Here is a 72,089-nt window from a genome sequence, read left to right as displayed (position 1 = left end):
GCGGAAGCGCAAGGTCCAAACCTCCGATGGGCGAAAAGTGAGATGACGACGCTTTTTCGTACAATCTTTAAAAGATGCAACATATTATGAAAGGTTGATAAGCGTCATCGGACAAAAGTTTTACGAAGTTATCGGGATGGGAGATTTTATAGAAGAAGGTATTAAGACGGGGAGAATCACAAATTTGGCAACTTTGCAAGCAACAAGCAAGGCAATTCAATCGGATGCAATTAAGAAAAGAAGGACGGAGTGTCGCGGTCATGACCATCCGGGAACGTAGACCAAACCAGATGTTAACCTATCAATACCCTTCATCCGGCCCGCGCATATTACGACCCAATACACCCAAACCCTGACCCTATTACCGGCCCTCCACCCGCTCCTTACCCGTTTACCACACACCACCAACATATTGTCCATCTCGAGCACCCGCCTATCAAAGCCCATCACGATACCAACCAACCTATTCACCTCAACCCCAATACCAACCACAAAACCGTCCACAAAATACACCCAAACCTCGCCCAAACTTTGAAAGAAAATCAACTAAAACTTATACACCATTAGCCGAACCTTTAGCCCAATTATATGAAAGATTGAGATTTGGGGGATACTCCAACCAATTCAAGGAGAGTTCCTAACCCCTTCCCGGATGGTATGATGGGACTAAGCATTGTGTGTATCACTCGGGGGTTGCTTTGGACACGATACGAGAATTGCCTTACTCTTAAAGATAAAGTTGAGGCATTGATCAAAGAAGGAGTCATCCCATTTCCAAAGGGGCTCCCCCAAATATAAATGACAATCCTCGCCCAATCATGGTGATGCAAATGTGAACATGATCGCCATTGATGAAGAATGTAACTTGGAAGGGACTATCGTGCCGAGTCCGAAAAGGAGGAAAAGGTGAAATCATCAGCCTTCATGTTGAAGAATGGTTTCCAACCTGGTCGAAGGCCTAGATTTGAACTTGGATGGCATCGTGGAGCCGAATCCGTTCAATTGCCCGGTCGAGAAGGATATATTTGGTCTTGGATACGATCCCACTACCGAGGACATGTGCACTTTTCATGGTTAGTCTCAAAGGAAGAAGTGACATTCCCTTGTCCAAGCTGTTCCCTTTTGAATATAATCATTTCTCGAAGCATCCGCCACCCGAGCATCGAAGAAGAACTGGCATTGAAGACGAGTAAACCTCGTGGAAAGTTTTAAGAATTTATTCATTACCGATGAGGAAGTTGAATGCAACGTGGTCTCGGATGAATGCTCTGAAACTCCAACTATCTGGGATGCTGAGCCTGGATCTGCTTTAAACAATTGGACTTGTACCCCGCCCCCGGCTCTCCGGGAGTTTTGGTAGAAAATTTATTTTGATGAAACAACGCGATTCAAATTTGAGGCCTGAATCGTTGTTTATGCTTTTGTTACTTTTGCCTCCAAAACTTTTGAAAGCTCAAATGCCAAAATCAAACTATGCTTTTTATCTATTATTCTATCTTTACCTAATTAATCTTTATCTTTCAGCAATCAAACTAGTAAATCTGCTAATACTGTGAATGTGACACGTAATGAAACAAGCGAGCCCTTAGCAAATGCCGAACGAGACTCCGAAGAATACGAAGAGGACATGCAGCCTGAAGAATTAACTAAAGAAGTTGAACATTCCGAGAGTGAGTCGAAACCAAATTTGGTTGAAACAGAAATTGTGAATTTGGGAGATTCGGAAATTGCGAGAGAAGCAAGGATTAGCATCCATTTGATTCTGTCACAAAGGGAGGAATTGATCAACCTTTTGAAACAATATATAGACGTGTTCGCATGGCATTACGATGATACGCGAGGTCTGAGCACAGAGCAGAATGGCTGGAGCTTTTAACAAGAAGAAACGGATGGCAAATTGTAGCTGAAAACTATCGATGCAGATGCCATCCAGAAATATCACATTTAGGAGCTATCTTTTGTTTTTATGTAATATTCTGCAATGTCTTTTTATGTAATGAATTACGTTCCCTCGGCGGGACACGTAAGAAACCTATATCAGGTTTGGTCTTTAAGATGAAATTGCTAAAACATTCCATTTTGCTTGTGTAATGGGTGAACTACGCACATTATTAGACGATTCCCACGGTGGGATACGTAGGCGGCCTACACGGGCCTCGGTCACATTATTAGAAAATTTTAATTTTATTTTCCTTGTATGTTATGAACTACGCCTGACCTGATTCCCGTGGTGGGATACGTAGGCGGCCTACATAGGCCTCGGTCACATTATTAGAAAATTTTAATTTTATTTTCTTTTTATGTCTTGAACTACGCTTGGCCTGATTCCCTTGGAGGGATACGTAGGCAGCCTATATAAGGCTCGGTCTCGTCATTTGTAAAAGCTCAACATTCCCCTCTGCCATAAACTGGGGCAAATTTTAAGGGCGTCATTGTAAGAGTTCAGCATCCTCCTATGCCAGAAACTGGGACAATTTTTAAGGGCGTCATCGCAAAACGACATCAAGAGACGTGGAAAGTATATGGTCAACAGAGCCATCAGACAAAGGAAAGACTTTGGAGAAAGGACGTTCGCTTTGTTTCACAACGTGTCACGGTTCAAAGTTCGGCAGAAATTATTTTTTCATTATATATATATTTACCATAAATTTGTACAAATTTCCTTTTTGCAATGGCATGATTTTCTTTATTAAATGGTTTTATTAATTGACCAAGACTTAGAAATAGGCGGGGGTTACAAGTCCATACAAAGTTGGAAGCACGAAGCATCAAGAGCTGGGTCTTCAAAGTCAACACGAGTCAACCTCCCCCCAAAACTTACAAATTTTCTTTGAGCGCAGGTTCTTAAAATTACGGAAGTGGGAAATCCACAATGCTTACAGCCTTGCAAGGGCTACACGTCGAACGGTTTGAGTTTTCTTATAATATTTAGAAGAGATTATGCCCTTCAACTGCTAATAATTATCAAAGTTTACGATAAATTAATGCTTAAGTTTTACAAATATTTTCAAATGAATCGATGCACGAATATTTTCTATTGCTTTCAAATGCTTCGCGAAAATGCTTTCAAACGCACAGCATATGCACCACTGCTTTCGAAGGCTCTGCAGAAATAATTTCAAACGCACTGCACATGAATCACACTACTATTTAAACGCATTATCGCTTTCAAATGCTCTACGCAAGTGCTTTCAAATACACTGCACATGCACCGCACCAATGCTTTTAATTTGCTCCGCACAAATGCTTTAAATACACTGCACACGCACTGCACAAATGCTTCCATTTGCTCCGCATAAACGCTTTTAAATGCACTGCACATGCACACGCACTGCACCAATGCTTTCATCTGCTCCGCATAAATGCTTTAAATGCACTGCACATGCACATTGCACCCGCACCGCACAAATGCTTTCATGCTTTTAAATGCCCTGCACATGCACATTGCACCCGCACTGCACAAATGCTTTCATCCGCTCCGCATAAACGCTTTCAAATGCACTGCACATGCACACTGCACATGCACAACATAAATGCTTTAAATCGCTTCGCGCAAATGTTTTCAAACGCGCACGCACCGCACAAATGCTTTAAAATTCGCTGCATAAACGCTTTGCACCATGAGTCATACTGGTTTAAAAACCTCATTTTCATCAGTCATTGGGTTTTAAAGGAAAACCTCATTATGCAGGCTTAGCAAGCCTCATTTTCATAAATCATTTGGCTTAAATAGCCTCATCTCCATATATGGTTTAGGGCCTCATTTCCATTAATCATCGCCAAAAGGCATCATTTTCATGAATCATCGGCCCATAACCTCATTTGCATCGACCTCGGCAAGGCTATCATTTTAATTTAACTCGTTTGCGGATTTATTTTACAACGCTTTATTTTCGATATTTATTTTACCGACTATTTTTATCTAGTTTAAAGTTTCGCAGAGCTTTAGCGCAACGTGGAACTATTTCTTTCGGCCGAAGCTGGGGCAATATGTTGGGAAGGAAATCGGACTTCCGACAAGGGTCGAAGATCTACCTCGAACACTCGTCTTCAACTATTCCGCTTGCTTTCCAAAGACATCCGATTTTCGAATTTTCAAGTCTCTACCATAATGCCCGGTGTCTCCATAATTCGACACCGGGACAATTTTGCAAAATTCGTGCCAATCGGGATTTGTTATTCATAGGTGTCGTAGTTATCCCGGAACTACACGCGGCCTGATTCTCGTGCAGCCCGAGATATGTAGGCAACTCGGAGACCGGAGTTCGGCCATAACCTTCGCAATCCTTTCACATCTCTTAGCCTTAGTCTCCCAAAATCCTCTAGCCGGGACAAAATAGGCTACTAAGTCAACGTCTTTGCCCGAAAATTCTTTCATCATCACCGGGCAAAGAGGGACAAGTTGTTGACACCCAATTTTGTCCCGTCTTCCCTAAATATTTATTTACATTTCTACTATTTTTGGTAATTTAAGCAACAATTATTTATATTTTTACTATAATTATTAGCTTTTATTAATCGGCGTTCATTATTTTGTTGCCGTCAGTCATTATTGTTATTTTATTACTGACACTAATATTACTATTATCGTTATTATTATTATTGCCATTTTTTACCAGTATTATTAGTATCATCATTATTATTATTATTGTTATTTTTATTACCGGTACTATTATAACCCGCATTATAATCATTTTAGCATTTTACCAGCTTATGCACGCACATCGCATTTATCTTCGCATATTTTAATAATAGTATTTACTTACTATTGAATTTTAAATATATATTATCGCGCGATCATTACGGCGTCATTCTATTTTCATCGGAGTACTAATAAATACATACTTTTTATATTAGTGGATATTTTAGCACACGTTAGCATATAATTAATTAAAATAGGTCTTGTATTTAAATTTAGCAGCCCAAATCATTTCTTTCATCTACCCAAATCAACTTGTGCTCTTTTGGGACAATTCATAAATCGACCCACTATTTTAATATAACGTTTAATTCATTTAGCCTAGCCCAAACAATAGCCGACCCGCCCCGGCCCAACTTGTTTAATGAAACAAGTAGGGTTTCCATTTCTTTTCCTCTTCATCCGCCTCCCTTCCCCTCTTCTCTCTCTCTCTCTCTGTCACCCCCCTCTCTCTCTCTCTCTCTTTCCTCGGCCGAAAATAGCAAACCACAGTCCCCTTTCGCTCCCACAGACTGTGCATGGTCGTTTTAAGGAAAGGATTTTAATGTTCGATCAGGGTCAATGTCGAAGACTTCGTCGCCTTTTATCTTTCTGTCTTTTTTGATCTGAAACGTCTTAATGGACTTCGTCCATTTGTGAATTCAAATCACGTTCTTTATCAGCTTTTCCATTTTTCAAGTACGAATTTTAATAGGTCTTGTCTTCTTCTTCTTTTGGGTTTTCTGATCATAGGCAGAACTCCAACGTTATTTTGAACGCGTTTGACCAAGAATCCCGCCCAGAATTTCAAATCACAAAAACCCTAGAAGTTTCCTATATATAATCCTTGTCTTGAGTCGTTGAAAGAGGGGAGGAGAGCGCGAAAAATTCACCAAAAAATTAGAAGTTCTTGAATCGCCAAAACCCCTCGAAAATAGAAGTTCTTGAGTTTAATTCCCTAAAATCGAAGTTTTTAGAAAGACATCCCTTTAAAAAATAAGCTTTTAGCCGCACAAAATTCCCTTAAAATATTAGCATCTTTTTTTAGTATTCAAAGCGTCGAATCATTTGTTTTTATTCTCATTTTTCGCTTGATTCTTGTTTCGCATCCGAGTCTACGCAAACTCGGAGATTTGAAGTGTTCGAGGTTATATCGGAGGCTCGAGCCTCACTTCGCCGCACCCGAAGAGGTAATTCTCCATCCTTTTTTTATTTCGGTTGCATTTCAACGTGGTTCTCGTGTCATTTTAGTTCATCGTTTTGTGTGATGCAAGTATGTTAATTTTTTTTAGTTAAGTTGTTTTAATTCGATGGATAAACTCTGTTCTATGTTGGTTCGTTTAAGTCGCGTTGGGATTCGCGCGTTCGGTTGAGTATTTGTATACGCGTTAGGACGGTCGAGTTAGTTAGTAATGAATCATATTCGTTCAATTTACGTAGTTAAAAGGAATGGAGTTATGTGAAATGATCTATGCTCGGTTATTAAACATGTTAATCAGCTCAACAATCTTCTTGTGTAGTATGATTAAGCTTGATTGATGTATTAAGTTGCTTATTTAAATCTTAAATAGGTTGATCTTATTTTGCTAACATGTTTGAATGTCTTGGTTCTTATTCATCGCATGTTATATGATTAACCGCGACTAGTGGCTATATCAGTGGAGGTGCCTTTGTTTCATTTGTTAAGAAACCATGGCATGTTTAGCTTGATTTGGTTTTAATAAAGATGATATACCTTATTTTGATTTGGTTGCTGAAACTGTAGTCGTAGTCGAAGGGGAAAACCCTGCTGTTTTGCCTAGTGTTCGAATTGCCTTCAGCATGATAAAATGGGATTTAAGTGATGTTAACCTTTTGTTAAATAAGATTAGCAAAGGGATGAACTCAACTTCAATCCTTGTAAACATGTTTTTTTAAGAACTTAAACGCCATTTTGTACTTAAAAAAAAATGACTTAAATGACTATCATGTTGTTTAAACTGGAATTGAGATTCATGCAATAAAATGAGAGGTGTCCATGTGAACTTGTGTCAAGAATCATTGTCGTTTGTCTTTGGATAAATGAAGAAGTGGCTTTAGCTTATTGTGTCCTTGTTTGCTTTCATCTCCTATCTAAATGTGCTTAAAATCTCTAATATCCTTAACATGCTAGAATTATGTAATGAACTTGTTAACTAAAGTGGGAGAAGAAAATCGACACCTAGTTCTTGGGAAAATGTGTCTAATTTGGTTGATCGTTTGTTTTGAAAGTCCTAAAATGGAATGAACTTCGTAAAAATAGGCATAGTACGTTTTAGCTGTCTTGTTTGTCCTACTTATGTATAAATCTGTCTCTATATGTTTTGCTTTACAAATGCTTTCCTTATGTTCTCTTGTTGGCCTAAAAGATTGAAATCTAATTATGCTTTGGCCTTAAGTTTGGAATAAAAGGTGGAATGTCTCTTTCTTTTTTCTTCGACATTTGTTGGAATTCCACTCTTCTTTAGCCTCGCTAAATAATCGTTAGCCTTGCATGACGAGACGTTAGTTTGTCCTTGTTTATGTAATAGTATGTATTGAAAATGTTTAGTTTTGGTCATGTTTCCATCTTGGTCCATTTAATTTTCCTTGCCCACATCGAGAGCCTAATACTCAAATTTAGTTTCTAGGACAATCTGTTGGCTTGAGTGTTAGGCGAAATCTAGTCTAATAAATAATTCAAAATGCTGGTGGGGCCTCGGACTAGGCCTTTAATTTGTTTGTCAACACGTCCGTTTCGTAAATCTATTGGCTTGGAATCTTTTTTTGTTTTAAATGTATCTTACGTGTGTCCAGCGGAATTTAGAAGATATGCTATGAGTCAAATGTTTATGGCTTGGTGCATAATTCCGTAAAATATTTAACTTAGGTTCATTTGATTTCATGTTTTAAAAGGTGTGCGTATGAATTATTTTGAGTGTTCGGTTAATCATATTGATATTAATAGATCCCTAATCCTTCTTTTTCTTTCTTTTTTGCATGATACCGCAGTTACGAGTCCCGAGGGACTCGTTTCCTCCCCGCATTCGATGTTGGGCTAAAAGCCCAACATAACATTCTCGGACCATTTCTTTATCAGACCAGTCCGCAGCAAAGAAAAAAAAATGGAAAACAATTCTGGGCAGGCCCATTAGACGAACAGCCTGCAGCAACATATAAAATTTCTTGACAAGCCCAATAAAATCCGCTTGAGCCCATTTAATTTTATGCCTCTATTTTATTTCTTATGTGGCTAACTTGCATTATTTGACTAACCCTTTTACTTTGTTTGTTTTTAGCTTAGTTGAATTATAGGAATTAGTATGACTGGTTTTAGATGGATGGGTAGTTAATCTAAGGAAACTAGTAATTAATTCCCAAGTCACATTTTCTTCTATTTATGTTAAATTATTCATAGCACCTATAATATTTTATTATTTACAATTGATTTTCAAAATAGCATGAATACATATTTGGAATTAAAGGAATTATATGCTATTCTTATTGCCTTAGAAAAATTAAAATGTCGCTAATACGTAAATATAAACTCAGGCATATTTTATAAATAACTCTTCAAGTTTTGAGTCAATTATGCTTATTTTAAAGTATAGCTAATAAAAGGAATAAACAAAACTCATTAGCTATTTTGGTATTTTGTTTATACTCCTAAACCGCAAAATCAATTAATATCTCCTCATTTGAGTCATTTCCATAATCTTTATTAAACATTGCACAAATTCGCATTTTTCTTAAAACTATATGTAAATTATTATATTTTGCAAATCTTGTTTTTTTAATAACATTATTACACTTCCATTTGAAGCATTAGCAATATTTACAAGCTTTATTTTTAATAGCATTAAAATCTCTTACGCAAGTTATTACATTTTTACAAGCATTATCTTAAATAGTATCGTTATTGCTTTCATTTAAAGTCTAAACAGCTTTTATAAGTCTTGTTCTAAGATAGCATCCAAATCTTTTTTTTATGCAAATTATCATATTACTTTCGTAAATCTCATTTTTTGAGACAATATTTTATTTTCCTTTAAAATCTTAGCAATATTTTCTAGCCGTTGTTTATAAAATTTAAACCACTATATTTGCATCTTTAACTTTAATTAATTAACCTAAGTTTGGCCGATAAACCGTAGTTAACGGATTCTAAAGGATGCCTAACCCCTTCCCTTTAGGATAATCTAGAACCCTTACCTAGAATCAAAATTTAAGCAGACTATTAACGGAGGTTTAGTTAGCTTTACCTTAGTTAATAATTAGGTGCCCTAATTCACCTTAAAATCAATTAGGTGGCGACTCCTTAAAAAAATAAGCAAAATAGGAATCACCAATACGTTGTACCTAATTTAACCCGTTTAAATGGGGTATAACAAGGACCTTTTGCCCGTTATCTCGGTCACCTTGTACGGACCTTCCCAGTTCGGACCAAGTTTTCCCTCATTGGGGTTTTTGGTGTTCAAGGTAACTTTTCGGAGCACCTGATTCCCATTAAAATGTACGGAAGTTAGCTCTCACGGTTGCTTAGTACCTTTCCGTCCCCTGATTTTACACCGGGAACAATCGTGGTGCGCGTTCTTGCGTAGCTCGTCCCGTGAGATCGAGTTTTACGGCCATGGCCTCCTCGTTTGATCCTCGGTGGTAATTGAGCCGGAGTAGGTTCTCGACCTCTACGGGAATGGGGGCTTCGGTCCGTAGACCCCGGCGAGAGGAGTGTTTCCCACAGTACTCGATTTTGATGTGGTTGTAAGCCCGCTAGCACCTCGGTAATATTTTCCTCCGGTGGTGCTTTGACGTTTCAAGTATTTTTCTCGGATTCTAGAATTATCGTTTTGTTCGTAGATTAAAACTTGTCCGTTCGCACACGGATGATACGGAGTTGACCTGATTTCTTGATCTTGATCCTTCGAGGAAATCATTAACTTTGCCACCCCGAACGGGCGGGGCGTTGTCCTTGATCTCGGCGGAATGCGAAACAGACAAATAATGTGGTCCCGAATGAAGTCAATAACTTCTTTCTCTCGTATTTTCTCGAAGGCACATTAGCTGACCCATTTTGAGAAATAGTCGGTCATAAACAAAATAAAGCGGTCTTACACCTGGTGCCCGTAGCAATGGACGCCGATGTCCGTTCCCGTTTGTGAAGACGGGGTGATCTGTGAGTCGCATGACTCCCGGTGATGAATCATTGGAGCATGTCTTTGACACCCGTCACTTCGGACAAAATTCTTCGCATCTTCTATCGGTTCCAATAATAGCAGAAGCTCTGACATGATTTCGGACTAAGGCTTCGCGCGGAGTGATTCCGCGTGTCCCACCGTATCTTCTCTCGTCGCGTGCTCGGTTTTTTCTAGGGACCTAAACATTTGGCCAAAGGGTGAAGAAAAGACCTTTGTATAGCTGGTCGCCCCACCGGGCCAAAACCTTGTTGCTTTCGTCCTTAGCGATCGTGATTCCTTGGTCATTGGGAAGCTTTCCGTCTTGCGAATAGTCGATGAATTTGTTGCACCAATCCCAGAGTTAAACCCATTGTGTTTATCTCGGCATGCCGTTATCGATTCGTCGAGTTCATCAAGTGCACCACGATCCCGGGTTAATTTCTTCCCCGCCGAAGATCTAACCCTGCCAACGCATCGGCCTCGCGATTCTGCTCCCTCGGTACATGCCGCGTGGTCCATTCTTTGAGCAGGTGAAGTATGACCTGACCCCTTTCGAGATATATTTGCATTCGTTCGTCCCGACTTCGAAGACGCCATTCACCTGGTTGACAACGAGGAAGATACCGCATTTTTTGCTTCGATTGCCATTCGGCCCAGAGCTAATTCCCGATCTGTGCAATCATAGCCTTATACTCGGCTTCATTGTTAGTTAATTTAACTTAATCCTAATAGATTATGGGATTGCATCTCGGCGGGGGTTTTAAGGACGATTCAAGCCCGGAACCTCTAAGTTCGAGGCGTCCGGGTATAACGACCAAATACCGTGGCTCCCGGTCGTGAATTCATTCTACCTCGGGGATCGTAGGCGGGGTGAAGCTACGCCACAAAGTCGGCTAAGATTGTGTGATTTGATGGCCGCAAGGCCCATATACAATATCGTACCCGCTTATCTCTACAGCCATTTAGTTAGCACTCGCCCGATAATTCCGATTTATGCAAGATGTTCTTTAAAGGATAAGTGGTCACTACGTATCGGGTGGCATTGAAAGTAAGGCTTCGGTTTTCTAGAAGCGGCTTCCACTTCGGTTTTTGGAGCCGCGCTTACCGGTGCTAATGCCGATTTTCAAGGTGGGGATAACGGGTCTCCGCATCCCCCGAGGTCCTACTCACATAATAAATGGAAAATTGTGTACACGATTCTTCTCGGACGAACTCCTTTACAGCTACCTCGGACACGGCAAGGTAGAGAAAAAAAGGCGCTGCGTCGCTTTCGGCGTATCGACAAGGAGAATTTGGATAGGTACTCTTTTTAGTTCTTGTAAGGCCTTCGCACTCGGTGTCCATGTGAAGTCGTTCTTCTTCCGAGTAAGGAAGAAACGGTGGCTCTTGTCCGAAGATCTTGATATAAACCGGCTCGCTATCCATCCTCTAGGTAAGCCTGTACTCCTTTGACGTTATTTACCGCCTCGATGTCCTCGATTACTTTGATCTTATCCGTTAATCTCGATCCCCCGATTTGACACCGTAACCGAGGAATTTACCCGTGGGACACGAAAGCACACTTCTCGGATTGAGCTTCATATTATATCTTGCGTCAAAGGTTTCTACCGCAATGTTTTAAATGGTCCTCTTTTCTGTGGACTTAACTACCATATCGTCAATATAAACTTCTATCGTTTTTCCTATCTGTATTTCGAACATTCGATTAACTAGGCGTTGATAAGTTGCTCCAGCATTTTTTATTCCAAATGGCATTACATTGAAGAATAAGTCCGTGTCGGGTAATGAAAGATGTTTTCTCTTGATCTTAAGTATCCGAATTTGGTTGTGCCGGAATAAGCGTCAGAAAATATCTCATGCCGCCGCCGTCGATCATTCTATCGATGTGGGGCAACGGAAACGATCCATCGGGCATGCTTTTTTAGATCCTTATAATCGAGCGATATTCTAAATTTATTACCTTTCTTGGCACCGCCAACACGTTGGCCCGGCAATCAAGAGTATTTTACTTCCCGAATGAAGCTATTTTTAAGCTTTGTTACCTCATCCTTCACGGCGCGTGCTGGCTTGCCATAGGCCCTCGTTTTGTCTTCACCAGGGGAAATCTCCATCGAGACTAGCTTATGAGTTGTCACTTCCGCGACACACCCGTCATATCTATATGCGACCGTACAAAACAAGATTAGTCTTGAAGAAATTTAATTAACTTGTTCCCCGAGCTCCGAAGGCTAACCGTGCCCGGTGTATACCTTCGTCCTGTGAGATATTCAAACAAGATGACTTGCTCAAATTCTCTATTGTAGATTTTGTCGCGTCCGACTCATCCCAAAGACGAATGATCTAGGTATGTTGAAGTCGTCTTCGGTGTCCCGATCAATCTTTTTGCTCATTCTTGGACAAGTTAACGGTAATTGCCATTTGGAATCCTTGTCCGGATGTCCTTCCTTTTTGATCCGGCTTTTTGAGCTTGAGGGGTAATGATTTTCATTGCGACATCTCTCTTCTTTGAGTTGTTCTCCTAGGATAGTTTTATCCCTCGAGATCGGGAACTTCGGTGATGTAAGGTAGGCAGCCGGCCTCTCGTACTATGTATCCACGGCTACCCGACGATATGCGTTGTATTTCGTATCCTCGATTACATAGAACACGGTCTGCTGGATGGTGCACCGTCGATGTTGAGCGCGGGGGGAGATCTGCCACCGTAGTTTCCTGGCCATATTGAATCCACTAAGCACCGGGCCAAGTACGATGCAGTCGAGTAGCCTTAGCTGATCAGCCACTCTGCTTTGGGATGATGTGCGAAATTTCACAGAGTGAGTCGATTAGAATACGTTTAATCTGAGATTTAAAAATAAGAATAGAAATTACCAGTGCATCATTGTGTGGTTGAATGATGCCTTCCGCATCTTCGTTCTTGAAAGTGATGGAGCCTTCGGATGCATGATCCCGGTTGTCTTTTCACGGACGATTGAAAAATGCTCGCTCTTCATTCCTCCTCATTACCTATCCTCTAGGGATATCTCAGCACTCTCGATTATCATGTTGATTATATCGTTTCTGTGCTCTCTTAGGTTCACTCCCGCTGTTCGACTCACTTTCGCATGTAGTGGGTTTTGGCCCGCTCACTCAAGAATTCACGAAGGTGCCGTTTTTCAAGAATCGCAGCCTCTTTCTCGTAATTGGCGACAGTCTTCGATTTGTGACCATGAGTACCATGATATTCACAAATCATGTTCGGGTCCGTTGGCCGGGGATCGGAGCCCCGATGGTCTCGGCCACCTTGCCTAACGCGAATGCCGACTGTGACGTCTGAGAGTCCGAGGCGTTGACACTAGAAGTTGTATTCGATATTCTCGGCGGATCCCCCGTTGGTTGCCGACCAAAACCTTGACTTCTAAACGCATAACCCCCGCTATTTGACGGACGTTCGGTTCTTACATATCCTCCCTTTTTGAGTGTTATTTGGACCGGACCTCGATTTTCCCGGTCTAAAGTTTATTTTCTCCGGCGGGGATACGGCGATATCTTCCCTTGATGGTCGCATCTCCGGTCAAAATTTCTTCTAAACCTCTCGAGTCCTTTACCTAGATTTACCGGACTCGGAGGAAGTTCGAGCCGATCATCCTCCACTCCGAATCTTGGACTCCGTACCGGTTGTGCACGTACGCCGGAGTCACGTTCCTCGTATTAAAGAATTTTTCTTGAGTTTGAACGAAGCCGTCGAACTTCGGGGATTAAGCTCTTTGGTGAACGCTTGTCTTGCCCATTCCTCCGGAACCGAGGGAGTTCCATCCGTTCCTTTGGAAACGATTGACGAACTCCCGCCGGAACTCATCGTCCTTTGGGCTATCAGGAAAATATCCGCCTTACAAGTGCCGGGGACCTTCCTCGGGGCTCCGGTGAGCCTTTATGAACGCATCCGCAAGCATTTCAAATAAAGTGATCGAATGCTCGGGCAGATGGTCATCGTAGCTAATGCCCCTTTGACAACGTTTCCCGAATTTTTTTCAGCGACAACGGACTCGATTTTTGTCTTTCGAGATCGTTACTCCTTTATAGCACAAGTGTATGAGGTTACGTGTTCGAGGATCCGTCGTGCCATAATATTTTTGGATATCCGCATCTTAAACCTCTTCGGGATCGGCTTAGGTGCCGCGCTCGGAGGAAAAGGCCTCTCAGATATATCTCTTGAATGTCAGGCCCCTTCGAATGGGAGGAGCCGGAATCCGGTCCACTCGAGAGTTGTAGGTCTCGACCCTTTTTCTCGGTTGAGTCTACCGTTTGCCGGCGTCTCCGGCATCCTCGGCTCACCTCGGTAGACGAACGCCTCGGGACCCATTGCGCCTTCAACCATTTGAGCTTCTTTCGAGTTCCGTAGCACTTTACCCTCTTCCTCGAGCCGAATCTTCCTTAGGCACAACGATCGGGCTATCGCAACCCTTGCTCGGCAATGGCATTGCTCTTTGTTCCCGCAACATTTCAAAATAGACGCAAATTAATATCATCCGGCATTCGGCGCTTTACGCCATGTGCCTTGATCAAAATAGCAATTAAAAGTATTTAAAGGATCGGTGGCATCAAGCGGCGTTCTCTCGGTTCACGGTATTTTGTCGGTTGAGGCCCTCCCCTCGAATCGACGAATTCGGAAGCGGATCGGGATTCGGCAACCCCCGCAACCCGACGTTATCATTTTCGGCCACTGATTTCGTTGTTGACGTGACCGACTCTCATTGTTAGCCATTTCGTCGTTTCGCGGTGACGAACGATAGAGAACCGAAATCGTGTAGAGAAGATCAAAGACCACGATAATCCTAGCCCCGCGGTGGGCGCAAAGCTGATTTTACCCCGAAATCGGATAATAAGTTGAATTTGTAAATGAGGTATAGGATATGTGGCTTTTTTTAATCTATTTTTTGGTAAACAAAGTTGTATATGTATATTTTGCTTATGAAATGGCCTAAATATGAGTTCGTGTGCTAAAAACTGGATAATGATATTGGGAATTGTGTGTTTTATGTTAGATCTTATGTATATTTCAAGCAATGTTTGAATGAAGTGGTTCAATGGATTATTAAGTCGTAAAATGGGACCAAAGTCTCGGGAAACCAAAAGGAGATTTTTATATATAAATATTCAAAGCACAAAGTTCTTGGATGCGAAAAGCCAACCCAGAAAATGAGAGAATGCCTCCTATGTTATAGTTTTTCTCTACGCCTCCTATACATCATGGGCCCTTTTAGGATAAAGAAAACCTAATATGGATAAGGTTAGGTCGTACGGTCGACACCGTACGGCGTCGTAAGAAAGGAGTGGCGGATTCTCACGCGCGTGGCGAGCGAATAACCGATTATCCTGGACCAACGGCACGATCGGAATGGTCACGAAGAAGCTAGGGCTAACGGCCCACCGCCGATTTCGCTACTATTCGAGCCGGGCGAACGACCACAATCGGACTCGGCCGTATAGGGATCGGACACCGACCAACCACGATAAGGAGTTATCTCCGGATACAACGAATTCAAGCAAAGCCGGATCGAGACACTACCGTTCGCTCTCTTCCTTTACTGATCCCGAGTTTCACCGGACAAACTTTACCCGGTTTTTACCGTATACAAGGCAAAGTTTGCCGCATAAAGCAGAGTTTTTGTAAAAGTATGGCCTTGCGATTATTTTTTTGACTGAGCGGGAATTCGAACCCGAAACCTCGAGATATTTTCGGCCACCTTTTTAAGCGAAGGATAAAAATTAAAGATCAGCAATTTGAGGGACAAAAAATTAAAGACCACCCCAAAAGAAGGCATCTGGATAACTTGACGTGGCACATGGACAGACACAGCCACACAGGTGGTTCATCTTTGAGCCCATGTCCACAATCAATCCTTGGGCTTTGGGCTTACTCACTAGAAGTGTCTACAGGTCGAAATGTCCAATTTCCATTAAAGAAAGAAATTGCACGGTTTGTCCTCCAAATTGGTTGGTTTCTAATTAAAAAATTTGCGCGGATTGTCGTTCATGTGGACTGGTGTTTAGTTTTTGTCTCTCAAATCGGTGGTATTTAATTTTTGCCTCTCAAATCGGTGATCTTTAATTTTTGCCTCTATCTCCCAATTAATGAAAATTTGTGACCCAAAGTATCCTTATTTGCGTATATACAAAATTAGAGATTCGTGTTTGAATCTCAACAAAGTAAAAAGATAATTTCGCAAGATAAAATTTTCATAGCAAACTATGCCTATTTTGTAGTATCCTATAGAACTATGCCGGACAAGGGAAAGGTATAACTTTTACGTAGAAACTATGCCTTAATACACAGTTTGTAGGATATCTTAACTTTTACAGAACTATGCCTTAAGGCATAACTTTATCCCGAATAGACATAGTTTGCTATGAAATCTTGCCTTGCGATTTTTTTTTTTACTTTGCTACAGAATGTCAAGGTATTTTTGGACACTTTTTTAACCCAGAGCAAAAATTAAAGACCACCTCGAAAAATAAGAGCATTCCTGCGAAATGTCCGTTTTGAATTGTTATCCTTTCGAATGGGCTGATTTTAATTTTTTTTTTCCTTCAAAATCAAATTTATATCTAGCATAATAAAATTTTGAGAGCGCGAAATATTATGGTGAACAAAAATATAAATTTATGCGCAGCAAAAAAAAAAGGTTATTTATTTATTTATTTATCTAGAGAGCAAAAATTAGAGAGCAGCACAAAATGGGATAAAAGTGCAAATTATTTTGGTTCAGACTTGACGGGAAGCCGGATAACTTTTTTTGACCAGCCCCCCTTTTTGTTTATCAAGTTCTCTCGGATGACTATGCTGGGAACATGCACCTTTGACATATGAAAAATCAAAGACCAACTGGAGAGCACGCTACAACGGCTTTTTGTTCCACACCAACGGTCTCCACAACTTCAATAGCGCAGTCATCAACCTTTGTTAACAATCCTTTACGAAATTAACGGGGACTCTATCTCTCCCATGGTATCTAGTGTAGGATTTCCTTGTACTACTATTACTACTGATGTATATGCCTTTGGGCATCAGCTCCCTGTGTACTCTTAATTATATTAATATAAAGTTGTCTTCAAAACCAAAAAAAAAAAAAAAAAACAAGGGATAAAAGTGCAAATGACCCACAAATCCTTCACCTCCTCACTATATATATTCCCGGGTCCCTCCACTCTCGTAAATACACACAACCTGTTTAGTTATCCATTCATTCAGTCTTACAGAGCTGCAACAAAGAACCATATGAATACTCTATCTAACACAGGCTTCTTTGCCGGAATATCTTCGATTCAATGGCCAATACGACGCCGTTCCTCTAATGGACGAACAGCTTTCACTCCTTCTACAAGAAGAATCATTTGCATGGCGGTCCGTACTATTTTATCTATCTCTTTTACCCCATAAAATTAATACATATAACCATAATTTTGAATAATTAGAATGAAGAGTGAACAAAAAATAAAAATATACTCCCTCTCTTTCAATTTACGTGGTACTTTTCGGATTTCGAGAGTAGTCAAATGAGTTTTACTGACAGCAATTTTTCATGGATTTTTTAATTATTGTGACTTATAGTACTTTTTACCTAATTTCCAAATATGGAAGTTATATTTTAAAAGGTAAAGTAAATCCGAACTGTGCCACATAAATTGGGAGAGAGGGAGTATTGCCTAAATTTTGATTAATCAGTAATGCGATGTGTGGTAATGGATGTGAATTTTAGGAATTTAGGTTTAGTGAGTAAAAGTAATTGGATATTGTTATGTTAAGCTTTTTCTGATGTAATCATTTTTAATACTTGTTGTTGTGGAATATTGCAGGAGCCTTATCTAATTACAAAACTTGAATCAGCTGAGAAAAGGTGGAAAGAATTGTCGGTATGCTTCTTTCTGAATCTGTTATGCTTTTTGAACTTCCAAGAATTTGTTGTCTTCATTTGAATTTCCTGTTTTGTTTGCACTCCTTTCTGGATTTGCAAATTACTCGTTTGGTCGTTGGTTCGAGTTATGTAGGTATTAATAATACAAGGATTAGTTATGAGGGAATCTATGTATTAGTTTATACAGGGATTGATTATGCAGGTTTTAGTTATTGCATTTTCTACCCTGCATAACTCACCTCCAAACCAGCTACCAAACAACCCCTTTAGTGAAAATAGTTCCTCTTAAAAGAAGAGGGGTGTGATAGGTCGATGGAATGAACCTAACACTTTGTTTAAAGGAGATAAACAAAAATCATATATGGACACGAAGATTAGTCTTTGAAATAAAATATTGGGTCTGAATTGAGTGGAAGGATATAGAGGATTCATATTAGTCTGGTATTGAGTTAAAATTTCTTGAAAAACTGGTTTAGACGAATTAATTCAATAAGCGTTGTAGTATGGTATTATTGATTTATTCATGTGAATGTCTTCTCAAATTTGTACGCTCTGGAAGACTTAGGCTCAGCCTGACCATAACATGGTTAGTTAAAGAGTTATGCTACATTCAGCAGATGAGTGATCTGGACCTTAAGTTTGCATTTAAGACTCTGTTAGCAGTGTTTTGGTATTATTTGAATATTTATGTTAATTTATTCAAGCAGTTATGACAGAAAGATATGGTGAATTAGGTTTTTGCAACATATTATTTGAGACAGGTCTCCTATTTGGCTGATTCAAAGTCTAAGCCTATATAAAATGTGGTCAAATTTCTCATATTTCCTTTATAATGTGGAAAGCCCAGGAATTACATTTAAAACTACTGAATAACTTTCAGGTTAAGCTTGCTGATCCAGATGTTGTCTCAAATCCAAGTGAATATCAGAAGCTGGCGCAGTCAATGGCAGAGCTAGATGAAGTACCTCACTTAACTGTCATTTTATCTCCTTCTTACCCTTGACAAGATACACTCTATTTTATTCACACTTTTGTTGCCTGTTTTTGAGCTAGGTCGTGTTAACATACAAGAAATTCAAGGAATGTGAGAAGCAACTGGAAGAAGCAAAAGGTTATCTTCCACTTTTGTGATACTCCTAACATTTTCCTGAAAAGAATTTTTATTGCCACTTGCTAGCTCTCCCTCCATGCTTTCATTAGACTGCTGCTGTTTGTAGCAGTTTATACTTTATACATATATGTGACAATCTCTTCTATTCCTGGCAGCTTTAGCTAAAGAAGCTGGCACTGACGAGGACATGGCTGAGATGGTAGCTTCTGAAATTCAATCCTTGACAGAACAAATCAAAGAGCTAGAGGAGAAGTTTAAGGTTGTTACAGTTCTTCTATTAAAATATTTTTATTTACCTTTCTTATTTCAGTTCCCAGATAGTTCTCATATTTACTTTTTTTACGGAATTTTTGTGGGATTATGACGATATTCCTCATGATTGCAGTTAATGCTCCTTCCAAGTGACCCTCTTGATGCTAGGAATATTATGCTTGAAGGTATATATTCTTTTACTTTGCCTTATTTTCTTTATTTGTTCGTAGAGTTTTCTGCTCTGCGTCTTAGTTTCAGATTCATGAACTTCAAACAACAATTAAGTGATCCAATTGATAATAAAGTAGAATATTTGTAGGAACTTAATGAGCAGATGTAAAAACCATGAGGCTTTTCTTGAGATATTTAGAAGTGGAGCAAAAGGTAAGGTTAGTGGCGAGTTAATTGAGACGTTAAACACAACATGTAGGGTATTTTAGAAAAATACGTTTTTTGATTGCACCAGACTATTAAATGTCTTTACAGACTCTTTTATTCCATCGAAATAAAATTAATATGCCTTGACTGGTTTTCACAGAGTTTAAGAGGAAAATGTTTCAAATGTGATTCAGTTTCAAAAAAAGAAAAAAAAAGTGTCGAATGTGAGAAACTGGAAAAGTTAATCAAAAGACTCACATCAAATTTGAGTTGATACAAATTAGTACTATTATCAAATTTGAGTTGATATAAATTAGTACTATCTTATATTTTCTTAAATTGTTGGAGGAAAAATCTTTTCCAATATAGGAGATAGCTCATATTTTATGGACGGGATAAAACAGAAGTAAGTTAATTGATGACTGGGAGAGTACATGCCATCATCGTGTGTCCCTTTAAATGGACACATTGAGTTTTACATTTATGTTATTGCAGATTTGATGAAATCGAGAACAACTCACGCTGATAGCATCTCGTTGTTTGCAAGTCCTCTAATAGTTGTCCAGCTTATAAATCCTTGGATGTGGCATGATTACCACTTTAGATTCTAGCACATCAGTAGCTACAAATATTGAAATTTAAGGGTTAATCGGCATGTGTGATGTGCGCCCCTGTATGCTGTTTAATTTTGAATACTCTCGCTCTTATATGTTTATTTAAGTTATTTTTTTCACAAAAAGCTTTAATTCTGGGTAAAGGTCTTTAACTCTTCTGTGTTGCAGTCAGGGCGGGTGCTGGCGGAGATGAGGCTGGAATTTGGGCTGGTGATCTTGTAGGTACATGTTCCCTTAGTCCTTCTGGATTCTCCTATATAGTTGTGATACTTTTTGAGATATTGCAAAAAAAGTAGTTTAATTTCTCTGTTCATTCAACTCTTGTAACAGTGACATGCGCTAGACAGTATATGTTGCCTTACAACATATTGGCTTTTACGGGTCCAAAGTGCAATAGCTTGCTGACAGCTAAGAAATAAATAAATGTGACTTTAAATATCTTGGTCACCGTTACATTACCAACCAATATAGTCTTTAAAGTGTTATTTCATCCACTGAGTTATGAAGGAAGTGGTTATTGCTTTTCCAAATACTGTGAAATGAAGAACTCAGATCTCATGGCGTGGCACACTTATTTCTTCTTCGCTTTGACATCATTTAGGTGCGTATGTATGAGAAATACAGCGAACGAAACTCTTGGAAGTTTGCTCCGATCTCTTGCTCCGAGGTAAATATGTACTAAATTCTAATTGACATATACATTTTCATTTTCTAGAAAGAAATAGTTTCTTCCTCTGATCTATTTAACATCATCTTTTGTCAAGGCTGAAAAAGGAGGATATAAAACATATGTGATGGAGATCAAAGGCAACCGAGTCTATAGTAAATTGAAATATGAATCTGGTGTTCATCGAGTTCAACGTGTACCGCTAACAGAAACTCAAGGCCGTGTTCACACTTCTACGGCAACAGTTGCTATCATGCCTGAGGTTAGCTACACGTGTTCACTCAAAATTCTCTGCTATTTAGTTCATCTCAATATGGCCATCTTTTTTATGTAATTGTACTATCTGCAAGTTCATCCCCAGATGTTGTAGCAATCACATAGCTTGCTGCATCATTTAAATCACCATGCATGCCCAAGTTTCCGTCAGTCACCAGACTTCCAATTTTTCCTAATGTTTTTATGATGTTCTTTTTTGTTGCTTTTCCCTAGGTATCCGTAGGTCTTTTGAGTTCCCTGTTGTTCTGCACTTATTATTTCTTTTGGTTTCATCCTTGATATATTATCTGGTTTCAGGCCGATGAAGTTGATGTGGAAATCGACCCGAAGGATATAGAACTAACAACAGCACGTTCTGGTGGTGCTGGAGGTAGATGATGATTCAACTTCATGTTCTACTACATTTCCCTAAACATGAACTTTTCGACATGCACATATTAATGCATGATTATGCTATGCAGGGCAAAATGTTAACAAGGTGGAGACTGCAGTAGATCTTTACCATAAACCAACCGGAATTAGAATATTTTGTACTGAAGAAAGGAGTCAGCTTAAAAACAAGAATCGTGCTTTCCAACTATTGAGAGCAAAATTGTAAGTGACATTGATTCACATATCAGAATTTCCCGTAATGGAGTTAATGAACTTTATTATATAAAAATAAAAGATAAAAAACAGAATTGCTCAACTCAGATCTGAATGAGATTACTCCTATGGATTAGGTGAGAAGCCCTTGCTTATATAGTTGACCTTTTCTGAAAGCAACGAGATATGTTTGCTTAAGAAACTTACTGATATGAACCTGAAGTACTGCTTTATAGATCCTATAAAGAAAGTTTCTGGTGTTTGCGCTTACCACTACGTCTGATGGATCTTTACTTCAATTCTGCGGAATTGTTTTGTTTGCATGTCAAAGAAATTCACTGCTTAGAACACCTTCATTGCTACTCTTGCTAGTTTAAGAGTGAAATCATAACTTTAAATGATTGCCTGTGTCAGAATTCAGTGGCGGATTCAGGATTTTCACTCAGGGGGTTCGAAAAAAATAACAAAAGCTAAACATAAAAAATAATGTTGTCTCTGTAATCGAACCTTGGATGCTAGGGTGAATTTTGAACACCCTAGACCACTTGAGCTAACCTTTTGCATTTGTTTAGGGTATTCAAAACTTATATATGTACATAAATACAAAAAATCTACCCTATATATACAGTATAATTTTTGCCGAGTGTGTTCGGGTGAACACCCTCAACCCCACCTAAATCCACCCCCGTGTCAGATATGCTTTTCATTAAGCATGTGATATATGTTCTTCATATCTAGATAACCTTGCCATGTACAACAGCATGAACTAGAGAAACCTGCACGATTAAGGAAGAATCTGTTAGTATTGGCTATGTTCTATGACAATGATATGCACATGGCTGCTCCAGGTTCAAATGTTTCATACTCTGACATAGACTAACTTTTAAGTCTCCCATGCATCAAACAAACACATATTTATTAATGATGTGGATCAACAAAGTTTCAGATGACCATAAAGGTCTATTATAGTTTGCCTTTTATCTTTTAGGTGTGTTTTATACTTAAATTCATTTTGTGACTACTTTTTTTACACATCATGTGGTTTGACACTTCAATCGCTTTTCTGGAAGTCCACAAGGCTATGTGATTTGGGGTTGTCAAAATTTTGGTCACCGGCGTATAGGGCCGGTGATCGATAAATCAAGACAATCACTGGAAGGAAAATTGTCCAAGAGCTACACCTCTGTGTCATCCCTTTCCTAGTCGATCTTCACCATTTTACAAGTTCTATGATGGTCATATGTATAGATGAATCTCTACGTAATCTTACTTGCAAGGAAATATGTCATTAGTTTCAGACATGCATTATCTGCTAGTGAACTAGAACCAAAATCTTGTTGGTCCTCGGAATAACTGTCTAGGCTGAAGAGCCATGGACATTCTATGTCCTATATATGCATCCTCTTTATAATTGGCCCATTCTTGTTATTTCACTCCTGCACATGCTTTTTCTTTATACTAACATGAGGTGATGTTTATGTAAATATTTACTATGTTCATAATTTCTGGAATTACTATTATATGTGCATGAAGTATGACTTGTGACGTTCTTCCAGGTATGAGATTAAGTTAAGGGAGCAGCAGGAGTCGATAAGAAACCAGAGAAAATTGCAGGTAAGATGACTAAGCCTTCACATCGTTGAACTAGCATAGGAAGGGGCAAACTCAAATCAACATGCTTGACAACATATTTTCTTTAAAATGGTCTAATCTGAAATGATATCCATACAGACCATACCTATATGTTCCGAAGTTCAAGTAGCATACATATGTCTACCTGCTGATCATCTAATATATAAACCTTCACTACTACAAACCTTTCATATTGATATGGTGTTTGTGACAGATAAATGTCGAGGAAATGGTGTTGCACAACTCTTTACAATTTGAATGGAAGAAAATGATCCTGCAAGATCTGTTGGGTGTAAAAATAAATATATCTTGGGAGATTTGACATAAAACTATATAAAAAAAAAATTGTAATGAGCCGCAAAACCAATTGACCCCTAAATGTTGTAGTTGTTTCCTGGGTTAATATAGCATGAACAAGTTGTCAAGTTGATACAATATTTATGATACGGTCAATTTTAAGCCTTATGATCTCTTAAATTATCGTATTAGATTAAAGAGCACGAGCACAAGATATCTTGCCAATTTTCCTGATTAGACTATTTATATTTACAATGACAGGTAGGTACTGGTGCTCGGTCAGAAAAAATTCGGACATACAACTACAAGGTAATTAGCCTTGAACTGGAAAATATGTTTTTCCCCAAAAGAAACTTTTGGCATCCGATTTTGTAATGGTATAATATCCTACCACTCTCTTGAACTGCAATTTTGGTTCATAGAATCAAGTAGTTTTACCGAATATGGAAACTCAGAATGTTTGTTGTGTTTTTCCTGATTATGTTTAAGAAGTGATAGTACAAATGAAGCATACTCCTGTTTCTGCATTCTGGAAATATTCTGACTGGTTCCTAAGGTTTTCTTTTGGATTACCCGCCCCTGCACGCCATCTTTCCATCATTCTGATATCTTTTCTCTGATATTCACAGGACAATAGAGTGACTGATCATCGGCTAAAAATGAACTTTTCTCTTATGTCGTTTCTTGAGGGTGACATTGAGACGGCTGTGCAGGTATGTTACTTTTGCAGAGTAGCTATTCGAAATCCCTCAGGGGAGGGGATGGTAAGAATTTCCATTAAGACTGTCATGCCAATTTTGTCTTTGTGCAGTCTTGCTCTACTTTGGAGCAACAAGAGTTACTGCAAGAACTTGCTGAATCTGCCAGTGCACCTGCTTAACAATTTGAGACCTTCCTTCGTGGAACACTTGTCGCACAAATCCCTGATTGGTCCCCGGATCAGCAGTGTTTAAATGTACCATAAGGATATCATTCTTGTTACAATTGTTGTCAATCTAGGATTAGTACAAACGAATGAGGAAATCTAGTGCTAACCGGGAGCTCTGTCAGATCGCCATTTAGGAACTTAGCTTCTAAATGTTACAGAACACTTCGACAAGGAGTTCATTATTGAACATTAATGTATTGCTTGTGCATATGCCCCTCATCAATTTGAAAATCAATATATTTGCTTGTGCATATTGCCCTCATCGAGTTCATTATTTGAAAACCAATGTATCGCTTGTGCATAACGCTGATATTTTACGGATCTGTTTCCTGATTTCTTTTTTTTTTTTTTACCCCTTTTTTTCCTTCTGATTTATGATACAAAATTTGATTAGGTACAAAGCAAATGACATTAAATTGATTGATGTATTATATATGGGTCGGAGTAAAAGATCAACCTAAGAGAACTGCAAAGTTTAAAAGAGATTATCACATTTAATTGATTTGATGTTTAGAAACTTATGGAAGTCGCATGAACTTTCTCCATCTTTTGCTACTGATTTGACTACAATTTTGTAAAGGGTTTCTTAATTATTTCTACCTGTAACATTTTAATGATTAATTATTTTTCCCGTCTTTGAAAAATGACATTATTATTATTTGGTGAATTAACCAGTTTAGTAAAAGTTTTTCTTATTGAAAATGTAACTTATTTCATTTTGTTTAGTTTCTAAGTATATGGAGTAATCTTTTATACCAATATAGTTAAAAACCAGTTTCTGAAAACAAAAAATAAGATGTATTGACCGTTACATTATGAATCTTAAGAAATTATTATTAGATGTATTGATTCTTGTACTTTAATCTTAACCTTTATTTTAAATGGAACATATTTTTATCATTGGAAATCGTATCTAACATCATACAAATTTTCGTAATCGAAGAGTGCTATATTCACCATGAAACCTTACAATTTAGTAACATATTCAGACGAAATGATTATTTAATTTTAAAAAGAAAAACAGGATGGAGTCGCACAGCTACTCAAGAACGAGATGCACTTCTGAATCATCAAGATTGTGATAGAAAGCCTTTGATCGGAAGCGTAATGCTTTTGATGTATTTTACACCGCATAAATCCAAATTAAATGTGGCGCCTTATTTTTTCAGTTTATTCTAAAAATAATGTCTATTTTTATAATTAGAATAATATAACTTTAAATCTTTTTATTTTTAACTTTTATGAAATAATTTATAATCACATAAATTTTAATTTTTTTCTTTTTAAATCTTGTGTCAAATCAAATGATAACATGTAAATTTGATACGAAGACAAAAGAGAAAAGCATTTTGGAAACTAGCGTTTAGCCGCAGCCGCATGTTTCTTCACAAGCCGCCACGTGTGTAACCCTCTTGTCAATCATCACACAGCAGTGTAACCCAAACACTTCTCAATCTTCCAAATGGCATGGCGATTCACACTACCTCTTCAACTCCCTATACTAATAAACCCCCAATTATTCACCCCAAATTTATTTGTTTCTCCAAATTCTTCTATGCTTAAGAGACTCCTAATTTCTTCCTCATCTCGCTACCACAACTTCCCCAAAAAACCAAATAAATTACACTTGTGTAACACGTCTACTCCCTTAGCCAAATCTAGTGGGCCTTTTTCCATTTTTTTTCGTCAGCCCATATACTCTTTGAGTGTTATTGCTATGGCTGAAAAGTCATCATACAGTAGTAGTTCTTCGGAGACACATAAATATACTAATCGTCTTGCTGCTGAACATAGTCCTTACCTTCTTCAGCACGCTCATAATCCGGTATTAAATATTACTACTTATTGGATGTTGCATCCGGTACTGCTATAGTTTTTCTAGAATAATTAGTTCTTTAGTTTTTAAGAGGAGTTTAATATGTGATTTGATAGAATATTCAGTTTCTTATATAGTTGTAGTAAGAGCCTAAGGGGTCGTTTGATAGCTGATTTTGGAGCTAACTTATTCATGTATTAAATCATGCCTTAGTAATACCATGTTTTGTTAGCATTCTTGTATAAAATTCAACACACTGTTTGGTTTGCAATTTAGAAACTCGCATAACTAATACATGGAGTATAAGTTATCATGAAATTTTTGTATTATTTTATGCAGGGTAGATGATGGAATAACTAATACATGTATAACTAAACTCTGCATAGATAATGCATAGATTCCCTCATAACTTATTCACGTATCACTAATACCTGCATAACTCTAATCATCTACCAAACGACCCCCCAACAGTTTAGTTGGAGGAGTAGTCTACTATTTTCATATTTTTCATCCGTATAGTTTTTAACCTTGATGCTTGCATCTCTCCAAAAAATCATAATACTACTTTATAGAAATACTGGAATGCCCCAGTTAATTTGGGATGTGGGATTGAGGTTTAGTTGATAGTGATAGTCCTATTTGATGGAAACTTAATTTTGTATTCAACTCTGATTACTAAAAGAAGAAATAAGTTTATGCCTTTTATTTATGTACACTAGCAACTTTTTTACTTTGTTCATGATTGGAAGGTTGACTGGTATCCATGGGGTGAGGAGGCCTTTTCTGAAGCTCGCAAAAGAGATGTGCCAATCTTTTTATCAAGTCAGTAACTTTTTGTGTTTCATTATATTACTTGTAATTTCTTCTTGCTCCCCTTTAACTCTATTGGAGGTATTACAAATGATTCTATATTGATTTCCTAAACACTAATATTGACATTTTATCGTCATGTTCTATTTGGTCATGAATCCTGTGGTGCTTGTCATGTCACATTTGAAGTTGGTTACAGTACTTGTCATTGGTAAGTTTTTGTATTTTTTTTACTTGGAAAGGTGCTAGAAATTTAATATATTGGACTGTGGATGACTAATGTTTTTATTCATTGATAAGGTGTCATGTCATGGAAGTTGAATCTTTTGAAGATGAAGAGGTCGCCAAAATGCTAAATGATTCATTTGTTAGCATCAAGGTGAATCTGAAAGCTTTGTTGAAGCTAACATTTTGAGCTACATTTAGATAGTTATCTATAATATTTGGACTAATAGACATTTTGGTACCTTTACTTGTACGTGGACAGGTTGATAGAGAGGAGCGTCCAGATGTTGATAAGGTAAAAAGTCTTGGTGAACTATGCTCAAATCGCATTTTTAGATGATTCTCTTCTGAATTGGTTTATTGGATTAAAATCATTCCGGTTGAACTTGCATTACTATCTTATCTTCCTTTCTTGAATATGAGAAGAGACCAGCCAGCTTTTAGACGATAAAAAGGACGCCGTTCCTTGTAGGAATAGCTTTTTAAACTATTTTACATTCCTACAGTAATATTTTTCATCTCTTTCTTTTTCTATTTTTTTTGGATTTACTTTCTTCGATGTTCTTTTGGCTAATCTTCTCTTTTGTTTAGGCTGTTGAAAGCTAGATCCATATGAGGTGCATAGTGCATAGCTAAAGCAAGCCAGTCACTATTTGAATGACTAAACAAATAAATCCCTCTAGTGGCCAAAAAAAAGTGGTACTGTCAACTTGCTTCAGTGTATCCACACAGGTAGCTAAGACCTCTCTTAAATCATAATTCTATTATATAGACTATAATTCCATACGACCATTCCAGAAAAAAAAAATCAAATTCCTTTTCGGTTTTGGAGTTTTCAACAACAAACACCTACCCCTCTATTAGAATAGAATCGAAAAAAGTCATAATTTCATACAATATCTTAATTGAATTATATGTAATGATCAGTAAATGAAGTTGAATTATATATCTACACATACCAAAACATAGCAAAATCCTAGTACCAAGCTAATCTATTCTATAGAGATTTGAACTAGAGTTGACAAACAAACAAAATCGGCAACATACTCTATTAGTATCTTATAGGAGTCTAAATGGGGCATGGCCAAGTGGTAAGGCAACGGGTTAAAAAGACCTCCTCATTCTATTTATAGAAAAAATAGAAATCTTAAAAGAATTTCTAATTAAAGAGGAAACAAAATAAGTAATTAATTTAAAATTCCCAGTCTTCAGACAAAAAAACAAGAGAATTCGTATAAGTGTAAATGTAGATAGAAGGTTCTATTAACTAAATAAAATGGAAATAAGTACAATGGACATGAAATTGGATTCCAGTCTATGAATCCTGCAATGAGATATGCCCTACAATAAACCAATAAACAAAGCAAACTAGGCGGGTCGGTCAAAATGGATTCTCAGGTACTAAGAGTCCTCTCACTACCAACCAGCAGACAGTAGCTTGGTGGCCCTTGCCGGTATCAACAATGAAGAAACAACCAAATGGAAACAGTAACGACATATGGCTCTTGGTCCTATGTGATTGCACGTGTGTTTATTCACTTATGCTTAGTGTTGCTCTTGGTGTCTTTCGGTAATCTTCATTGATAGGAACTTGCTCTTTGCAAATAGCATGCTGTCATCACTTTCTTGGTTATCTGATGTGGAAATGCTGAAAGCATGAGGCTTTCAACATGATTAGATTTCAATTTGCCAATAGTGATGCTATCTGCTTTGACTAGCTCAATTTTTTTCTCTCTCAGGTGTACATGACATATGTGCAAGCTTTATATGGTGGTGGCGGTTGGCCACTAAGCGCCTTTCTTTCACCTGATTTGAAGCCCTTGATGGGTGGGACTTATTTTCCTCCAGAAGACAAATATGGAAGACCAGGATTTAAAACGATACTTAGGTGTGCTCATTTTGTACTTTTGCATTAAGTGGTTCAGCATAAACTTCTGCTGCACTATAAGTATGCATGGCGTTTTTCCTAAGCTCAAATGCTGTCGAGCATCATCAATGTCCAATTCAAACTTCTGAGAATATTCCTTATCATCATGCTTAGGAAGGTGAAAGAAGCATGGAATAGCAAGAGAGATATGCTTGTCCAGAGTGGAGCCTTTGCAATAGAACAATTATCAGAAGCTTTGGCAGCAACTTCAACATCAAATAAGCTATCAGATGAGGTTTCGCAAGCTGCAATGCGTAAATGTGCTGATCATGTAAGTTTTTGCAAATCTATTTTTGAGTTGCTTTGTATGTGGTGGCAGCCTGGCTGTTCTGGAGTTAGTTATGAGAAAAACCACAGTTGATGCCTGAGAGAGACCTGTTACTTTCTCCTATCTCTTCTCTACCGCTGCTATCCCTATTATTTGAAGTACTTTAGAATTCTTCAGCTTTTTCATGATACATAATGTCCCCTTTCTCTGTGGTAATTGATCTGCAAACCTCAGGGTTTGACTATCTGATGCTAGTCTTAAGGATTGGATATCTCGGTTCTCAATATGTGTTGTAGTTAATGATGTGGTCCAACTTCTGCATGTCCCCTACATTTGCTGCAGCTAGCAGAAAGCTATGATTCAAAATATGGTGGATTTGGTTCTGCACCCAAATTTCCTAGGCCAGTTGAGATGCAACTGATGTTTTACAACTCAAAGAGGTCTGGGGAGACTGGAAAAACAGGTGAAGCCAAGAATGCACTAAAAATGGTCTTGTTCACTTTAGAATGCATGGCGAGGGGTGGTATCCATGATCATGTTGGCGGTGGTTTTCACAGATACAGTGTGGATGAATGCTGGCATGGTGAGCTAAATTATTATGTATGTCTTCTGATATTAATTTTATATCCAATTTTGCTGCTCAATTAATGAGTGTTCCTTTCCTGCTTGTTGCAGTTCCACATTTCGAGAAAATGTTATATGATCAAGGTCAACTTGTTAATGTCTATCTGGATGCTTTTTGTATCACAAAAGATGTGCTCTATTCAAGTTTGTCTCGTGATATACTTGACTACCTGAGAAGGGATATGATTGGTCCAAGTGGTGAAATATTTTCGGCTGAAGATGCTGATAGTTATGAATCTGAAGGTGCCTCACGGAAAAAGGAGGGCGCTTTCTATGTCTGGACAAGTGCTGAGGTACTTATGACTTGATTATTTTTACCGTCGAATTTGATGAAGTACCACTCCTTGTTTGGTTGTTTAAACTTCGGGTACTCGCACGTGTAAATTAGCAATTGTTGGCTATACATCTTCTTGATATATATGGAATAATTGGCCTCCCAGCTTATATAAAGTATCATGATGATATTTGGCTCCATATTTTGCAAATCTTTATAGTTTGGAGAAAGCTCTGATATGGCTTTAGAAAAAGACAATATGGTTGATATGGTATATCAATGTACGAGTCAGCTATACTCGTGAAATTGGAACATTAAATTGTAACGTAGAATCTGAGTGGTTCAATGAATTTGATTACTCAACCAAGTTAAGACTAATTAGTATTCTATGTAAATTTATTTATACGCATCTATGGTAGGTTATCCATGGGAAGTGTCTAAAATAGAATGGCTTGGAAGGTCAATAGCCCAGCCTACTAGTTCAAGATTAGGCACATCCAATTTTGATGCCAAGGTCAGCTATATCTAGATTTGCACTAATCCTGTTTCTGAATTAGTTTACTAATTAATTAATCCCACCAAGTAGCTCTTCTCGCCAAATAGGTTGCATAAATTCTGTTTATCTCAGCTGCTGTTATGGAAGGCGTCATTACTTCAAAAACAGTCAAGTCGTTAAACATGCTAAAACAGCTGGATTCAATGCTTTGCCCATTCCACGTGTAGAAAGACAGTTTTAACAGAAATATAGCATTGTACGTCATGGTTCGATGCATTTAAAAAAGTAAGAAAAGGAAACAGAATAATACCTACTGTGAGAAACTATTTGTGTGCCATAATTTGCTGCCATCGTTCAGCTTGAATGCTTACTTTGACTTGGTTCGATCTTTCTGAAGGTTGACAACATAGTAGGCGAGCATGCAACGCTTGTCAAGGATCACTACTATATAAAACCTTCAGGTAATTGTGATCTTTCGAGGAGGAGTGATCCACATAATGAATTCAAGGACAAAAACGTGCTAATAGAAAGGAGTAGTACATCTGCAATGGCATCAAAACATGCTTTGCCTGTTGAGGAGTATCTTGATATCCTGGGGAGCGCTCGCCAAAAACTTTTTGATGTGAGGTCGAAACGTCCCCGACCCCATCTGGATGATAAGGTATATTATTTTTACTCAAGCGTCTTTATTTCATTTTTCATTATGTTTAGTGTAATGAGTGATCTATCATTATTATTATAGGTTATTGTGTCGTGGAATGGACTAGTGATTTCATCTCTCGCCAGGGCGTCAAAAATCCTGAAGGGAGAACCAGAGGGAACAAAATTCTACTTTCCAGTGGCTGGCACCAATGTAAGATTTGAGAACCATAGTTAAATTTAAGAGATAGATTAGTCTGATAAATCCGTGACACTTGTATGGTCTCAGCAGACGTGGAAAATGGTAGACTGGTGGTGGTAAATTTTTTGTTAAGCTCTCAATTTCAGTATGTTGAATGAAATCCAGATCCTCATTGTCCTCCAACTCTATGTGTCTTAAAACCAAGATCTGCATCGCTGGATTTATCTAAGTCCATTAGTTAACTTTTTTTTGTTTCAAATTCGCATTATTGAAAAGTTTTTTGGCTACACGTTTAGTCAACTGTACGTCTCTGATTTGATATTGTTGGTGGCAGTTGCTTTTTCTGTTGTTTGCTTAATTGTTTTTGCTTGTCATATTCAGCCCAAGGAGTACATGGATGTTGCTGAGAAAGCAGCACATTTTATCAGGAAACACCTTTATGATCAACAGACTCGCAGGTTGCAGCATAGTTTCAGGAATGGTCCCTCCAAAGCACCTGGATTTCTAGATGATTATGCATTTCTGATATCAGGTCTGCTGGATATTTATGAGTTTGGTGGTTCAGTCTTCTGGTTGGTTTGGGCGCTCGAACTCCAGGAGACCCAAGTAAGGAAAATTTAGGATCTTCTGGTGAATGCAGCAAGTTCTTGTTACTTCTGAACTATTAGGGATGTTTTCATTTTTGGACCTTCTGCCGAAATTAATACGGGCGCTAGCCAAAATATGCAAAACCTATATACTGATTTATCTATATTATATGTAATATTTAGTATATTATCTGTATATTTTGTGTATATAATATGTATATTTATACTTAATATACAATACCTATACATTTGCTGACTATTATTCTTTTGAGCGGTCCAAAAATGTATTTATCCCGAACTATTACTTGCAGGATGAGTTATTTCTCGACAAAGCCGGAGGAGGTTACTTTAGCACAACTGGTGAAGATCCTTCTGTTCTTCTCCGTGTGAAAGAAGATCATGATGGGGCGGAGCCTTCAGGGAATTCTGTTTCAGTGATTAATCTAGTGAGATTGGCCTCTATGGTTGCTGGTGACAAATCCAAACTTTACAAAGAGACTGCAGAACATGTTCTGGTGCGCATTTTGCCTTGAAGTCTGTGCATCTTATGTAACTTTGTCAATACATTCCTAGCTTCCTATTGATCTTGGTTAGTTCTAGCTTCGTATTTTTTGTTGAGAGTTATCTTTCTGGACCAGACCCACTTTTATACCGTCTCCTGAAACACCTGCTCTTCTTTCTTGATTTTCATAAAAAAATGTTCTCTGGATTTTCTATCAATATGAGGTGGTGTAACACAGTATATAAGACTCGTGATCCTGGAAATCCAATCAATGAGTTGTCATAATTTTCTTATCAATCCCCTTTTGGATTGGTTTATGAGATATGAGAGAGGCCAAAATACTTTGATTTCTTATGTAGTCCATGTGGTGTTGCCAAAATTTGTAACCCTTGCATTTAATAGGCGGTTTTTGAGAAGAGGTTGAAAGATGCAGCTGTTGCTGTGCCACTGATGTGCTGTGCAGCAGATATGCTGGCTTTTCCATCCAGAAAGCAAGTAGTTATAGTTGGAGTAAAGTCTTCTGAGGAGTTTGAAAACATGGTTACTGCTGCTCATGCAGCATATGATCCTAACAAAACAGTAAGTACTTTGTGGAGTAGCCAAACTGTTCATATCATGTTCTACAGTGGTGAATTTTGCTTCTTACTGGTACTGATTCTTAATAGGTGATTCACATTGATCCCACGGATGCGGAAGATATGCCATTTTGGGAAGAAACTAATGGAAATGTTGCTCTGATGGCGAAGAATAATGCTGCTGCGGACAGAGTGATAGCCCTTGTTTGCCAAAACTTCACGTGTAGTCCTGCAGTCAGTGATCCGAAAGCTCTCGAATTGTTGTTGTCGCAGTAAATACCAGTAGTAGTTCAAGAGTATGTTTATAGAGTGGCGAAAAGCTAGAGAGACAGAGATCGGTTGTTGGTCTCTTTTATGTGTTACAATAAGGCTCTGCAATGGTGGTTGGTGTGTTCTTGTGAATCAATTGATCGAGTATACTACAGTTTATTAACTTTGGGCAAGAGTAGTTCAAAGGAATGTACATAAAAAGCTAGATATATAGGCCACTGTTGAGTTTAATGAATGTTAATGTCAGGTCAATCCTGGTGTTGGAGAATATTAAGTTCCTCACTTTCTCAACAATTGGAGCAAACGCAAAGGTTATGTTTATTAAATAGTTTCACTTTGTCAGCTAAAAGGACGAAAATTGCTCCTTTGTCTTTTGGTAATGAATTAATGCATTTTGCTTTAACGAGAGGACTTCCCAATTGGCGAGCTAAATCGGTCTTTTCAAACTTCATCGCTCACTTTTATTTGTCCGCTATAATTAAAATAAGTATTTACTTTTACTTGGTTAGTTTGAAAATTAAGAGATGGTTTATTATTCTTATTATTAATTATTTCTCTCAGTATTTAAATAATTGTGATATGGTGAAATTATCATTTTTTTAAGGGGGTGTATCAAGCTGTTCATGAGCCAGTATGAATATGATAGCGTACATTTGGACAAGTAATATAAACGGAGGGACAATATGTAGATGTATGGTCATGCGAGTTGGAAACATGATTTTATATTTTGATTTTAAATCATCGTTTGTTTAAAATTTGTACAAAATTTTGACTTTAATTTTATATCATGATTTTTAATCTCAAGTTCTCCAAAAAGTATGATTTTTATTTTTTTTTTAAATATAAAACTTGACACATAAGTTTATATTTTGTAAAAAAACATTCATAAGTTGGTTACTATATTTTTTAAATGTAAAACTTGACTCATAAGTAACAATATTCGTTCGTCTTTTCAGTCATCTGATCGGAAATGCATCAGCGGGAAGATATTGTTTGTACCATGTGGAAGATTATATCAAAGAGTAGTTACATTATAATTCATGTTCAATTTTCTTTTTTATTAAACTAAAGTTCGATCAATAGATGTTGTACTTTTAGAACTGTCTTCTTATAGCGTATTAACTTTGTTATGAACTATGATTTGCTCATTTGGTAAGATAATATAAGAATTGAATAATTTTTATAGTTTTCACAATTTGTGAGGCTTTTAATGGAAATAAAAATGAAAAGAAAGAAGAGAAGGAGGAAGCTGACAGTTGAAAATTGAGTCATGCCCCCACATGGAATTTCCTAGAAAGAAGAGAAGGAGAAAATCTTTGACAACTTTAACTCTATTCCACACACATGCTCGACAACTTTGGAAAGTGGAGTCATGCCTACTTTCCCTGTATTTATTTACATTGTAAATTTTAGGAGTAGCATTTCTTTTTTTCATATATATACATGTGCAGTGACAATGAGAGGAACACAGAAAAAATTCGGATCAAAAAATAGCTTTTGTCTTTCCTTTTTTTTTTCGTTTATGGTATCGGAGCAGTGATTAAGATCACTCTCTTTTTTTTGTTTTTTTTTGATTTTTTTGGTTCTTTTTAATCTTGTCTTTCGTTCAATTTTTCTTTGAAAAATGGTTGAATCAACTCTTGAGACTCATGTTAACTGGGAATACTTACATTCGAAACCATTAATTCATCTCATCCTCTTTTTACATAGCACCATCCGATTCACCCGGTGCCTTACTTATTAATACCGTTTTCGATGGAAAAAGCTTTGGGGGGTGGAAAAGAGCTATGTGGATTGCCCTCATCGCTAAGAATAAAGCGAGGTTTCATTGATGGAACTACTGTTGAACCTGCTGTTGGATCTGATCTTCATGCTTCATGGTCTAGATCCAACAATATGGTTATTTCTTGGTTATTAAATTCACTCTCAAGGGACATATCTGAAAGTGTCCTATATTATCACACTGCTAAAGATATCTGGGTTGAACTTGAAGCGTCGCATTTGGACAAAGTTACGGAGCTAGATTATACCAACTTCAAAAAGAACTTAGTGACCTTGTGCAAGGTTCGTCGATATTGCGTACTTACTTCACCAAAATAAAACGTTTGTGGGATGAATTAGATACCTTGGACTCTTTTTATTCCTTGTTCTTGTATTTGTTCATGTGGAGCAAAAGAAAAGAATGTAAAATTTAAACAGGATGAAAGATTAGTCAAATTTTTGATGGGATTGAATGACTCTTTCTGTGGGGCAAGGGGAAATATACTCATGATTTCACCCCTTCCCACTATTGCTAATGCTTATGCCCTCTTGGTACAAGAGGAGAAACAAAGGAAATGCAAAATACCCCTAAATTCCCAGAGAATCATCTTCTTTGTCGTTACACAACAAAATACCACGTGACAAAGAAATTTCACAACCGACTATAGAGTCCAAGGGGTACTCATGACAACAAGAATTTTAACTCGTTTGCAAGTACCGCAAGAAACCTCGGACATTCTATTGAGAAATGCTATAAACTACATGGTTTTCCACCCAACTTTAAGTTCACCAAACAAAGAAATTACCAAAAATGCTCGGAGCAATCTTGTGTCTTACAATGAGGATTGGAGAGCCATTTATTGCCTAACGCTTACTCTAATGAGCAAGGAAAATTACTCGGTCCGAGCAGTTAACTCAAATCATGCGGATGTTGAAACAAGTGAAAACGAGAGGATCGATCCACAAATTCGAGGTCATAGCAAATGCAAAAGCGTGTTTGGTATAAGATTAAGTCCATTTTCTTTAAATTCCAAAATTGATTTTTCAAAAATTAATGTTTCAAAATTTACTAACAAAACTTGGATCATTGATTACGGTGCTACCGAGCACATGAGTTACATAAAAGAATTTTTTATCAACATGAGAACTCTCCCCTATCCTGTCTTTGTCAAGTTGCCAAATTCTCAAAAAAGTCTCTGTTTCTCAGTATGGATCCATTAAGCTATTTTCTAATCTTACCATTCATAATGTTCTTTTTATTCTAGCTTTCATTTTAACCTTTTGTCGGTCCATGATTATGACTTTCTAATTTCATGATTTTTTCCCTTTTCATTGCTATATACGGGGCCCTTCAATGAGGATTTGGTAGAACCCAAAAAGGACTCTATCTTCTCAACAATAGGAATCCGAAACTACTTTACTTCCAAGTTCTAGTGTCAAGTTGCCTAGTTATGTTGTTAATTCCCTAAAGGATGTTTCATCAGTTTCAATTGTAGTTTAGTTTCGGATGTTAAGAGTAGACTATGGCATCATAGATTGGGCACACGCCTTTGTCAAATATAAAGAATATCAATGAAATTTCTTTCAATGTTTGTTCTAAATTTGCGTTTCCTTGTTCCATTTGTCCATTAGCAAAGCAAAGCAAATTGCCTTTTCCTACGATAATATTTCCACTAAGCAAAGCTTTGATCTCATACACATTGACACATGGGGACCATACAAAACACCTATATGATGGGTACAAGTATTTCCTAACTATAGTAGATGATTTCACTAGAAGTACTTGGACTTTTCTATTGTCTACTAAGTCCAATGCATTCTCTCGTTTTAAAATCATTCTTTGCAATGGTAGAAAGGCAATTTGGACAAAAGGTGAAAATTGTTAGGTCGACAATGCTTGGGAATTAGGATCCGCTTTGAAACATCTTCATTTTTTTCTTCTCAAGGCATAATTCATCAAACTTCTTGTGTTGCAACACCACAACAAAATGGTGTGGTTGAAAGGAAGCATAGACATTTATTAGAGGTTTGTAGAGCCCTGTTATTCCAATCTCACCTTCCAACTAAGTTTTGGGGGGACTGCCTTATGACAGCCACATACTTGATAAATAGGTGTCCTACTAGAATCTTATCTTTCAAAACACCTTATGAGAAACTTTTTGGTCACCCTCCTACATATTCACACTTAAAATGTTTTGGTTGCCTTTGCTTTGCATCTACTTTATCACATGGAAGGACAAAATTGGAACCCAGAGCACAACCTTGTGTGTTTATTGGCTACCCTTTTGGGAAAAAGGGGTATAAGCTGCTTAATCTACATACCCAAAAGTTCTTTATTTCTAGAGATGTGGTATTTCATGAGGAAATATACCCTTTCAGTTCCTTAAAAGACACTGATTCTATTTTCCCCTTGATGGACATTGACAATAGCTATAATCCTGATCTCTCAAATAGCACACAAAACTCAACGCCTTCAGACATTTCTCCAGAGCCTTGTCTCCCTAAATCACCAAATACTACACACTCTCTCCGTTATAATTCATCCTCAAACACCAACTACAACACATTCTCTGTCACAACTCATTCTTTACCTCTAAGTACAAATTTCAAAATTCAACCTGTTTCAAATAACCTTAATGTTACGCAGTCCGAATCTACTTTAAGGAGATCCACTAGGTCTATACACATACTATCTTCATGACTATGTTTGCAATTCTATTCATTTTTCCGATGTCAAAAGTTTTGCCTCTCATTTTTCTGCGACTCCTTTCTCTTTTAATGCTTTGTCGATTTTAACAAACAATACCACAATTCTCTTTCTCAAATTTTTGAACCAAGAAGTTTTTCACAAGCTATTTTATATCACTGGTTGGCAAGATGCTATGACAAAAGAGCTTGAGGCGCGATTACAAATGACATTGGAACTTATCCCATTGCCTCCGGAAAGAAGGCATTGCCTTCAAAATGGGTCTACAAGACCAAATTGAATTCGATGGGTCCTTAGAGAGATATATTGGTAGTTATATATATATATCGACTTCACTGAAACTTTTAGTCCGGTGGTCAAAATTACTACCATCGGATGTTTGGACAATAGCCATTAAAAAGGGTTGGGGACTATCAATTGGACGTCAATAATGCGTTTATTCATGGTGATTTGAATGAAGAAGTTTATATGAGATTACCATACGGTTTAAGTGGTCGATCCTACACTTGTGTGTCGTTTGAAGAAATCTCTATATGGTCTTCGACAAGCATCTCGTCAGTGGTATTCAAGACTAACATCAGCTTTGAGTTACAAAGGATTTCATCATTCCTTAAATGATTATTCATTATTTTATAAATGTCATGATTCCTCTATTTCCATTATAGCAGTTTACGTGGACGATATATTACTTACGAAACAACAAAGAGGAACTCGACGATTTAAAGACTTTTCCGGATAATGAGTTCAAAATAAAGGATTTGGGTGACTTACACTTCTTGGGGATTGAAGTTATCCGTGAACCTCGGGATTGATTCTCGATCAAAGGAAATTCATTTTAGAGCTGTTGAATGAGTATAATCGCCATGATTTGAGACACTCGCTACATCTCCTCTTGATCCCACAATTAAATTGTCTTTGAAATGGACACCCTTCTTCCCGGATCCATCTTTATATCGGCGATTGATTGGTCGAAATTTGAACTTTTTAGACCGGATACGGAAGCTTCTCCGTGCAATATTTGAGTCAATATATGCAGAAGCCACATCATGGACATATGGGTGCGGCAAAACACGTACTTCGATACTTGCTCGCAGACCCTGGTCTGGGGATTTTTCTCAATAACACTCCTTCATTTCAATTGCTGCCGGCCGTGATTCCGACCGGGCTACGTGCCAAGATACTGAACGATCGCCGCGTGGTTTCTTCATCGGTTGGGGAGGAAGTCCTATTTCTTGGAAATCCAAGAAAAAAATTTCCCTCTCGTCGGCCGGCGGTATAGGTCGATGAGAAGGGTCGCGCCGACTTGGCTCGTTCGCCTTCTTTTCCGATCTATCCCTCAAACCCTCACTTCGATTTCCCTTCAATCGGACGACGACGGCCCAATACACATAGCTAAAAATCCCGTCTTTCATGAGCGGACGAAGCATGTTGACATTGATTGTCACTTCGTCCGCCAACAATACTTAAATGGCCTAATTTCTTTATCTTTCATTCCTTCTTCTTCTCAAGTGGCAGATTTGTTCACTAAACCCCATCCTGGACCTTCTCACCATTTTCTTTTACACAAGTTGGGGGTTCGCACCTCACCCTCCAACTTGAAGGGGGGTAATGGAAATAAAAATGAAAAGAAAGAAGAGAAGGAGGAAGCTGACAGTTGGAAAATTGAGTCATGCCCCCCACATGGAATTTCCTAGAAAGAAGAGAAGGAGAAAATCTTTGGACAACTTTAACTCTATTCCACACACATGCTCGACAACTTTTGGAAAGTGGAGTCATGCCTCATTTTCCACCGTATTTATTTACATTGTAAATTTTAGGAGTAGCATTTCTTTTTTTCATATATATACATGTGCAGTGACAATGAGAGAAACACAGAAAAAATTCGGATCAAAAAATAGCTTTTGTCTTTCCTTTTTTTTCGTTTAGCTTTCATGTTTATGAGAAAAAATATGAACTTAAGAGATTCAAATTACATGTTCAAACAAAATTTAAATTCAAATCAATTCAATTTCAAAACATGTCCAAATAGGGCTTATGATTAGAAAAACCGAATATTATTGATTTACTTTATCATATTGCAGTTTATGTGCTATGATGATTTCTTCGTTTTGTCTTTTTCCCATTTTGGGGTGACTGTTTAATATTTTCCCTTCAGTGCTTTGCCTGTCTGGATAGATCGGTAAATAGGTGAGATGATGAGATGATTATGCTGATTTCAGCAGACATAATATTTTAAAACAGAAAACATGTATGTTAAAAAATAGGAGTAGGTGAGAATCTCTTTCATATGGTACTTGTGTGTACCTGAATGCCGCTTGTCTTAAAACCATTATCTAAATGTACTTCTTTCCCTCCCTTTGGCTTATCAAGTACTTATATTAAAAATATATACAGTACATGTATTTTAACAAATTAAGAGAGTATTATTTATTTATCTAATTTTACTTATATCATCAAGTAATTATTTTCTAAACTAATTAGAGTATTAGTAATTAAATTTGAAATTTAAAATATCATTAAATAAAATAAATATCTAATTAATACCTTTTTTAAAGTACAACATACAAACTGATCAAATAAAAGAGAACAAAAGAAGTACAATAGAGCTTCCCTTAAGTTTGTTACCATCGGAAAAAAAAAAGATGGTTGTCTTGAAGTTTCCAATCAAACATACTAGTTCAAAAGAATATCTAGATGAAAAGTACAATCAAAAACTTTTATATAAAGAAAATCAAAGATTGTTTATGCTGGATCATAGAATATATATATATATATAATTTAGTTAAAAAGAATATCTAGATGAAAAGTACAATCAAACACTTTTATATAAAGAAATCAAAGATTGTTTATGCTGGATCATAGAACACACATATATATATATATGCTTTAAATTCAAAGGAAATATTGATTTTGGACAACAACGTAAAGTCTTAGAATTTCAGAACTGAACTAGCTTACAAGTTAAATTGTGATAATAGGTCGCTTGGGCAAAATTTGGTTATCCCCTAAGATTAATGCTATCAGCTTCAAATTGAAGGTCTTTTACTGATTTACTATCTGAAGGATCACATTGCCTAATTTAAAAAGTGACAACATTAAGAATGTATAACTAGATGTGCAATACTTGGTACTTTCTTGCCCAATTGGCCACACCCACACGAATGTAATTATAACACGCAGAATTAATTGGAAGGGGCCAGCCAGGCCCCAGTTATAACGCCTTTTTGATTGAAGGGGAAGAAAAACTACCCCACTATTATTGCTATTATTACCGCTGATTCAAAATAAGTGTATACTTAATCTTCAACACACCTTTTAAAAATTTCTAAATTTCTAAAAATAATGGGTATTTAAAGTAAACTGTCCTTAATTAAATACTATTTCTAGTTAATATAGTTTCTTGATTACATAAAAATTCACTTATCTAAATAGGGATAAATTTAAAAGAAAATAATCAATTCCTTCTTGATTACGTAGGTGGACACTTATTTTGAACGAAAATAAAAAGGGTGAAATGAACATTTATTATGAAGCGGAAGGAGTAGGGTTTTCTTTTTTGTTGAGAAAGTACACTATTAAGTTATTTAAACACTAACGACAAAATTATTAAGATTATAGTATAGTAGTAAAATCTCCGTCCATAATTTGAGGTTTCAGATTCGAATCTTTAATGTGTAAGTCGCTTTAATAGAAAGTGTTTTATCCCTAAGATAAAAATTTCCGACGCTAATTCAATTTAGTCAAGTCTCAAAGCAATTATCGAACACTAAGTTAAAAGTTCGAAAAACGGTTAAAGACAGGCATGATAATAAGTAATAAAACTTCGTAATATTAGTTTGAAGCTCAAACTATGATTAAATGCCGTCAAACTAAAGAAGTATAAAGTCTTTGAAAATTGTTATGGGTGGCTGCCAAATTCCAGCATATACTTCCAATAATAATAATAGTATAAGAAGAGAAGTCACGTGAGCATATTGTAGCCGCAAGAAATACGTCATGCAATGAGACGCGTTAAAGGCATCTCCAACCCAAAAAATGGTGCAAACACAAAATGGTGTAAATTAACTCCAACTCATTGTATTACTTTTTTCACTAAAAAAGAATATTTCTTTTATATTCTTCTCTCTCTTCTATATTATATTATTTTTTTTTACTTAAATTTTATTTTTTAATTTCATAAAACAAATCCTTTTTTTTTTTTACATATCCATCCCATGTAATTCATAATCCTTTGTTATATAACCATTTAATTTAAAATTATTTTATACCTTAAATTTTTAAATAATATAAATTGTAAGCAACTATTATACGTTATACATATTAATGGATAATTCAAATAAAAGTGAAATTATTGATAAAATATAATTAAATAAATATTACATTAAGGTAGAGTTTATTTTAATTTCTACATAAATATTCAACTTCCATGATTAGTACGTTGCTCCCATAAATGCTCTATTAATGCATTATGAAGTGCAAAATGAGCATCTTTGTTCTTAATTTTTTTGTGTCGAGCTGAAAATTGTTCAAATCGGTAATTTTCATCAACTACCATTTCTACTGTTGGAGTTGGACCTTCCCAAGCATCTTGAATTGGTGCATTAAGATCACGCTCATCCTCGATTATCATGTTGTGCAGTATAATACATGTAGTTAATATATCATGTAGCACTTCTTTTCTCCAAAAACGCGACTGCATATTATTGATAACATATTATATTTTATATTTGTACTTCTCATTTTTGCGATGATTATATTTTTTTTTGTACAATTATAACTTATAATAAAATTAACTCACGATTTTATATAAAAATAATATATACGAAAATTAATTTATAAAACTTACACGCTAAAATTAAGATGTAAAATTAATATTATAAGATATTACATAAAAAATAATTAGGCATATTAGGAATCTAAATGTTAAAATTAAAATTTATAATATGTTAAATTAAAAGTGTTATATAATAATAAAATATTAATGAATAGTAACGGTGTAGATGAATAGGTATATTAGGAATCTAAAGTAAAAATTAAAATTTATAATATGTTTAATTAAAAGTGTTATATAATAAAAAATAATAATAAAATATTAATGAATAGCAATTGTGTAGATGAATAGTGTTGCACACTATTTATGCATCAAAATGGTGCAAAAAATAGTGCAAGGTTGGAACTCTAAAACACCATTTTTTGCACCAAAATAGCATTTGGTGCAAAAAATGGTACAAGGTTGGAGATGGCCTAACATGTTGGATGAGATTAAAATTTAAACGTGCTTTTATTAGAGAAATCCCAATTGAATTACAAAGTTCTAACAATGTAACAATGTTTTTTCTTTCTCATTGAAAATAACTTTTAAATTTTGAGGTTTTGGTTTTATAAATATACAGTTAATAAAGTTCTGAAATATGTAATAGATAACTGATTGTGTTCATTAAAACTGTATTTTATATTTCACTTTATGTTGCACTATTACTTGAGAGTCAAAAAGTTTTTTTTCACTGTGTTTTTTCAAATATTTTGAATTAATAAGTTACTATTGTGACTTAAAATATTTTTATTTTTATTTTTATTTTTTAGTATCAAAATTATACTTCAAAAAAATGAAAATCCGATATCCACATTAACCACCGAATATTAAGTAATTTAACCCTCGTTACTTTAAAATTGAAACAAAAATTGAAATAGAGGGAGTAGTGATAACACACTTTTTGTTAGATTCAAAGGAACAAGTCAATTATGTATCCTACTAGTAAATATTAGACGATAAAAGAAATTTCTATCCAAGACTTAGCCTTTAAACTTAGTTTCAGATTTCAGTTTCAAACATCTTTTTAAATTTGTATATAAATAATAAACAGCAGTCGGGTGGTGCCTGCAAACAATTAATCACTCTATTCCAGTTTGCAGGAACTTTTCGAAGATTTCTACTATATTATTCCTTAGTCCTTGTTAGGATGTGATCTTTGTCAATGGACTAACTAAAACTATAGGGAGAGAAAGAAAAAAAAAAAAAACAGAAAACAATAAAAAAAATTATGACTTCTCGGATCTCAGCATCTTCTGAAAAATGCTGGCAAATAGTCTTAAATAATTAAAAATAATGACTTTGTGGCCTTTTTTAGATGCTCGGTATCACAATAATAGCAAACGCAGTGGTGCATCGGATGAGGCTGCTCCACCTTTAATCGGATTTAAGCCCCGGGAATGAAAAAATCTTTAGTAAAGAGCGCTTCCCTCCAAATGGGACCCTAAGTGGGGTGAATACGGATATAGTCAGGCTCCAATGCGGGTACTAGACATGTACAGGGTGGGAAACCAAAAAAAAAAAAAAAAAAAAAAATAATAATAATAATAATATCAAACGCATCTAATATTGAATGGCGTTTAATTTTGTACTCTCCGTAAAAACTTAGATATATTAGAATTTCAATAAATCACATTATTTTATTTTAATTAAGTAATGAATTGAGATAAGAACATATATTAACCAGCCATACTAAGTAATATAAATTTATGTATAAATAACATATGTCATGATCCATGAATTTTTAATGGGATGCAGACATTGAGCACAAATAAATATTTTCTCTCTCCCAATTGTTAAAAAAGGTTCAAGCTAATTCCATTATCTGTCGGGCTCGTTAAAATCACATTCTAATGTTATGCTAGAAACTGGGTTATTAAATGGCCGAATTTGAAATTCATTAGAATTAAAATAGCATGCTATGGGTGTGTTCGGGATGAAGTTGTTGATGATAATACAATGAAATTACAATTACAATTAAAAAATAAAATGAAGAAATAAAAATATCTTCTATGAGCGCGGATATCTCGCTTCTCTTTAGGAGATTCAAGCCCCCACGCAAAGAAATCTACCGGTCCAAAGAAGAATCTTTCGACTATTCCCCTCCTGTGATAGCCACACCGATAATACGTCGTACAACTCAACAAACTCTGGACAAGATGTTGAGTCCAAAGCTCCACCAAAAAGAAGAACACCTTCCTTCAACTAACAAACTCTCTTTTTTTCTTACTTTTCAAGAACTCCCCAAAGTATATATTTTTCTCTCTACCACCAAAAGCTAAGGAAGACTTTTATTTATAGTTTAGAAAATCATCCTAGAATTGAATAGGACATGAATGGGGTAGTAAAATAGGTAGATAATTGAAGAATTATTATATGGAGGTTACATGAGTTACAAAGGAAGAATAGTGGCCATATTCTTACCACTAACTGATGTGGTTTAAAGGAAACAACAACAACAACCCAGTGAAATCCCACAACGTGAGGTCTGGGGAGGGTAGAGTGTACGCAGATTTCGACTCCTACCAAGGAGAGACTACTGCTTTCCGAAAGACCCTCGACTCTAATAAAGCATAAAAGCATAACAAGAGGTCGTATAAGGCCAAGAGATTCAAAGCGATATGGAAATGCAAATAACTAAAGCGACTAAGCCATGATGAAGCTTTGTAAACGAGCGTAGCTATCACGGATAAAATAAGATAATCAAAGCACGGATAACAAATAGTGCGGTAAATCAAAGCACAAGAACTTATATCGCGATAATGTGACTACTAATACGAAAGGATAAACGTTACTATCTACTAGCCTTCTACCATAATCCGAGTCCTCCATACCCTCCTATCTAAGGTCATGTCCTCGATCGGGAATCGCGCTATATCCCGTCTAATCACCTCCCCAATACTTCCTCGCCTACCCCTACCTCTTTCCGAAACCATCCATGGCCAACCTCACACCTCCGCATCGGGGCATCTATGTCTCTTTCTTAACACGTCCAAACCATCTCGGCCTCGTTTCCCGCATCTTGTCTTCCACCGAGGCCACTCCCACCCTTGTCCTCCTTGGATAGCCTCATTCCTCACATCGTCCTCTCGGCGTGCCCACACATCCATCTCAACATTCTCATCTCTCGGCAACTTTCATCTTTTGAACGCGAGAGATATTAATCGGCCAACACTCCGCCCCCATACAACATGGTTTGCCTAACACCACTTTTAACTTGCCCTTAAGTTGTGGTGGCACCTTCTTATCACATAGCACTCCGGAAGCGAGCCTCCATTTCATCCACCCTGCCCTAATACGATGTGTGACATCATCGTCAAAATTAAGGCAAAAAACGGAGAGGCCACTTCTGCCTATATGACACTAACTGAAAGGAGTAAATGTGATAAATGGATAAAGGAGTTTCAAAGGCATTAAACTCCACATTCTGCCATGAACTGAACGTGGTCATGGACCATTTCAAAGACACTTTAAAACCAGCACTTTAATATATTAATTTGTAATATTAAAATGCTAAAAAACACTTACAATCCCCCACTCATTTTAATATTAATATAAGAGAGTTTACCAACTGAAGCTAGATTATTATGCGTAATGAAGGTGTGCTCTGCATTGAACCTCCACTTAGTAAAACAATAATCTTTACTCCAGAGTAGTGATCTCAGACTTGAACTATGACTGCTTAAGGGAAATAAAGAATTATTGCTCACACATAATAATCAAGGTGCTGGACAGCGTTTCATGCTTAGTACATTACGGCCTTGTGCTATCCGGTTTAAGCCATGAGTGCTTTTGAGAATGAGCCCAATTCTCATAGGAAGCTGCCTACTTTCACACTCACATAGGTGAAATCTGTCAAGGATGCTTCTGTAACTTAACATCCCACTCATGTGAGCTACAGAATTTCATTAAGAGTTCATAAACTCAATCTTCACAGACTGTTACAGAATAATGCACTCACACCATAAGGAGGGAATAAATAAAATAGTGCATTTTTCTCAATAAGTCATCATACGATTCGTTTTTCCTATCGAACCTCGGTTATCGGATCTCTAGTCTCGAGGTTGCCGGGGTTTCCACATACGACTCATGAATTTATGGGCTTCAATCCTATCCCCCGACGCGCTCTCCGTACCACTTTTTGCCGGAGCCCTTGTTAGTGGATTTGCAAGATTTGACATAATCAACGTTAATGGTACCACTTGTCAAATATGATCTCACTGTACTGTAGGTCTGGATTTACCGTTGTAATAACGGTTTTGAACTCTACCAATTGCAGCGGTGCTATCACAATGAATTAAAATAGGAGAATTGATTTTTCAAAAATAAGGAATTTGAAATAATAAATCTCTTAACCAATTCAACTTCTTCACTGGCGAAGCTAAAGCAATTAGTCCTACCTTCATGGTAGAGTTAGCAATAATAGTTTGTTTTTTTTGATTTCCAACAAATACACCACTTGCCAACGTAAAAATATAACCAGTGGTAGAACAGGAATCACCAAATAAAGTGTTCCAATCAAGCACGTAAAAGCCTTCAAGCACAAAAGCAGGATATTTTTTATAAGATAAGCCACAATTTTTTGTACCCACTAAATATTTCATAACTCTCGTTATGGCATGCCAATGTTCATTACCTGGCTTGCTTGTAAACCTGCTAAGTACTCCAATTGCATACACAATATCAGGCCTAGTGCAATCAATCACATATCTCAAACTTCCAATTAAGCTAGCATATTCCTTTTGATTTATCACATCATTTTCACTTTGAACAGGAAACAAGTGAACACTTGAATCAAAAGGAGGTACAACATGCTTGCAATCAAGAAAGTTATATTTTCTCAAAATTTTCTCAACATAATGTAACTGGTCAAGGAAAATTCCATCACATGTTTTAGTTATTTTAATTCCAAGAATAAAATTTGCCTCACCAAGATCTTTCATGTCAAAATGGCTTCTAAGAATATTTTTAGTTTCACCAGTAACATTCATGTTAGAGCCAAAGATCAATAAATCATCAACATAGAGGCAAACAATTACATGTGAATTATTTCAAGACTTATGATAGATGCACTTATCACACTCGTTCGTTCTAAAACCATCCTCTATCATGCAGGAATCAATTTCTCATGCCATTGCTTTGGTGCCTGTTTCGAGCCATATAAGGATTTAGTAAGTTTACACACTTTGCTTTCTTCGCCTGCTTTCAATAAAACCTTCGGGTTGTTCCATATAAATTTCCTCATTTAGGTCCCCATTTAAAAAAGCAAGCTTTTACATCCATTTGGTGAATATGCAAATCAAAAATTGCAAAGAATAGCAATTAAAAGCCTTATGGATATAATTCTAGTTACCGAGAGAAAAAGTATCAAAAAATTCTAGGCCTTCTAGTTGTTTAAAACCCTTAGCAACTAGTCTAGCCTTATATTTATCAACAGAACCATCCGGTTTTAACTTTTTTCTAAGGACCCATTTATACCCAATTGTTTTACAACCCGGTGATAACTCAACTAACTTCCAAGTTTTATTGGAAATAAGTGATTCCATTTCATCATTTACAACCTCTTTCCAAAAAATAGCATCATGTGAAGATAAAACTTCTTGTAAATTGAGATGGTCATCCCCAACATTAAAAACATAAAAATCAGAACCAAAATCTTTTTCTACTCTAACTCTTTTACTTCTTCTTAACTCAAAATCATCACTTTCTTTATTTTTCAAAAAATGGGTAGAAGAAAAGCTAGGTAGTGATAAAATATTTTCGTTAGTCCTATGACCCTCACTATTTTTAGAATCAAATGGAAATTTATTTTCATGAAAAATAGCATCACCTGATTCTATTATTATATTATCTTCAAGACTAAAAAATCTATAGGTTGTACTATTTGAAGCATAACCAAGAAAAGCATAAATAGTCGAATTTTTGGGATTCATTAGCCTTACATAAGCTAGACACCCCAAACTCTTAGATATCCCAAATTTGGCTTATGACCTTTTCACAATTCAAATGGTGTTAATTTCGTCTTTTTATGAGGCACACGATTTAACACATAACAAGCAGTTAAAATAGCTTCACCCCAAAAATTTAAAGGTGCACTAGACTCAATAAGCATGGCATTTGTTAACTCAACCAAAGTTCTATTTTTTCTCTCCGCTACACCATTAGATGCAGGAGAATAAGGTGGAGTAGTTTCATGAATTATTCCCAATGATCTAACAAAAGAATTAAACTCATATTCTCGGCCTCTATCACTTCTAATTCTTTTTATTTGTCTACCAAACTGGTTTTCAACTTCATGGAGTTAAATTTTAAAATTTTCAAATGCATCACTTTTATTTTTCATCAAGAAAACATATGTATACTTAGAAAAATCATCAATAAAAGTGATAAAATATCTATTTCCTCCACGAGTTAAAATTCCTCCAAGTTCACAAATATCGGATGGACTAACTCTAACAATTCAGCTTTTTCTTTCAACTTGAAAATGAGGCCTTTTTTGTGATTTTGGCTTTACCTACAAGCCTCACATTTTTCAAAATCCTTTTTAATCATTGGGATTAATCCTAAACTACTCATGATTCCCACATAACGATTATTAATATGACACAAACGAGCATGCCAACAATTAGTAGAAGAAAGCATGTAAACAGAACTAGTAACTTTATTCATCTCAACCTTCAACTTGAACATCTCATCACAAGCATACCCCTTTCCCACAAAAATACCTTTTTTCACTATTACATATTGGCCGACTCAATAACTGCTGAAACCCGTCTTATTAAGAAGAAAACTAGACATCAAAATTTTTTTTTCTCATAGAAGGAGGAAAAAGTACATCTTTTAATGTTAACACCCTTCCTGAGGTAAAGCTCAACTCGACATCTCCCTTTCCAAGCACTTGAGTAGAATGTGAATCACCAAGCATGATGGTTTTGAGCTCCTCAAATGGAGTATACACTTTGAACCAATCTTTATCATAGCAAACATGACGGTTTGCACCAGAATCAGCCTATCATCCATCAACATTTTCAACCATATTTATGTCTGTTATCACCGCCAAAAGTGGCTCTTCGGTAACGTTAGCCTGAGGTGTAGGACCACGTTTTCGAAACTTGCAAAATCGAGCAATATGCCCACTCTTGTCACAAACAAAGCATGGTCCTCCATTTTGTGCTTGTTGATTTTGTGCTTGATTATTACCAACCATTATTTTTCTTGGGAGGTCTACCATTATTTTTCTTGAATATTTTCTTCTTAGGCTTCATAGAGGTATTTTTGTTAGCATTAGGAACAACATTATTTGAAGTAATTAAATTTACCTCGTTTGTGACGGGTTGTAAGTTGCTTTCTTCCGTTTGCAAAAGTGCATCTTGGCCCCTTGCCTCTTCTTCCATGCGGATTCGCATAATCAACGTCTCAAGTGAAGTTTCTTTTTGTTTGTGGAGCATAGTTTTTTGAAATTCCTTCCATGAAGGTGGAAGTTTATCTATTATGCCACAAATTATCTCCAAATTTTATCTCCTCGGACCTTAGCTCTCCAACGATCATTATGAAGTCTTGAGCTTGGTCTACCACTGATTTGTTGTCCACCATTTGAAAACGAAAAAAATCTACGAGCAGCATATTTTTTCACTCCAGCTTCCTCGGTATCATATTTACTCTGCAATGCTTTCCAAATTTTCTTTGCAGTAGAGTAAGTTCTATCATAATAATCATAAAAATTATCTGATAGACAATTTAGAAGATAATACCGACACTTGTAAGAATCCTCATCATACTTTTCAATTTTTTCTTGAAGAGAAATAAGTTGTTCATCATTCATGGAAGAGTTATCTACTTTATTTGGATTCTTCTCAGTTAGCACATAAGAAACATTGAGAAGACTTAAGTAGAATAGTACTTTACCCTTCCATCTCTTAAAATGAGTACCGTTGAACCGAAATGGCTTGTTAAGATCTCCCACTTTGACATCCGCGGATTTTTCAATTGTAGCCATTTGAATCTCCTTAAAATTGTTGATGATAATACAATGAAATTACAATTACAATTGAAAATAAAATGAAGAAATAACAATATCTTCGGCTGAGGCGCGGATATCTCGCTCTCTTTAAGGAGATTCAAGCCCACCGCAAAGAAATCTACCGGTCCAAAAAAGCAAGAATCTTTCCGACTTCCCTCAGGATACAACAAAGCCTCGATCACGTCGTACAACTCAACAAACTTTGGACAAGATGTTGAGTCCAAAGCTCTACCAAAAAGAAGAACACCTTCCTTCAACTAACAAACTTTTTTTTTTTCTTACTTTTCAAAAACTCTCTAAAGTATATATTTTTCTCTCTACCCCCAAAAGCTAAGGAAGACTTTTATTTATAGTTTAGAAAATCATCCTAGAATTGAATAGGACATGAATGGGGTAGTAAAATAAGTAGATAATGGAAGAATTATTATATGGAGGTTACATGAGTTACAAAGGAAAAATTGTGGCCATATTCTTACCACTAACTGATGTGGTTTAAAGGAAAATTAAGGCCAAAAACGGAGAGGTCACTTCTGCCCATATGACACTAACTGAAAGAAGTCAATGTGATAAATGGATAAAGGAGTTTCAAAAGCATTAAACTCCACATTCTGCCATGAACTGAACGTGGTCATGGACCATTTCAAAGACACATTAAAAGCAACACTTTAATATATTAATTTGTAATATTAAAATGCTAAAAAACACTTACAGAAGTAAATCGTTCTTGGAAAATAAGCATTTTCTTACTTCTTCTTTTTTTTATATTTGATACATATAAAATATTTTTCGAAAAATATTGTATATAATCCAATCAAATACTATGAAGGTGTGATGATGAGAGGTGGGGCCGGGGAAGCGTGGTGGTGGGGTTAGGGGTGAGGTGGGGAAGAAAATAACCCACAGAGGTGGGGGAAGAAAATAATCCACGAACTTACTTTTTGTACTCACATCAATGAAATTATTTTTAAGAACTTAGTTTATAAAAAAGAAATCTTAGCAAATAGTAATATTTTTTAAAATATTAAAACCATCCAAAAATATTTTCCTTCCTTTGAAACACACCCCATAACTTTGTGATGCCTATGAATAGTCATAGTTGACCTGACCACCAAGTCTCAATTCTCAACTCCCAAAAAGAAACTATTTTGACTCGATTGCTTTTTGCAATCAAAACTCTAATAAGTCAAAAAAAGGTGCTCCTCAAAAGACCTACTACTGCATTAAGAAAATGAAAATGAAAATGATAATGAAATGTGACATGCACCAGAGTGAGAATTTGACAACAATCTGACACCTCCTATCTAAGTTCTTATCTCCATAGTGGATATTTCTAAATCAAGTACTAACCATCACTTTTGACAAGTAGTACTAACATAATTTAATAATTTTTTTTATTATAATAATTATTTCAGTTGGAAATTTTTTTCAAAATTGAATCATGAAATTGTACCAAAAATCAACAATATGTCCTCAAAATTCCATAAATTAACTATATTATCAATTAAAATATATAATTAACTACCTTTTGTTTTAAGAAGTATAAAAATAAATATCAAATAATATATCTAAGAAATTTACTAAATAAATATAAGTTCTCTTTTTGCCTTTTGTAGAGAGCTTTAACTGTACTCTTATTTCCATAGTGAATAATTCTAAATCAAGTACTAACCATCACTTTTGATGAGAACTAACATAAAGACATTAAGCTTAAAATGGAAAATGTGTCAACTCATATTAGGTAAAGTAAGCTAGATTCTTATAACAACCTTAGATTATATAACGAGATATTTTAATTTTGTACGCATCTTGCAATAACAAAATAAGGCAATAAAACGTTATTTTATTAGAAATATTTAAAAACAATTTCATTTAAATAGTAAAATCCATTATTGTTTTATCAAGTAATATTTTGCTTTTCATTTATTTATAATCTATTAAATTAATGTGTGCTTAGTATACTAACATGAAGACACAAAGCTTAAAAAAACATGAAGACACTAAGCCAAATCTCTAATTTCACGGAAAATAAAGTCTCCCTACTCGTATTAGTTACAATAATTTAAAGTTTGTGAACCAAAATTCGAGTTACAATAGAGTATTATAAAGATAAATTTGATTATATCATGGAAAGCCGACAAAATATTTTATCTTATTGTAAATATATCAATTAAAGAGTCATTTATTTAGAAAGCTTTTTATGAGTGTAACTGCTTTACATCACATTTATTGTATACTCTAATAAGTTGCACTTAGTACTAACCAACACAATTTAGTGCTAACATGACGGTTCAAGCTGAATTTATGGTTCACAAAAATAAAACATTCCTGCTCGTTAAATTTATTCAAGATTACTAAATTCTAGATTCAATTTGCAACAGATTATACATCTGAATACAAATAATAAAACATTATCTTATTATAAATGTTAATTAAAATATTGTCTTTTGGATAATACGGTTATTTTACTCGCTCGTTGAATTTATTTGGGATTTCTAAAACCTAGATTCAATTTGCGACAAATTATACACTGAATAAAACGATATCTTATTATAAATGTTAATTAAAGCAAGTGCCTTTTAGATAATACGATCATATTGCTTAGTCGTTAAATGTATTCAGAATTTTTAAAATCTAGATTTAATTCGCAACATATTACACATCGAATACGAATAATAAAACGTTACTTTATTATAAATGTCAATTAAAGCAATGTATTTTAGATAAACGATCATAATATCAAGTAAGAAATTTACTTAAAATTGAAACAAACTTAAACAAAATAAAATAAGGATACATAGAATCATATCATCAACCTAAATTAATTATGGATTGAAATCTTCTATGAGATTTTTCCTTTTACGTAATAAATTAAAAAGAAAGGACAAGCTCATAGAGTTTAACATTAGTAAATAGTAAGTTGTTACAAAACTCAAACAAGTAATATTATGAACATTACAGCCTCTCTACCTCCCAAAGTAGGATAGGATCAGCATATACTCTATTATTTCGAAATTCGTAGAATTATACTGGATATATTGTTATAATAATATGAACTATTTATTAATTTACCTTATAAGAAAACAAAGTGGAAGATGTGTGTAATGTAGCTTGTTAGGTCACCGGTATGTGCTTCTATCTGTCAAATGTATATATTACTCCATTAACTTAATAATAATAATAATTCTAACAAAGAAAAAAAAAAAAAGGAAAAATAAACGCGGCTGGTAATACACCGAAACCATTTTCCTTTCTCTTTCTTCATTTCTCTCTCTCTGCTCGTTTTTGAGTTTGAGCTTTACAAAGATCGATCCAAGCTTTAAAAAAACAGTTTTTTTTTTCTTCTTAAAATCCATATCAGTTTTTTTTTTTATTTAATCATTTTTATTGTTGGGTTTTGATTTATTTAATTTTTATGAATTAAAAGTCAGCTGGGGTTGGTAAAATTTGTGGTTTTTTTAAGGATCTTGATTAGTTGAGCTGAAAAGTTTTGAGTTTTTAATAATGGGTTTTGAATTTTGTGTGTTGTAGTTAAAATTTAAGGCTTTTGGGTGTCTAAAAAGTGAAAAATCTTGGAATTATTTATTTGAATGATTTCTGTTGGGAGTAGAGATGGAAGAAAGAGGATAGGTTTAGGGTTTGATGTAATGATGGAAGAAACCGAGCTCGAAGAAGGAGAGGCTTACTGTTATGATAACAATAATAATGATTCAAACATTGACCCTGATGTTTCTTTCTCTTACCTTGTGAGTTTCTTCTTTATTCTTTTCCATTTAGTGTTGATCACTCTTGCTATGTTTTTGTTGTTGTTAGTGTTGATCACTCTGAGTATGTTGTTGTTCTTGTTGATGTTGTTGTTGTTGATCACTCTGAGTATGTTGTTGTTCTTGTTGTTGTTGATGATTGTAGTTTTGGACTTATAATTTGAGATCGAAGCATTATTAGTTTTTAGATTCTGTTGTATACTCTATTTAGTTGTAATTGGTTCATTTTAGCTCATGTCTTGATCAATCTATACACTGTTGTCTATCTGCTGCAACTCCAGCTCCGGCAACGGCTGCTCAATATAATTAGTGGCCTAAAACCAAATTTTAATCAGAGGCTTGTTAAGGAAATGGAAAAGGAATGTTATTAAACCTCGGGAATAAAGAGGCTTGATGTCTTTAGATTGAAGCATATTAGTTTTTAGATTCTGCCCCATACTCTATTTAATTGTAATTGGTTCATTTTAGCTCATGTCTTGATCAATCTATATACTGTTGTCTATCTGCTGCAACTCCAGCTCCGGCAACGGATGCTCAATATAATTAGTGGCCTAAAACCAAATTTTAATCAGAGGCTTGATAAGGAAATGGAAAAGGAATGTTATTAAACCTCGAGAATAAAGAGGCTTGATGTCTTTAGATTGAAGCATATTAGTTTTCAGATTCTGCCCCATACTCTATTTAATTGTAATTGGTTCATTTTAGCTCATGCCTTGATTAATCTACATATTGTTGTCTGTTGCTCGGTATAATTGTCGGCCTAAAGCCATACTTTAATAAGAGGCCTTCTGATGTCTAAGGAAACTTAATAACGAAATGGGAAAGGAATGTTGTTAAACCTTAAGAAAAATGAGCAAAATAATTCTGATAGAAACGGGAAGGTAATTAGCTTATATTGAGAAAGAAATTTAGCTTAATTAGCTTAATTGTTAACCAAATTCCATTACCAAAATACAAAAATAACAATTAACTCAACCAAATCCAAGAAAGTAGCATAAAATTTGGAACGCTTTGGTTTATAATTTTGTGGCAGGCAGGTGGAAGATAGTTGAAAATAATCTCCGTGGCGTTAATAATAATGTATTTCCTCTGTTCCATTTTATATTGACCCTGATGTTTCTCTATCTTACCTTGTGAGTTTCTTCTTTATTTTCTTCCGTATAGTATTGATCATAGTTATGGATATATAATTGAGATCCAAGCATTTTTAGTTTTACATTCTGGTACATGCTATACTTAATTGTAATTGGTTCGTTTTAGGTCATGTCTTGATCAATCTACCTACTGTTGTATAATTGACGGCCTAAAGACAAACTTTAATCAGAGGCCTTACCATGTCTAAGAGAAAACATGGTAAGGAAATGGGAAAGGAATGTCGTTAAACCTTAAGAAAAATTAGCAAAAAAATTCCAATTGAAACGGGAAAGTAATTAGCTTATATTGAGAAAGAATTTTACCTTAATTACTTCAAATCCTCAACCAAATCCAAGAAAGTAGCGTAAAATTTGGCACCTTGTGGTTTATAATTTGTGGCGGGCGGCGGAAGATAGTTGAAAAGATTCTCCTTAGCATTAATTATAATGTATCTCCTCTGTTCCTTTTTATATGACACTCTTTTCATTTTAGTATGTTCCACAAAGAGTAATAACTTTCCATGTTTAGAAAATGTTTAACTTTAAACTTCCCATCTTATCTTTATGACATACTCTAATTGTCATGGAAATGTCGTGGCATGTTTAAGACAGTAAGTTCTTAGGGTACTTTTGGTATGTGTCAAAAGTCTGTCTTTCCTTAAAGTCTGTGTCTAGTCCAACACTACCATATAAGATGAAGTTGCCTACTGCCAAATACATTTAAGTAAAATTAGGTGAGTTTAAATTCAAGAATTCACCAACAGCAGAAAATGTTGATTCACCAGTGTCTAAATCAACTTTTCTCAAGCCATATAAACATCTTTGTAAATCTTGTGCGATTAAACGATATCATAGATCTGTGTTCGAAAATTGACAAGCCAACAAAAACCTCAATAGTAAGGGGCCAGTTGGCTTTGTGTTGGAGGTGCTCCTGATTCTCCCGGTTAAATTGTAAATATACTTATATGCTTCAATATGGTTACTGTTGTGTTCTTTGAAAGCTAAAAACAGCTACCTGTGGCAGCCACATCACAACATATCAATCAACTATGCGTCAACCCAAACTAATTGGGATCGGGGATTTATGTGTAATACTTCCGTTCTATTCATTGCAGTATTAAAAAAAATCTCTTTTAAGGCAAAGGGGTTCTCTAAAACTGGAAGTTCGTTAAATCTCAACTTAACCCTACACTGATATATATTTAGCTAGACTAAAAGATACAGAAGAATGTGATAGGATTAAGTTTGTAATTCTATTGCATTTAGAGAGAAGTGATTAATATCATTCCAACATTGATATAAAATTGTGTTAGAATTTTTCTCTAATTCGGAAATTATAGTACTCCTTTGATGTGATTTATCATGATTTTAAGCAAGAATGCATTGACTCTGTCCAAGTATACTGTGATGTTGGAAAAACCCAGCATTTGCTCATTCTATTTTTTGCTTCATGACTTCTCTATCTAGAGTTGGTTTAGGGGCTAGTTAGTGAGTTGATGGAAATTTTCTGGTAAGTGTTGTGTATTAGTGTTTATAACTGCATTACGCACCTCTGATGGCAACACTCTTCCAGTTTCTCATATATCTATTCTTTCACTCTGTCAAGGATGAGAAACTCCACAATGTTTTGGGACATTATCAAAAGGATTTTGAAGGTGGAGTTTCAGCTGAGAATCTGGGTATGTAATACCAGAAGCACAAGTTTGCAGTGACGAGGCTTATGCCATGAGCTGATGATCGTTGATTTTGCATTTGTTGACAGGGTCAAGATTTGGCGGGTATGGTTCATTTTTACCTACTTATCAGCGTTCTCCCTCTTGGTCTCATCCAAGGACTTCACCAGAAGCCAACAACAATAACAGACAAATAACACCACCCAATCTGCTCCCTGAGGTACGTAACTTTTGAATGAATCCAAATGATTTTCTTATATGCTAGTTTACTGCAATGGAGAGGTAATATGTTTTCATGTTGATATTCTACTTTTACTTAGCAATATGCATCTTTCAATTATACAGGGTGGTCGACAAACCTCGTTGGTATCATCATGCACTTCTCTGTCAGGAAGACCTGTAGCATCTTCTGCCCGTTTACCTGCACTTAGGGCTCCACAATTCAAGGGGGAAAGAAATTCTGCCCAACCAACTACTCAAGCTGCAGACTCCAATTCAAAAAGTGAAAAAGTGAAGAAGCCAAGAAAGGCCTCTGACCTGAAAACGCTTAAGGTGCGTATCAAAGTTGGCACCAATAATTTGTCGACCCGAAAGAATGCAGAAATCTACAGTGGGCTTGGGCTTGATGACTCTCCATCATCTTCGCTGGATGGTAGCCCCATGGACAGTGAAGGGGTATCCCGTGACGTTCAGGTTTCCCCAGATGAATCCCCTACTAGTATACTTCAGGTGAATCTTCCCACAAGCATTAAGTTTTTGCTTTGTTTTTCTTCTTTCTGGTTTAAGCTAACCTTAACTTCTGCAATTTTCTTAATCAACCCATTGGAGCAGATTATGACCTCACATCCAATGCGTGATATCTTATTGTTATCCCCCCTCTCAGACGAGTTGATTAACCTGACTGAAAATGAAAAGATTTGGGGAAAATGTGAATATGAAGGGAAGAAAAAGGCAAGCCTTGAAACTTTGACATTAGCGAACGGTACTCATTATGCAAATGGAGAAGTTTCAGAGGCAAGAAAATTGAAAACTTATGACAAAGATGCCTTGGCAAAGGGCAAAGGCTATGATAATCAAAATGGTAGTGCCTTGTCATCAAAAAAGGAGATTGATATTGATGGTCTTGCCTGTGAAGAACTTGTTTCGAAGGCTTTGAAACTCCCTCTTTTGTCTAATCCAAACCCTAATTTTGCTGATCCTCCAAAAGATGCAGAGAAGACAGCTGACAGTTCAAAAACAGCCTCTAAGAGTAAGACCAAAGAAGCATCCTCTGAGCGGGCATCCAAGAAATCATTGCTGCCTGTCGCTGCAATAGACACAAATTCTGTTGAAGGGTCTGGTGGAAAGGTTTCCTCATCTAGGAGAACTATGGAAATTAAAGGGACATATTGTAATGATCACAGCTCAGGATACTTGAAGAAAGAAGGCAACAATGAAGAGGAGGAAGCTGATGATTCATCCAACAATAGGCAGGCTAAAGACGGGAATGTACCAAATGTAGATGCTGTTAGTCCCCTCAAGCAGTCATCTCGTCAGAAAAGCTCCTCCAACAATGAGGATGGAATGAAACTGGCTCTTGAAAAGGAACTTTTCGCATCTGCAGACACAATGAAACCCATAGGAAATCAATGTCATAATGCCCAAAGTACAGAGGTATTAAAAGAAAGTTCTGTTGCTGATTTGTCCATAGCATCTAAGGGGAAGAAAACCTCTTCTAGCAAAAACCTTAGTGATTCAGAGGACTTGAAAAAGAACCTAGCCAGGGATAAATACAAAGAATTCTTTGGTGACGCAGAACTCGAACTAGATGATGCTGAAACTGGTTTGGAGCAAATTCATTCAAAGGAAATGCTCAAGGGTTCTGATGCAATCAGTAAGAAGAGACTTGAACGTAATAGCTCGATGAAGGAAAGAGTTAATGGTAGGAAAACTGAGAAGCCGTTTGCTTCTGTGGAGTATCCTAAGTTGGCTTCAACTGGGGCTCCTCACACCGTCTGTGAATCCAATCCCGCTGCATCTCCAGGAGCTGGGGCTCCTGTAGTTAAAGAAGATTGGGTAGCGTGTGACAAGTGTCAGACTTGGCGTCTACTGCCACTTGGCACTGATCCTGACAGTCTCCCCAAAAAGTGGGTTTGTAGATTGCAAACCTGGCTGTAAGTTTTCTCTAACCTTGCATTCATCTGTTTATCATGATTATCTGTCTTGTATAAGTAATTTTTCTCTATCAGGAGAAGTCATATTCTTTAAAGTAAAGACGTATAACAATAGATGTTACGTTGAAAGTTTATCGTGTTTATACTAAATCGTTACGACAGAAAACAATATCTGCTATTTAAGATGTTTTTTTTAATGCTAATTAATTATCTTCATCTTCTAGGCCTGGAATGAATCGCTGTGGTGTCAGTGAAGAAGAAACGACGAAGGCTCTAAGAGCTCTTTACCAGGTGCCGATGAGTGGTGCTACCACCCATGCTTCTGACAAAATATATAGTCAGCATGAATATCCTGGTGTGGCCCTCTCAGGAGTAACTTCTATTGACACGTTTCATGCCAGCCAAGACCACCAAAAAGCAGGTATAGAAGCTGCTGATGCTGTTGGGAAGAAAATTTATGGATCAAAAGGTGTGTCTAGTGCAACAAAACAGGAAGGTTCACTGTCATCAAACGGTGTCAAAAGAAACCATAAGGGGACCCCAAAGAGCAGAAGCTCGAACGGAACTACTAATTCTCCCGCTGATGAAAATGGGCATCAACTGGTGGGCCTGCCAAGTAGCTCAAACATAGAGAAGCTGAGACTTAAACAAAAAGAGAAGAGAAGATCACTTGAGAACCATTCTGATGGGGGTATATTGTCTGAAGCTGTCATATTTTGAACTTGATGAAATCCTTGAATTTCTGGAACTTCTCTTTACTCTATGTGACATGTTTTGCAGGTATAAAAAATTCGAAGATGAGGAACACAAGTGAGACAGATTTGGATGGTTCTACAGCTAAAAAGTTCAGGAGAGATGATGTACATTATGATGACGACCCCATTGGGGCAAAACCGGGACATAGCTCAAGCACTGGTTTGTCGAACAGTGGATCGGAAAAGGTTAGGGATAAATATAAATACAAGAAGTCAAAGGCTGATTCATTTAAAAATTTGGCTTTTGCAACAAATCCAGAAAGCCATACTTTGGATGGTTCAGTCAATAAATGTGACAGTAAAGACTCCCTTAAGAAGAGAAAACGGAGTGAATCCCAGGATCCCGAGACACAACCTCCCCGAGAAATTATAGAAGAGACACGTGATAACGGACGTAGGAAAGAAAAGAAAGCAAGGGTCTCTAAGTCTGGGGGAAAAGACTCCAGCAGAAGCAGAGCTAGTGGAGGAACTGATGGAAAAGGTAGAGGTAAGGAAGAGCGAGTCGGACAAGATCTAGATAGCACTCTATCTCAGCGAAGTGCAGATGCTGGAGATTCTTCAAAAAGGGATTTGTCTGCTTTGCAGCCTTCTGTTGCAGCCACTTCGAGCTCTTCTAAAGTGTCTGGTTCACATAAGAACAGAGCTAGTCTTCAGGAACTGAAGGGTTCACCAGTAGAATCGGTATCTTCATCTCCTTTCAGGATTTCAAATACAGATAACTGTTCATCAACTAAAAGGAACGCCAAGAGAAAAGACGATCACAAGAATGCTAGTTCCGTTCCCAGTTCTACACCAAGAAGGTCTTCCAATGGCAAGCATCATGGAATGGAGTCGTCTGGACTTGATTACCAGGAGAAAGATGTCCATGATGTATCAGGTGCTAAAATCAAAGCAAAGATTACAGGTTCTGATTTTGCTACTCATCAGGACACTGATGTAACGGGTGATCCATTAGGTCAAGCTAATCAATATGCTTGCATGACAGAGAACCCGGACCAAGGCCTAAATAATGAAAGAAGGAACAACAGTCAGTTACATAATAATGGGTCAGCCTCAAAGGATGAGAAGGCTTTGTTGTCTCAGCATAAAGAAAAGAATCGTACTGTCAGATCTGATTCTGGCAAATGCAAGACTAAGGATCCTGATATTTCAAATGAATCTTCAGATCGAAGAACAGATGAGGGGAAATTGACATCCGGAAGAAACAAGATTGAGGATAAATCTGGTGCCGGTCCTGATAGATTACAACAAGGTCCCAAGAAAGATTGTTTTGGAAAATTGTTGAATGAGAATGCTAAAGGAGATAATCAATCGAAATTTGGTGATCATGATGGTGCTGAACTTAAAGTAGATGTTACGTCCAGTCTGGATAAAAGGCAGGATCCCCTAACTGATCGGGATGATGGGAGATCGTTTAGGAAGATTGCTGACAAAGCTGAGAAAATTGAAGCGCTTGAGAAAGGGAAGTCACACTTAACATCTCCTTCAATAAGAGGTCAGAATGAGACAGTTCCATCTTCACAACCAGTTCCTGCTTTTGAAGGAGAGATGTTGAATGCTTCAAAACAGGGTAAAAAGTCTGAAAGCCACCCTGGAAACACGCCTAATAGTTTGCGACACTCTACTCCGCCTGCACATAAGGTTCGGGATAGCCCTGCTCGGAAGGATTCTGCAAGTCAAGCTGCTGCGAATGCTATTAAAGAAGCCACAAACCTTAAACATCTGGCAGATCGCCGCAAGGTTTACATAATTTTCCTTCATACAAGAAAAAGAGGGGGGGCGATGATATGCTTTATCATTTGCTCTCTTTTGTTTATTTTTTACTCATTTGTGTTGGCATAACTTGACATCTTGTTTCAGAACTCTGGGTCAAGTGAAAGTACAAGTCTCTATTTTCAAGCAACCCTAAAGTTTCTCCATGGAGCATCCTTGTTAGAATCATGCAACGACAGCGCCAAGCACAGTGAAATGAACCAGTCAAGGCAAATTTATAGCAGCACTGCAAAACTGTGCGAGTGAGTTGTCTAGTCGTTGCATCTGTTCATTCATTGTTACCCTAATTGCACAAATTCATAAGTGGATTTTACTTTCGTACTACGTCGAAGTGCAGGGCTGAGATATCTAAGCTGTATTCTTTAATGAACTAGTTACGAGAATAAGCTTTTGCTTACAGATTCAGTAAAGGGAGTATAAAGTTGCTCAAGAATGATTGAGAAACAAGAACCCTCTTGCTAGAATGAAGCTTAAATTCGATTCTCTGTTCTCTTACAATCTTCATTCGTTATCACGAACTTTATGGGAACTCTACTCAATACTATGTTTTCTGTTCTTTACAATAGTAGCATTTTTTGGTTAAGGATTTGGACTTTTTAAAATGTCACTGGAGAATTTTTGTTACTATCCGGCTTTGTATTGTATCAACAGATTTGTCAGTTGTAATTTTTGAATGTGACCTTATTAACTTGTTAGGATACTGTCCTTGTTGGAGAACCGACCGTCAGTTGTAACAGTACCAGATATAACTGTATAATTTTGGTGCTATTAATGGTCTAATCTGAAATAATACCAGTTAGTGATATATTAGCTCATATAATCATTGGAAATAGGTTCCTTACCATGCCACGCATTTTTGAAATCTTTGTTGACCTAAACTATTTTCTTGACATATTGTCCTGTGATTACTGGGAGCTTTTAATTTTCCACTCACAAAGAGAGATATGCACTTTGGGATAACATAATTGATAGTACTACCAGTGTTGTCAAAGGCGCGCTTAAGCCCTGAAGCGAAGCTCAAAACATGTTGAGCGCTTCGCCTCGCTTTATGTGCGCTTCAGTGTCGTCATCAAGGCTCTAAGACATATTTTCCTTGAAATGTATGCCTCTCTTGAAGAGGTGACACTAGATGATTGATATTTCACTTTATCGTGTTGTTTTTACAATTTCTTTGTCCATATATTTGTTATTCATGCTTACTATTATTAGTCATGGACTAAACATACATATATTTGTAAATTTGCACCATTGTGCTTTTTTCCACTAAAGCGCACACTTTATTTGCGCTTTGGCGCTTAAAGCCCCAGCTAACCTTAGAGCTTTTTTGCGCTTTTCGCTTTTGATAACATTGAGTACTACTTTGTGATATGTGAGAAAAACTTCTTTTGTTGGATGCCTTTTCACACATCTTATTTATATTCTATTCTCGTAGTGTATAATCCTAAGAGTCTCTTGCTCTGGAGAAATTAGTTGTTATAATGCCAAAGGAGATCCTGAAGTACTATAGAAATTCCAAATACTAAGTAATACTGATTCTGGGACTTAAATCTTGTTTTCTTAATAGGTTTGTTGCCCATGAATATGAGAGATTGAAAGACATGGCTGCTGTTTCACTAGCCTATAAATGCATGGAGGTTGCGTACATGCGAGTAATCTATTCCTTTCATTTCAATGCAAACAGATATAGAAATGAACTACAAACAGCCCTGCAAATTTTTCCTCCAGGTAATTTGCTAGAGATTCACCTGTAAAATATATATCTTACATCATGATACCAATTTTATTGTAGACACTTCCACTTGGACCGACACGCCCCTTTAGACTGCTAGTTTAACCTTTGATGTTACTCAAGTGGCGTGGTGCTTTATATGGGTTGACAGGATGTTCTCAACTTTTTATTTGTACTACATTAAACCATTTGTGTAATGCTTTCTGTACCTGTGAATTGTCGAAGATAAAAGATGAGTCGGTCATGGCTAGATAACTCCAGAATTTTTCTGAGGAGACTGAAAAATAAAATATTTCTTTATAAATAATTGGTTATCAAGTTTGTTACTATACTGGCTTTAGCCCCCCAAAAAAGGATGTCTATTAAAATTTTATTCCATTTTATTTCCAAGAGAAAGATGAAAATACGGAATGTTAAGTTGTGCAGTGGACGCAACATTGTAGAATGATTTAAATTATTCCTAAATCATCATTACAATTGACATAAATAACATTTATCTCTGATGATCAATGCTGCAAAGGGATTTTCTTCAAGAATTATCAATTATTGGGTATTAGTAGTATATATGTTTTGACAGTTGTAAACAATTGATCCCTTGGGTTTTTTATTATAAAAGTAGTATTAACTTTTGGAATATTGAAGATTAAAGAGTTGACTGGAAATTAGTACTGTCCATCTTTTTAAAGAAATAATAGCTAAGACGAACCATAGCATTATTATGAATCAGCTTACCAAAAGTAGTTTAATTAGTGATTTAACTCTTTTTTATCAGGAATAAAAGTTTAACAAGGGCAAATAACATTTTTTTTTCTTTTACTTTAAACAAAACAGTTATATCTGATTAGTATTGATGAAGTGTCTTGGACTCTCTTATTAATGGAGTGGACCTCTTTTTAAGGGTTACACTTACTGGATTTCTTATCATCATACACTAGGTGAATCCCCCTCCTCTTCTGCCTCGGATGTTGACAATTTGAACAATCCAACTATGGTAGACAAGGTTGCCTTGGCGAAAGGTGTTGCTTCTCCCCAGGTTGCCGGAACTCATGTTGTCTCGGCCAGAAACCGTGCCAGCTTCACGAGGCTATTTAACTTTGTAAGTATTCATAAATTTCAGCTCCATTAATGAGCTATAGCCTGCGTGGCCAAGCTTCTAGGAAGCCAAAATTGCTTATTTTAGAAAGTTGGTGTGTTTGGCCAAGCTTTTAAGTAAAAAGTAAGCTTTTGAGTAGTAGCAGAAGCCTTTTTTAGAAGTTAAAAAAAGTTAGCTTTGTCTCTGAAGCACTATTAGAACATTGGCCAAGCACAAAGTACTATTCTAATATTGGAAAAAAATGTTTTTCAAATTGATTAGCTAAACACAAACTGTTACTTTCCAGAAGTAGTTTTTCAAAAAACACTTCTAACAAAAAACACGTTTCAAAATAAGCAGATTTTGGAAGCTTGGTCAAACAGGCTATGAGTCTTCTTGAGTGAATGAGATCTCTAATCTAACATATTTTCGAAGGAGAGAATCATTAGACCAGATAAAGTAGAGAACTATATAATGTTGTCTAACTCTTTTATTCGTCTGGTTTAATTGAGTGAATGACAGCATCAGACCAGTTAAAGTAAAGAACACCATATTTTATCCACAATGTTCCCAACAGAACTGGAGTTTGATGACTTCTCTTCCAAGGGAGGGATAGGATATTTATTTTTCTATTCCCTTGATTGTCATCCACCAGGTTGTTTGGGTAAAGGGCATAATTGCGAAAATGCTTATCTCTAAATAAGTCCAAACCTTTTACATGTATCATTTACTTGAGAACTCATGTTCTGAATCTTAATTTTGATCTGGCGATGTTCCTTTTTCTAGTATCTTAAGTTTGATAAATTTACAGGCACAGGAAGTTAATTTAGCAATGGACGCCTCCAGGAAATCACGTATTGCTTTTGCAGCTGCTTATCCTGGACCCGGTGATACACAGTGTAAAGAGCCTGCATTATCCGTAAAGAAAGCCCTCGATTTCAACTTCCAGGATGTTGACGGCTTATTACTCTTAGTGCGAATCGCCATGGAAGCTATCAGCCGTTGAAATTTAAGTTATAGCGCTGAAGCCATGGGACACATCTTGAACCCGTTCCTCCATTTGCTGTCAATTGAGCAGATGTCAGAAAGAGAATCTCTTGGTGGAGGAATCATATATACCTATCATGTTATGAGTTCTGCTCCCAATGCCCTTGTAAATCTGTACATAGGTAAATACTATAGTTGGTAAGATATTCTCAATACAGCCACAGTCACAATCTGACAGAAATAAGGAAACTTGGTGATGCTGTCGTAAATTCATAAAATTGCAATGCTCGTTGCCTCTCCCAGATCGAAGGTAAAACGGCACGAGTAATGTACTTTTTCCATATCTCAATTAGTTTATTTAGTTTTCTTTGCGAGTCGATATATGATCTTTATTACTTTCTTTTCCTTGATGGCAACTACAGATACATTTGCAATCGAGACGGCTTATTGTTAGCTTTCAACTTGTAGACGGAAAAAATTCAAAGAATACACTTTCACAACAGCACATAAGAGTAGCGTGATTAGTATATATGGTTCGAGTTGATTGATGAGTTGTTAAAATTGACGAGACTCGGAGATATACCTATTCTCCCTGTATGTTGAGAGAATCATCAAATTTATTATGTACAAAATGATAAAAGATTATTCCCATCTATAAGAATCGGAATTTTGTGTTGCAGGTCAGCTTAGGGGAGTCATAAGATGAGATATGCAGTTGTTGCAAGCAGTTCTGCATTTGTTAATTGCTTCTTGATGAGAAAGAAGCCCATGTAAGAATCTAATGCTTTATTTTTTGCCACTGCTATCTGCATATAACCTACTACTCTTTTTCACTCATTGGATTTCATCTTACAGGGAGTTGAGAACTGCAATGGCAGCAGCTACCAGAGTTGCTTATTACCCGCTAGTATCCTACCAGAGCCATTTGCTCTTCTTTTCCACAGTTGGCTTTGTTCTACGTCATTACTGACAGTGTTAAAAACTTTTCACTATCAGTGTACTTTGACGTTGACCTTTGAATTGTGATAGTAGCCTATAGGTTAATTACCATTTTTACCAAGTTACTAAATGTTATTTATTGTAAGATGTAAATAGTAATCACCTTATAAGTAACTGGACTCTGTAAATAAATTTTACACCTGCCTCCAAGGTTTAACTCAGTTGGCATAGGTTGAGGAGCTTGTCTCCTACGTACAAGCAAACTAGTCCGCTATGTAAGAGGGGCCGAGTTTAGATGTTTTTTTTGGTCATAATAAAATTACACCATTGATGCATAGAATACTTTTCTTTATGGGTCTTTTCCTTGTAAATTTTTCTATTACAAGCTTTTATATATTGTAGAGTGAAGTACCACATGGATGGATATATACATACTAGCAAACTATGCCTGTGCGATGTATGGGATTCAACATGATTAATTTGATTACTCAATTTAGTTAGTATTTATGGTTTGTATATTTTGCAAAGGATACAGCGATTCTCCTTAGTGAGTCCCCACATTTTTTTTCTTTTCGTCTTATTTTTCCCCTTAATTTTTCAATTGTTATTAAAATTTGTTTTATTTTGGTTATGTCCGTCTCTTTTTATATTTAGTAAGTTGACAATTCAAATATTCTACATGTCAAGTTTATAATCACAAGATTCAAAGGATATTTTATTATATTATACACATTTTTAAATTAAAATCACAAGTTAGTCTATCTTTATTTCTTAAAAAAGTATGTCAGTCAAACGTAGACACTTAAATTGAGACAGAGGGAGTATATACCAAATGAAGGAAATGAAAGGATAATTGAGACATTGTAGACACGTGGGGACTTAAAAAGTAAACACACAAGAGGTAGTATTAATGTTAAACTTTTGAAATATACACATGTTAATCCTGACTTAGAGTACAATTTCAGTTGCTTTTTGTACAACTTATTGTTGTTGTGTTCGTCCACTTGGGGGTTTGTTGTTAAAAAATAAAAAAATAGTCTTATTTTGGTTATGTTCGCCTCTTTTTATATTTAGTAAGTTGACAGTTCAAATATCCTACATGTCAAGTTTATAATCACAAGATTCAAAGGATATTTTATTATATTATACACATTTTTAATTTAGAACCACAAGATTTGAAAGTCTATCTTTATTTCTTAAAATGTCTACAGTTAAACGTAGACACTTAAATTGAAACAGAGGGAGTATATGCCAAATGAAGAAAATGAAAGGACAATTAAGACCGTGCGGACCTGTGGGGACTTAAAAAGTAAACACACAAGAGGTAGAATTAATGTTCACTTCTAAAATATACACGTGTTAGTCACTGCTAGGAGTACAATTCGGTTCTTTTTGTACAACTTATTGTTGTTGTGTTCGTTCACCTTGGGCGTTTATATATAAGAAGAAAAATATAGAATAGAAAAATAGACATATATTTTTAAATGTGGCAAGTAATATGGGACGAAGGAGTACTTCATTTATTAATTACTAAAGAACGTGAAAAGTCAAGTATAGTAATGTGGCCAAGTAATATGGGACGAAGGGAGTACTTCATTTATTAATTTTTAAAGTACGTGAAAAATCAAGTAATGTGGCCAAGTAATATGGGAGGGAGGGAGTACTTCATTTATTAATTCTTAAATAACGTGAAAAGTCAAAAGTGAACAAGTAAAAGTGCACGGAGGAAACAAATATCTGTCAGAGAATTAAAATTGAAGTGCATGCATGTATACATGAGAAGAGAATAAATATTCATCAAGAACGTGAAAAGTCAAAGGTGAACAAGTAAAAGTGCACGGAGGAAATAAATGTGTCGGAGAATTAAAATTGAAGTGCATACGTGTATACATGAGAAGAGAATAAATATTCAGTACTATGACATATATCCGCGTGAGATTTATTAATTCTTAAAGAACGTGAAAAGTCAAAAGTTAACAAGTAAAAGTGCACAGAGGAAATAAATTTGTATAGGAGAATTAAAATTGAACTACATACGTTTATACATGAGAAGAGAATAAATATTCAGCAAGAACGTGAAAATTCAAAAGTGAACAAGTAAAAGTGCAAGGAGAAAATAAATGTGTCGGAAAATTAAAATTAAAGTGCATATGTCTATACATGAGAAAGGAATAAATATTAAGTACTATGACATATGTCCACGTGGGATAAAAAATAGTTGGGTAAAATGTATAAATTATATAGCTTATAGTACAAGCATTCATTGCGTGTATAATTTATAAAGCTTTTAGTATAAGTATTTGATGTTGTATTGATCCTCCTTAGAGGCTTATATACAATAGAAATATGCTCCTCCTACCTCCTGAATCTTCCTGTTCCGTCATATGACTTATACTCTTCATGAATGCTTCTGACCGAATGACTCCACTTACCTGTTTTTTCTTGTTGGTTAAATTTGTTTTCTCGTCAACCAAATATTTTGAGATACAATTGGTATCAAACAAAAATCTTTAATCTATTTCTATTAATTTTCACCTATTAGAAGGCACTGGGAAATAAAATGTTTTCAGGTTTTGCCGGTACTTTTGAAAAGGAAAACAAAATCTCCAAAACTGGTGATTCATTACAACTAAAGAACAAGGTGAAGCGTGACGTAATAGGTGGAATCTTAAAGAACCAAGGTTTAAAACCGAGGTTCAGATAAGTAATTGTTCCTATAGTAGTTGAAGAATCAATAAAAGATTTAAAAAATGCAAATAGAGAAGCACAATGAACGTGTTACCGAGTCAATATATTCACTAAAGACCTACTATTCACAGCATTACACCCAGATCATCTTGGACCTGTATCTTCGCTTTTTCGAGCTCTACATTCATCGAACTCGTGCACTCACAATTAACTTCAATTCATCGTCAATTACTTCAATGAAAATAATATCATTCTCTAATGAAAGCACACACATTTAATGTATGTCTAGAAACATAGCAACCAGTAACAAATATCGCTTCGAAGAGGGGGGTGGTTCAGCGGGAGCTCAGGCCCATTATTTTACCTTACAACCTATTAAGGAAAAAAAGCAAAAGGACACCAGAGCAATAACGGGGAAGTTTTGGCGCAACTAGAATCACAAAGATATTCGTTTAAGTAATAGATCCGAACACAAGGGAAAAAATGGAGACGCATTTGCTCGAATATGCCTGCAAGAAGTACCTGTATTAACCTTCACCAACTTCTTGACAAAAAGAGGCTATGTGAAATCTAAGAACTGCACAGTTGCCTACTTATAGGTAAAGGTCAAAGAATTCGTCTGCTACAATGTCCTATATCACGTTACAAGGAAAACCCAGCTGTACTCGATTCAATGTGCAAAGAACAAAAAATTCTCAGCCGAGTACCAGATCACAGATTCAGGCTAAATACTTGTACAAATTCGGATTCTCCTTGTCTCTTTCCAAGTAATCTCTAGTGATGAGATCTTCAATTCGCTTCTTGATGGCTTTGAAATCAGGCTACACAAAAACGCAAAATTAATGATATTCATATACAAGTTTCAAAGTCAATAACTACAGGCCATAACCGATCTTCATGGTAAAACTAAGTTTAAGATACAATAGACACTTGCAAGAGCCCATAAATGATCAGAATGTGAGATTCTTGGATTGGATGGCACATCAAGATCATTAAAATTTTAATCACAAAGCGCAATCGTATTTGGTCCTTGTTCATCTCACATAGTTTTTATGGGGAAAATTCTAGCTTTTCGACAAAATACGAATCCTCAAAGTTATGAATTAGACTATAAGCACGTCACTCTAAAAACTTATTTCCCCTTAAGTGATACCACTTCTTTTATGACCAACATAACTTAACCATTGAGGAAGTATGAAACACCAGATATATGTTCTCAAAAGACACTACAGACAAAAAGGAGGTTCCGCTCCTCCTTTCATTTTCTTGTGTAACATTCAGAAGAAAATAAAAAGGAAAGAGAAACAAATATAAAGAAGAAAACGAACTATCTATACAAATTACTGTCCAATTTGACCAATTTACATTATGAAATTGGAAGTGGAAGATTGTCACCGGCTGTGATATATTTAGAGGTTTGGAAACACTATCGAAAGATATCTCAACTTAAAAATTATGTTTCAACGGTACCTATAATAATGTCTAAGAAAATCAAGGTTAGAAAAATCCAAGTGAGTTTTGCTCTAGAAAGCAAAACTATCGAGGGAAAAGGTAAAATTGGTAACTCTGTCATTCTGCCAAGTTATATTCGTTGGGAAAGAAAACCAACAATTTAGCCCAAGTTAAATAAGAGTATGTTTAAAATAATAATAATAATAATAATAATAATAATAATAATAATAATAATAAGAATATGCATTGTAAACCTAAAACTAAAGGAAACCCTTCAACTATTTTACCAACACAATTCCCAGTATTTAAATCTTTAAGAATACTTTCAACACCATGACCCCCAAAGACCGTGATCCTGACAGAAAGTTGAGAGACGATAGTGTAATCCAAGTTATTAACTTCTTGTCAAAACAAGGAAAAAACTGTTAAGTAATCGGTTGTTACGATCCTAGAAGGTGATGTATGTCCAATATAAGGTCATAAATAGCCCTCAAACATCAAATTGAATGTCATGGTTACTAAGGCATGCAAATCATATCGACCTTCCAAAAGTGTTTATCTCATAAAAATCCAAATGGTTGAAAAAGTGGTGCATACCTTAAACATTTTGCTCAACTGCTCAACACACTCCAGCACTAGTTGTTGATGAGGAAGAACTTTCCGACTCTTCATAATGCGCACGATACAGGCATCAATTGCATAACGTCTATCTTTGTCTACATCCTCAACCACCTTTTTCCTTTCATCCACAGGAGGTAATGGGACCTGGATGATTACAAATGAAACATGCCATTAGGAATCAGTCTCTAGCGTGCGCTAATGAAGGAAGCATCATTGAAAAATACAGAGTTCTTTATCTATACCCTAATTCGCCTCATCCTGTCTGTGAACTTGGAATTGAACGCAAAATGATCAGATGACGAAACAGTTCTATTGCTAGGCTCCTTAGTCAGAATTTTATACTTGGCACATGAAAGGGA

The 72,089-nt window shown here is 36.2% G+C and overlaps 4 protein-coding genes across 5 annotated transcripts in view; 3 read left to right on the top strand and 1 right to left on the bottom strand.

Moving 5' to 3' along the window:
- The first annotated feature begins 17,040 nt into the window (after positions 1-17,040).
- Positions 17,041-24,732, top strand: LOC132048526 (peptide chain release factor APG3, chloroplastic). Its single transcript, XM_059439329.1, has 15 exons — positions 17,041-17,230; positions 17,683-17,739; positions 18,622-18,702; positions 18,795-18,852; positions 19,008-19,111; positions 19,238-19,289; positions 20,265-20,314; positions 20,698-20,763; positions 20,861-21,025; positions 21,337-21,409; positions 21,501-21,633; positions 23,181-23,238; positions 23,815-23,862; positions 24,183-24,266; positions 24,365-24,732. Exons 1-15 carry the CDS (start codon positions 17,105-17,107, stop codon positions 24,431-24,433), a joined length of 1,224 nt encoding a protein of 407 aa, XP_059295312.1. The 5' UTR covers positions 17,041-17,104; the 3' UTR covers positions 24,434-24,732.
- Positions 24,733-25,880: 1,148 nt separating this feature from the next.
- LOC132048510 (uncharacterized) lies at positions 25,881-34,027 on the top strand. The gene is made up of 15 exons (XM_059439328.1): positions 25,881-26,306; positions 27,047-27,119; positions 27,297-27,318; positions 27,408-27,486; positions 27,595-27,627; positions 29,072-29,220; positions 29,374-29,530; positions 29,870-30,110; positions 30,203-30,444; positions 31,319-31,582; positions 31,664-31,774; positions 32,144-32,368; positions 32,661-32,864; positions 33,254-33,430; positions 33,517-34,027. Exons 1-15 carry the CDS (start codon positions 25,944-25,946, stop codon positions 33,700-33,702), a joined length of 2,526 nt encoding a protein of 841 aa, XP_059295311.1. The 5' UTR covers positions 25,881-25,943; the 3' UTR covers positions 33,703-34,027.
- Positions 34,028-54,254: 20,227 nt separating this feature from the next.
- On the top strand, positions 54,255-67,303 carry LOC132048484 (cysteine-tryptophan domain-containing zinc finger protein 3). Of its 2 annotated transcripts, none has more exons than XM_059439327.1 (14): positions 54,255-54,737; positions 57,495-57,567; positions 57,651-57,781; positions 57,907-58,290; positions 58,393-59,714; positions 59,939-60,405; positions 60,495-62,209; positions 62,330-62,484; positions 63,807-63,967; positions 64,907-65,067; positions 65,855-66,340; positions 66,453-66,624; positions 66,711-66,800; positions 66,886-67,303. In XM_059439327.1, exons 1-11 carry the CDS (start codon positions 54,582-54,584, stop codon positions 66,047-66,049), a joined length of 4,920 nt encoding a protein of 1,639 aa, XP_059295310.1. In that variant the 5' UTR covers positions 54,255-54,581; the 3' UTR covers positions 66,050-66,340; positions 66,453-66,624; positions 66,711-66,800; positions 66,886-67,303. The 2 variants fall into 2 exon arrangements, with proteins under 2 accessions (XP_059295310.1, XP_059295309.1); XM_059439326.1 differs by having other exon boundaries at positions 57,462-57,567.
- A 2,762-nt stretch (positions 67,304-70,065) lies between these two features.
- LOC132048468 (cullin-1-like) overlaps positions 70,066-72,089 on the bottom strand; it is a 15,074-nt gene continuing 13,050 nt past the window's right edge. The window contains exons 18-20 of the mRNA XM_059439323.1: positions 71,973-72,089; positions 71,707-71,874; positions 70,066-70,478 (exon numbers count right to left, since the gene is read on the bottom strand). The exon at positions 71,973-72,089 is cut by the window's right edge and continues 102 nt beyond it. Coding sequence (XP_059295306.1) covers positions 70,377-70,478; positions 71,707-71,874; positions 71,973-72,089 — 387 coding nt within the window. The 3' untranslated portion in view covers positions 70,066-70,376. The remainder of the gene's footprint in view (positions 70,479-71,706; positions 71,875-71,972) is intronic.

The sequence above is a fragment of the Lycium ferocissimum genome, chromosome 1, assembly GCF_029784015.1.
Source record: "Lycium ferocissimum isolate CSIRO_LF1 chromosome 1, AGI_CSIRO_Lferr_CH_V1, whole genome shotgun sequence".
NCBI lineage: Eukaryota > Viridiplantae > Streptophyta > Magnoliopsida > Solanales > Solanaceae > Lycium > Lycium ferocissimum.
The sequence above is the reverse complement of the archived record's forward strand: the minus strand, read 5'-3'. Positions and strand labels throughout refer to the sequence as shown.

Bases quoted from the DNA above. Each gene is read 5' to 3' on its own strand.
- LOC132048484 (XM_059439326.1), top strand. From the start codon at position 54,582: ATGATTTCTGTTGGGAGTAGAGATGGAAGAAAGAGGATAGGTTTAGGG. The intron at 54,738-57,461 runs GTGAGTTTCTTC...ACACTCTTCCAG, and splicing joins ATGTTTCTTTCTCTTACCTT to TTTCTCATATATCTATTCTT. The intron at 59,715-59,938 runs GTAAGTTTTCTC...TTCATCTTCTAG, and splicing joins TGTAGATTGCAAACCTGGCT to GCCTGGAATGAATCGCTGTG.
- LOC132048510 (XM_059439328.1), top strand. From the start codon at position 25,944: ATGGCATGGCGATTCACACTACCTCTTCAACTCCCTATACTAATAAAC. The intron at 27,120-27,296 runs GTCAGTAACTTT...TCACATTTGAAG, and splicing joins TGTGCCAATCTTTTTATCAA to TTGGTTACAGTACTTGTCAT. The intron at 27,319-27,407 runs GTAAGTTTTTGT...TTCATTGATAAG, and splicing joins GGTTACAGTACTTGTCATTG to GTGTCATGTCATGGAAGTTG.
- LOC132048526 (XM_059439329.1), top strand. From the start codon at position 17,105: ATGAATACTCTATCTAACACAGGCTTCTTTGCCGGAATATCTTCGATT. The intron at 17,740-18,621 runs GTATGCTTCTTT...AATAACTTTCAG, and splicing joins AAAGGTGGAAAGAATTGTCG to GTTAAGCTTGCTGATCCAGA. The intron at 21,410-21,500 runs GTAGATGATGAT...TATGCTATGCAG, and splicing joins ACGTTCTGGTGGTGCTGGAG to GGCAAAATGTTAACAAGGTG.